The sequence below is a fragment of the Mesocricetus auratus genome, unplaced genomic scaffold (assembly GCF_017639785.1).
Source record: "Mesocricetus auratus isolate SY011 unplaced genomic scaffold, BCM_Maur_2.0 Super-Scaffold_4256, whole genome shotgun sequence".
Taxonomy (NCBI): domain Eukaryota; kingdom Metazoa; phylum Chordata; class Mammalia; order Rodentia; family Cricetidae; genus Mesocricetus; species Mesocricetus auratus.
Genome location: NW_024429182.1, coordinates 59,397,437 through 59,458,384, shown reverse-complemented (window position 1 = coordinate 59,458,384; position 60,948 = coordinate 59,397,437). Strand labels below are relative to the sequence as shown.

Sequence of the window (60,948 nt, the reverse complement as noted above, 5' to 3'; positions counted from 1 at the left end):
GCAGCTTGTAGGTACTTAAGCAGCACTAGCCACAAGGACCAAAAAGTAGAAATAGCCTAAATGTCCTTCAAACATTCTAAGTTTGTATAATAGACACCTTAGATTTCTTTTAGGACAAGGTCTTCTATACAACCCTTGCTGGCTTGGAAGCTGCCTATCTTTGTCTCACAAATGCTGGCATTAAAGGCATGTGGTACCACACCGGGCTAGTGGATGCCTTTCAATATGCTGGAATGAATATACTGTGGAGACTGAAGGTATAGCTCAGTGGTAACATTCTTGCTTAGTGTGCAGAAATTCCACCCTCCCAACATGGCATATATATGAAGAAAAGGAGTAAATACTGATACACAGTGTAATGTGGAGAATCCTTGAAAGCATCACGATCAGTGGCAGCCATAGCAGAGGCTTCATTATATCTAACTCTTTATATGAGTCATCCAGAATAGGGTGATGAAAATATTTTGAACTTGTTGGTGACTGTACAACTCTGCCAGTATGCTGAAAGCCACTGGCTTGAAGATATCATGCGGGTGAAGTGCATGCAAATTTTATATTGATAAAGCTTTCTTTAAAAAAACAAAAGGGGGAGGGACGAAGCCGAGCCGCTGAACCGCCACCAGGTCCGCTCCTGCTCCACGCTGCCCGTCGCGCCGCCGCCGGCGTCCTCCTCCTCCTCCTGCTCCTCCTCCTCCTCCTGCTCCTCCTCCTCCTCCTGCTCCTCCTCCTCCTCCTCCTCCTCCTCCTCTTCCTCTTCTTCCTCCTCCTTCGCCAACGCCGCCGCTGCCATGGGAGTGCAGGTGGAGACCATCTCTCCTGGAGACGGACGCACCTTCCCAAAGCGCGGCCAGACCTGCGTGGTGCACTACACGGGAATGCTTGAAGATGGAAAGAAATTTGATTCTTCTCGGGACAGAAACAAGCCTTTTAAGTTTATGCTAGGCAAGCAGGAGGTGATCCGAGGCTGGGAAGAAGGGGTAGCCCAGATGAGTGTGGGTCAGAGAGCCAAACTGACAATCTCCCCAGATTATGCCTATGGAGCCACTGGGCACCCAGGCATCATCCCACCACATGCCACTCTGGTCTTTGATGTGGAGCTTCTAAAACTGGAATGACAGAAGTGGCCTCCTCCCTTAGCTCCTTGCACATGGATCTGCCATGGAGGGATCTGGGACCTCCAGACGGGTGCACATGAATCCATGTGGAACTTTTCCTGATGTCCCACCACTCTTTGTATAGACACCTACGCGACTGAATGTGTTCTGTCACTCAGCTTTGCTTCGGACACCTCCATGTCCTCGTCCCCTTCTGTATGTGTGTCGACCTAAACTATGCCATAAACCTCAAGTTATTTTGTTTGGGGGTGAAGATTCAGTTTCAGTCTTTCAGGTCTAGGTTTCCAATGAAGTATATTGTCAAGTATTAACAGCACAAGCTATGGGTTAACTTTAGAATAGGAATTGGTGTTGGGGGTGGGATTTGCAAGAATTTTTATTTTATTTTTTTGGATGAAAAAATTATCTATTATATATTAAGACATTCTTGCTGCTGTGCTGCAAAGCCATAGCAGATTGGAGATGCTGTTGAGGGCTGGATTTTTCCAGTGAGGGAGGTCCTGTTAAATTGAAAGCCCTACCCAAACTGACGTCAAAAGGAAGGAGCAAGCCTTTGCTTCTGACAGTCCTCCCACCTTCTGAAGCCGTCTGCCTTTTAAAGCAGGTCCCTTTACTGCTGTGTTGGACACTACAGAACCTGTCCCTGGTCAGCAGGGACCTCTGAAGCCTTCTTTGTGACCTGGCTTAACTTGTTTTTCATCCTATGGTTTTTCTAATGAATTTTCAGAACTTTTGTAATCTTGTAACTATCCAAGCTCCACTTCCTAAATTTTAAGAACTTTAATGGAAAGTTTAAATTGAAGGTGCTGTTTGTAGACTCACCACCCAATGGATGCCCAGCCATCACTACAAATCCTTGAGTGTTCTCTAAGAAAATGATGCTGGTCATCACAGCTTCAGCATCTCCTGGGTTTTTGATGCTTTGCTCTCTCTGCTAATCTCAGCTTCCTGGCTTTTTTCCTCCTTCTTCTCACCCTCTGTTCTCCTGTGTAGTGATTTGGTGAGAGAAAGTATGCTTTTGTCCCCTGCCCTCTGCACCACATATGCGTTTCAAGTTTTATTATTGCAATAAAAGTGCTTTATGCTGGCTTTTCTAAAAAAACAAAAAAAACCAACAACAACAAAAAAACAAAAGGGAACAAATCTGATCTGGTTAAGTAAGATGGGTGGTGTCATCTGTGTTGTCAAACATGGCCCTCCTGCCTTCGGACAAGCATGTGACTATATCTGCCTAGTCTACAGACATCTGTTTCTGAGCATGTGACTACCCCAGCTGCAGGACAGCCTTTTGATTCAGACTGTGGTGCTACATCTAGTGGACAAGAAACACTACTGTCCCTGCCCTGTACTTCCGGAGGCCCAAAGTGTTACTACCACGCAGTGTGCTCAAAGTTTCTATCTCAGTTTTCCTGTATCCCAAAGAAATTTACCATAGGAATTGGTAAGTGAAAGTAGATGTATTTGACTCTGACTCTCCTGTAGCAGGGTTACTATTGTACAGGAAAGGTCAGGCGTTGTGGGGCACACAGCAACCAACCAACTAGGGAAGTTAGGAAGGAGGGTCAGGAGTTCAAGATCAGTCTTGCCTATATAGCAAGTTTAAGGCTCGCCTGGACTATATGAGCCCTCCCATTTAGTCCCTCCCAAACAAAAACAAACAAACAAAAAAAACCCATTGTTTTAAAGAAAAGATGAAAGAGAAGCCAGAAAGCATACACAATAACTGAGACAGGTTAACCTATCCAGTCTGTGCTTGAAGGGAAGGGCACTTGGGCCCCAGGCTGTTCCCTGTTAACTGAATTTCTAAAGCTCTCTTATTTATCTTTGAACAGCTTCACACATATAAATGATGTATCTTGATTATATCAATCCCTAACTCTCTTTCCCACTCTCCAGACACCTTCCCTTTCACTGCCTCACCTCCTTTTTATATTCCACTGTGTCCAGTTAACGCTGGCTATTAGAATGTTGCTAGATCTTGGCTTGACTCTTTTATAGGTGAACTGTTCACGAATACAGTGGCCATGTCATGTCCAGCAGACAGTATCCCATAGCACTCCTCTCCATCCTCTGGTTGTTACATTTATTTTTATTTTAAAATGTTTATTAGTTTTTGATTTATGTGTGTATGTATACCATGTCTGCATGGGTGCCCATAAGCTGGAGGGTGGAGATGGATCCCTGCAGCTGGAGTTACAGGTGCTTGTGAGTCACCAGATGTGGGTGCTTGGCTGGGAAGTGAAGTCCAGTCCTCTGGAAGACTAATGTGTGACCTCTCTTACATTCTTTTCCTTCCCTCTCCTTGATGTTTCCTGGGCCTTGAATGTGTGTGTGGGGGCAGGGTATGACACAGATGCTCCATTCAGTGCTGTCACCTATTATCAGCACTTGGGCTAGTTGTGAGTCTCTGCATTAATTGCTGCCCACTGCAGAGGAAGCATCTCTGGCCAGGGTTGAGTGCAGCATCAATCTGTGGGTGAAAACATAAACATAAGCTGGTGCAGTGGTGGCGCACGCCTTTAATCCCAGCACTTAGGAGGCAGAGGCAGGCGGATCCCTGTGAGTTGGAGTCCAGCCTGGTCTACAGAATGAGTTCCAGAACAGCTAGGGCTACTCAGAGAAAGCTGTCTCAAAAACAAAAACAAACAAAGCATAACAAAAAACCCAAGCCAACCAACCTAACAACAGCAAAACAAAGCCCCAAAACCAAACAACAACAACAAAAAACCCACAGCAAAAAAAAAAAAAAAATGCCCGAACACAAACATTTAGAAGCCAGTTTGACAACATGATGATTTAGCAAAACCGAAGGGCCCAAGACCTCCTAAACTTTAGATCTTGTTTACAGTAACAAGTATGAATTCCCTCCTTTAATCAAGTTGGTTATCTTTATAACCTGTGTACAACCATTGGGCCAGCGGGCACATCTTACTTGGCAGGCCAGTATTGTAGTATGCGTAATACCACAGACGACTTTTCTCCTACAGCAGCATGCATATCAACTTTTGGCACTATGAAAACTAGCCAGCTGGAAGGAAGTTTTTGTGTCAGTTCCAACTTGGTTTTCTATGTCCCGCAAAACCAAGTTGTTAGCAGAAGTTTTAAGATGGGGTAGGGGAAATGGTGGGTACGAAAGGCTGGCATTTTGAGTGAACCAGGTCTGGTGGAGTTCTTTGCCTCTGGGTCCATTTCTTTGATAGCTGTAGGGCAGGATGCCTTTGGTATCTTTTTTTTTTTTTTTTAGGTCAGCTTCAGCTCCCAACTTCCAAGGTCCTGTAAACACACCAACTTTGCAAGTGAACAAGGGTGGTGTTCTAATAGCTGAGTGAAGGGCACATGCCCCCTGCTCTTTAGAATAGACTTTCTCCAGAAAGGGATTCGTGCACAGGATCATGATTCCCATCTGTGCCAGAGCCATCGCCCCTTCTCCGCAGCACGCAATCAGCGCATTTGTGGCATAACCTGTGCTTGCTCTGAGAGTGTGGATCGTGTGAGTGGGGCGAAGACAATTTTGTCCCTCAGCTATGAGTGCTGCTCTAGAGGAGCTTGGCCAAAGCAGCGTTCTCACCTTACAGGATCCCTGTCTTAACACTTTGAGTAAGAATGGAGGTACAGGACTATACATCTAAGCTGGTTCCACTGTGAGCCGATACCCAGTGGAAAGGAGACTAGAGCTAGGGCACACTCTCTTCCTTTTTATTTTTTAATTATTATTATATTTTTAATTTTTAGCACTTTCTGCTTATATAGGCCAGGAAGGATGCCTCCCAGGATGTATGCCCCTGGAAGGCCAAGTACCTCTGTTGGGATGCTGGCTGACTTTGTCCAGTGGCAGCCACACCCACACCACACCCCTCTTAGGGCGACTCTGAGCGGGCCTAAACATGAGGGGCGCGGCTCAGAGCACCTGGAGCGCATCCGGGAGCCACGAGCCTATGTGGAGGATACAGTGCAGGTCGCGGGACATCCACATCCCTCTCCTCCGGTCCAGTTCCGAATGTTCATCTAAGGATGCCTGGACCTCTCTGGCCTGCCGCCTGGTCCCTCCGGCTCCCCATAGGCCCCGCCCCTCGGCCCACCTCCAACCCCACGCACCCTCTCTCACTCCTTTCCTACATAGCTCCACCTTCTTCCCCGCCTCTGGTCCCTCCCGCCCGCCTCCGTGGGACAGTCTAGGGCCACCGGTCGCTGGAAGACCCTGAGCAAGCTATGGCGTCCGGCAGCCCGCGGGTGCTGGTGGTGGGCGGCGGCATCGCGGGGCTGGGCGCTGCGCAGAGACTCTGCCGCCACCCGGCTGCTCCACACCTGCGGGTCCTGGAGGCCACCGCCGGCGCCGGGGGCCGCATCCGCTCGGAACGCTACTTCGGTAACCGCCCCTTGGGCCCCTTGACCTACCCCAGACCCTATCCGACTGATCCAGGAAGGCTTTTCCGGCTCCTCGGGGAAAGGGACACACACCCACGTTCACCGGGCCCCGAAAGTCAACTGTCCAAAGTTAGGAGAGTACACTACAGGGAAGGCAACCTAGGGTCCTGCAGTTCCTTGCTCAGACCTGGGGGTTCCTCTCGGTTTCTCTTTAAGTGTCCTCCGAAGCCGATACAGGCTGACTTGCCCCTCCCCAGGAGTTCCCTAAGCCTGTTCTGACCAAGCCTTGCCTTTGGGAACCACTTGACTCCTGGAATACAATGGGACCGTGTGACTCTCAAGATATCCTGGAGAATATGCCTGGGAAAGGGTGGGGTTGATTTTTCTGGGGAGGGAGCTTCCAGGTAGCATTTCCTGTACCCTCCTAGGTGGTGTAGTGGAGCTGGGTGCACACTGGATCCATGGGCCCTCCCAGGGCAATCCTGTCTTCCAGCTGGCTGCAGAGTTCGGGCTCCTGGGGGAGGAAGAGTTATCAGCGGAGAACCAGCTGGTGGAGACAGGAGGGCACGTGGCCCTGCCCTCCGTGAGCTGTACCAGCTCTGGAACACGTGTGAGCCCGGAGCTGGTGACAGAGATGGCCAGTCTGTTCTATGGACTGATAGACCGGACTCGAGAGTTCCTGAATGCCACTGAGACTCCAATGGCCAGCGTTGGAGAGTTCCTCAAGAAGGAGCTAAGTCAGCAGGTGGCTAGCTGGACTGAGGATGAGGACACGAAGAAACTCAAGCTGGCTATCCTGAACACCTTCTTCAACATAGAATGTTGTGTGAGCGGCACCCACAGCATGGACCTGGTAGCCCTTGCACCGTTTGGGGAGTACACGGTGCTCCCGGGGCTGGACTGCACCTTGGCTGGGTATGGGTCACAGTAGTGTCAGTTCTTCCCATCCTGTCTGGGCAGAGGCACTAGACTGGAGAAAGGAGGGAAAAAGGGAGAGAGGAGGCCCAGATTGGGGCAGGTGAGGGCACTGCCCTCCCCATTCAGAGAACATGGTTGCTTCTTCTAGCTTTGTTTAAGCAAGAATATTCCTAGGGAATTGAGAAGGAAATATCTTGAATGCTCATTTCTTCTGATTTTCCTGGGGCCTCTCATGTGCCAGGTGTTACACAAGGGGCTTCAGGTGCCGAGGAGCTAGGCAGGCCCCTCCCCCGTGGCAGGCAGGGCTGTGCCTGTTGCTAGGCAGGTAGACATTTGGCAGGGTTGCCCCCACCCCCATCAAGCTCAAGACTTCAGCTGATAGGCATTTGTGACTCAGGAAGTGAACAAACATGGGGCTGCTGTGGTAGTGGGGAGCACTAATTCTCCTGTGACCTAGTCAGTTTTGTGACCCTCTTTAGCCAAAAGGTAGATGTAAATGGTCCTGCTTTTGAAGGGGTTACCCCACTTCCAGGCAGTCTTCCCCTGCCTCTTTTTCTGACTTTGAGTGATGCTTCCATTGAGGCTGGTGGCATCTTGGATGACTTATTTCTGCCAGTTACCCCTCTGGGGCTGGTTCACCACACATCAACTTCTCTCTCTCCTAGTGGTTACCAAGGGCTTACCAACTGCATACTGGCTTCCTTGCCCAAGGATTCGATGGTTTTTGACAAGCCGGTAAAGACCATTCACTGGAACGGGTCCTTCCAGGAAGCTGCTTTTCCAGGAGAGACCTTCCCAGTGTTGGTGGAGTGTGAAGATGGTACCCGCCTGCCCGCCCATCATGTCATCGTCACCGTGCCCTTAGGTAGAACTCACTTTTTCTGAACAAGCTTTCTGTCTATATCCCTATCGGCTTTTAGTTTTTCTTGTCCTCCCTTGGCTCTGGGTGTTTGCTGAACCGTTGAGTTCATTGTTGCATTGTAAGGATTTTCAGATGGATGAAAGTACTTTATCATATTTTGTAGCAGACATAGCCCTTCTGCCTCAGCCTCCTGGGTGCTAGAGTTACAGGCGTGAGCTGCCATGCCTGGCTGATACTTTCTTGTATAGAGATGTCATTATTACTAAATACCAGTGGAAGTTTAGTAGTTCTCACTTCCCTGTTTCACATGGTGTTTACTTGTAAATTTCAAAGTGCTTGTGTGTGGCCACATCTTCATAGATGGAGGAGTGATTTGTTCTTGAAGATATAGATGGAATCTACTTCTCTCTCCCTGCCTCCTGTGTATGGGGAAATTGTCCCTGCCATTGGCCTGGTTGTGGCTTTGCTGGCTTCCTGTTGTACTGATTTCTTTTCTTCCTTTTTTTAGTTTTAATATTTTATTTTGAGACAGGGTCTCACCATGTAGCCCTGGATGACCTGGAACTCACTGTGTAAACCAGGCTGGTGTCAAACTCAGAGATGCACCTGTTTGTGCCTTCCAAGTGCTGGGATTAAAGGTCTTGCTCTTCCTTTCCTACTGGCTTCAAGCAAATGGTTTCTCCTGTGTTTGACTTTTTTAGTTGTCTGACTGTGGGCTATTTTTTTCTACTTAGGCTCATCTAAGTGTATTCAGTGGCAGAGTGCTTACATGTATGAAGCCCGAGGTTCATTTCTAGCACAGTAAATGCCAAAACAAGCCTTTTGGGTAAAATTTGTGCAGCAACTACTACAGACTGACCCTGAGCAGTGGGACTGGTGTTAGAAGAGATGGTCAGGAGTGAGATGTCTTTACAGAGTCCTACTTAACTGTCCCTCTGTGACAGAGGAGTCTGTAGTATCTATTCGGTAGCAGTCAACCTTGAGTCCTGATGGTCCAGCCTTTGGAATTTGTCTCCAGGGACATGAATGAATGAGATGTTTAGAAGTCCTTTGTGCAATCAGATCAGGTTCCTGTCGATATAGATTCTAGTTACAACCCTTCCTGCCTGCCTGTCCATTCCAAACCTTCTTTTTTAAAGATTTTATTTATTTATTATGTATACAGTTCTGCTTACATGTATGCCTGCAGGCCAGAAGAGAGCAACAGATCTCATTACAGATGGCTGTGAGCCACCACGTGGTTGCTGGGAATTGAACTCAGGACCTCTGGAAGAGCAGCCTATGCTCTTAACATCTGAGCCATCTCCCCAGCCCATTTTTTGCTTTTTTAAAGCAGAGTCTTAAGATGTAGCTCTTCCTGCCCTAGAACTTATTATGTAGATCAGGCTGTCCTCTAACTGACAGAGATCCTCCTTCCTCTGCCTCCTAAGTGCTGGGAATAAAGGCATGTACCACAAGACCTATCTTAAACCACATCCAATTCTGAATTTCAGGTTTTCTCAAAGAACATCAAGACACTTTCTTTGAGCCACCACTGCCTGCCAAAAAGGCAGAAGTCATCAGAAAAATAGGCTTTGGTACCAACAACAAAATATTTTTGGAGTTTGAGGAGCCCTTCTGGGACCCCGACTGCAAGGCCATCCAGGTGGTATGGGAAGACACATCACCCCTACAGGACACAGCCCTCTCACTTCAAGACACCTGGTTCAAGAAGCTCATTGGCTTTTTGGTCCTGCCTCCCTTTGAGTATGTATGCATCAGGGAGCTCTTGGGAAGCTTTCTCCTACTCACAAGTCTTAGTCTTTTGGAGGACACAGTTGTGTTTAGTTCATTGCCAGTGTTTCTGAGGGTTTAACTGGAGGAGGGGCATGTAGATAAAGACCAATGTAAATGGGTGCAGAAACATCTGAGATTCCTGTGTCTTCTATTAGGCCAAATAGCAAGGGTCTGGGAAGGAGCAAGTCTCGGAACACCTTATCTCCTTAGCATCTCAGCAGACAAGAGAGCGATTTCCTGTTTCCTTCCTGCTTATAGCCTGTTTCTGCCCAGCTACCTTACTTCCTGTCTGTCTGTACAAACCTTCAGACCTCTTTGGTTAGTTAGTGGCAAGCTCCATTCTCTGACCCTCAGACAGGCTTTATTTGTACAAGCAAGATATCACCTCAACAAGCAGAAGTCTGCCACCTTTTTAATTCAATTTGTTTGAGACAATATGCCCCCTCTGCCATGGATGTATGTATATATGTGTGTATGCTTACTGTGTGTGGAGGCCGGAGGCTGAATTCAGGGATCTTTCTCTATCATTGTCTACCTAGTTTTTCAAGACAGGGTCTCTCGATGAGCCTAAAGCTCAGTCACTGCCTTTTACCTCCACAATTTGTGTCATTCAGAAGTGTAGAAATGTCAAAAGTTAAGTTTATCAATATCACCACGGATATCTGAAGACTGTCAAGAGTGTGAAGCTGCCACACCGTTGGCGACATATACAGCTTTGCTGAAATTCTGGGTTTTGCTTGAGAGCTTAAATTTCATTGTTATTAATGTATGCTGTGCACTTCCTTCCGGAATCTGCTCAGTATCATGGTTGCCTAGGTGTCTTTGTGGGTAAAGAAGAGGTACGCAAAGGAAGTGCTAGGCCAGTTGGCCCGAGACTCACGGACAGCACCCCAAAATTTCTTTCTGCCTCTTCTCATTTCTTCACACAGACATAGAAGCATGCACTCAAGGGCTAAAATTTAATAAAATCAGTCACTTTTACTACTTCATCAAGGACCTTTCTGAGTGAAATCAGCCCCCCTCCCTCCCCAAATGTGCATGGTGGTGAAGAACGCAGAGCCAGCTGTTGTGGCTTGTTGAGATTTCCATTATCTGAGGAACAGTTTAAATGCTCTTCTCTTCCGCATTGGTTCAAGTGACAATGTGGAAACAGCACATGCTGCCTTAGGATTGTGAAAATAGCTGGCCCTGGAGAACCCTGGGGGACTCCTATTCTGGGTGGTGCTGGCCCTGGCAGAGTGGGTTGTGGCCAGCAGACCCATCTCCATCTTTCTGTGCACACAGGTCTTCACATGTGCTCTGTGGGTTTATTGCTGGGCTCGAGTCGGAGTTTATGGAGACTCTGTCGGATGAAGAAGTACTTCTGTCTCTAACCCAAGTACTTCGGAGAATGACGGGTACGTCCCAGCAATATGTTCTTATTGGCCAGTCTCTAAACAGGAAGTAAACTTAGAACAGAGAAGAGTGAATTCTGCTCTGTATATTTCCAAGGCAGATTTCTTCCTGGGCAGTGGGATAGTAATGGTTTGCAAACACTCCCTAATTTTACTTTCTAAAATCTTCCACCCAAAATACATGCAGTTGTCCCTAGTTAGGTGCTTTCAGGTAGGAAAACTGAGGCTCAGAAGGGCGTGTAGTTCAGTTTCACAAGGCATCTCATGGTATTGCTTATTGGCACCAGCTGTCCCTGTGTGGTGCTGGCAGAGCAGCTGAGACAGGATGCCTCTTAGGAAAACACACTGATTTGGTTTTCTTCCAGGTTAGTGAGAATTCTGGGTTAACATGCCATATCTCTCTGTTTCAGGAAACTCACAATTGCCAGCAGCTAAGAGCGTGCTGAGGTCTCGTTGGCACAGTGCCCCATATACCCGAGGTTCCTACAGCTATGTGGCCGTTGGCAGCACTGGCGATGACCTAGATGTGTTGGCTCAGCCCCTCCCTGCGGATGGAACTGGTACCCAGGTATAGTGGCCTGCCTTGGTATGTATGAGGCACTGGAGATCCTGCTGTTAACGAAGGCCTAGAGATGATATGGTGTGCGTGATGGGTGGGGCAGAGACCTCAAAGACTCAGAGCCATTTTCTTTTTGAAAAGAAGAGTAACTTAGCCACACAGGTCCTTCCCACTGCCAACAAGATAGGCCAGAAGGTCAACACAGTGGGAGCTGGCAAGAAGCAGAGGCTCGTGGGAAAACCAAAAATGTGTGTAAGAAATCAGAGCCCTCAGCCTGTAAGATTCAGAACAGCATTGCCTCCCTTGTCAAAAGGAAGACAGCAGCCATGGTCCACACTGAGGCAGTTGTTCAGGGGGCTAGGTGGTTACACAGACCAAAGCCCCTCTCCCTCCCAAGGACACGGGACACAAAGCACAACCCATACCCAGGAGACCCCTGAGAACCCCAAAAGGCCTGAGTTACCCCCCCCCCAAGACCTCATTCAAGGCTTCCAGCAAGAAGGTCAAGGCTGGTAACTAGGGCCAGGTTTGAGGAGATAGCAACTCAGAGATCTCATTCCCTAACTGTCACAATGTTTAATTATTATTTATCAATAAAGTCTTCTTTCTGTTCACACATTGAAAAAAAAAGAAAGTAAGAGTAACTTAAAATTCAATGTGCTGGCATACATTCATAATCTCAGCACTCAGGAGGCAGAGGCAGGAGGACTATTGGGAGTCCACAGCCAGCCTGGTCTATAGAACAAGTTATGGGCTAGCCAAGGCTAGGAAGATAATGTATATCTCAACAAACTCAAACCCAAATGAAAAACTTAAAATGTGTTACTCATATTTTACATATTCATATTTTACAGCGCTGGCTACAGAAATAAAATGCAGCAAAAGTAGCCAGTAGGAACAAACATCTTCTCCCCAGACTGTGCTTCCTGTTGTTTTTTTTCTTTGTGTTGGGGGTGAAGCCCTGAGCATTCCAGACAAGCACTGTACCACTTACTGACTCCCCACAGCTCTCCATCTGATGTTAACAGTGAAAGCACATGTCCATGCTGTCACATAAAACGTTCAGGTGGGCATGATGGCTCATGTGTCTGTAATCCCAGCTAGAAAGATCCCTTCAGGTTCTAGGCTAGCCTGCTATATGAAGTGAGAGTCAAACTAGCCAGAGCCACATAGTGAGACCCTGTTTTGAAAACAATTTAATTATGGAAGTCATCAATTGTAGAGAAGTAGGTGGAGCAGCAGGTGCTCACCCCTAGCAGGGTCTCCCACTGTCCCTTAACTTACTGAGTATGCCTCCATGCAGACATCTTGGTGTGTATCTATAAGACAGCTACTCAATATCACCTGGCATTCACGGTTCAGATTTCCAGGTGTCTCTTGGTCCCTGTCAGCTTGCTCATTGTCATGTCACCTTTAGATGTAAGCAGCGACTTCTCAGCACTGCATGGTGTATTAGGTTTAGTCCCACTCTACCATGGTAGTTCAGCAACTCTTCTGGTCATGGTTCAGAGCCCTATTACCTGCCTGAACTCACATCTGCCTGGCATGGGCAATGATGTCTTCTGCACATTTGCAGATGGCTAGACAGGGGCTCTGTTTTCTGTGTTTTTCTCCACAGCTGTCCCATTTGCATCCCTGTTCTAATTTGGTCTTTTTCTGCAGCTCCAGATACTCTTCGCTGGGGAAGCCACACATCGGACATTTTATTCCACCACGCACGGGGCCCTCCTGTCTGGCTGGAGGGAAGCCGACCGCCTCATAAGTCTGTGGGACTCACAGGTACAGCAGCCCCAGCCCAGGCTGTGAATGTCTGCAGCTCTGCTCTGTCATGTGGGCTGCCAAGCTCCTTTGTTGGGTGCGTGGTTTTCAGTCTGGTTTGAGGTTTTGGGATCTTACTGGTAGCTTTAATTTTGGGAAACTGATCTAATTTCTCATAACTGTTATTGGAGTCTGGCGTGGTCTGATCATGGATGCCCCACTGCGTTTGCACACATAAAACAGTTGCCACCACCTGTGTCTAGAGTCCTTCTCACACTACATCCAGTTCCCACCCAAGTCCAGGTCCTGTCTGCACCTTCTGTCCCTAGTTCATGGCTTTCCCCTGTGGGTTCTTTGGGCCTTAGGTTGTTACCCTTTGTCCTGTTTTTGAAGGTGTTTCCAGGTTCCCACTGCTCTTTTCCAGGACCACAGTATGGCTAATGAGCCTTGCTTTGGTCACTGACTGATCTGTGTCAGGTACCGTAGAGGGTTATGTTGGATGAATGTGTAGAACTGAGAAGACTGAGTGGGACAGGGAGTGGCATCCTATCCTGGCCTGCCTTCTGGTTTTTTGGAGGTGAAGGAAAAAATATGGAGGTAGGGTAGGAAGGGCGCTGGGGAGCCAGGACATTTTGTAGCCTGTCTCACTGCATCGTCCCAGCAGCTCCAGGTCTGCTGCTCCTGTTACAGAGGAGACACAACACTTAGGCTTATTAACTCCCCACGCCGCGTCTGTCACAAGAGCTCGCACATCTCCTCTGGATGGTGGAGCTGGAAAGGCTGGTGCAACCACTGGGGGGCGCTCCAGAGGGAGCTGTAGAAACTGATGCAACCACTGGGGGGGCGCTCCAGAGGGAGCTGTAGAAGCTGTTCGAGACCCTTGTTCCACCCTTGTACAGCATGGCATTGTCGCTGGCCTCAGGCTCGGGAAGGGCTGCATGTAACCCCGCCTGGCTGTATTAATTAGGCTTCCATTTCAAGACAGCTCCCGGCTCACCTGTTCACAGTCTAGTCCAGCTCTGCTTGGCTCTTTGTTCGTCCTTGAGGTCTTCAAGGCTTGCCTTTCCCCCATCCCACCAGTCTGTCAGGAACCGTGTTACATCATCAAGAACACTTCCTGCTTTATGTCACCAGACTGTCCTTCATGGGCTACCATAGAAGAAAGCCAACTCCAGTAGGTTTGTGTGGTAGTCTGTAGACTGGGGACTACGGAAGAGTACAGAGCCTTCAAGGGCGAAGGTCTTCGCTGCTGACACTCAGGGATGCATTTCAGTTTTCAGACAGAATCAGGTGACTATGTGGGGGAAACAGGCTTGCCAAGGAGGGAGGCCAGGAGGATCTGAGCTGCAGGGAATAGGGCTCCTCCATTGGTCTGACATGCCTGGAGCTTTAAAGTGTGCACACATTTCCCCCCTCTTTCTTTTGAGACATTTCACTCTGTAGTTCAGGCTGGCCTTGGACTTTCTATTCTGCCTCAGTCTACAAGTGCTGGGTGTGTGTGTGTGTGTGTGTGTGTGTGTGTGTGTGTGTGTGTCTGTGTCTGTGTCTGTGTTACTGGGGATTAAACCCAAGGTTTCCTGCATTCATTGTTACATGTCTGCCCTTTTATTTTGAGATAGGGTCTCTCCTAGGGTAGTGCTCTCCATCATTAGCTGGTATTACAGGCCTGTTCTGTTAGGAGCAGCTGCATTTACGTTTAGTCTTTTGACAATGAAGAACACTTCAGGTTCACTGAATTAATGGAATTGTAGTCAGTACTTAGAACAGTTACATTAAAATGTGCCACACTTGAAAGAAAATGAAGGCATTACATATATAAAACATTTGAAAGTTCTAAGAAAGGCCCAAGAACTGATAGGGGACAACTAAATTTCATTACATTGATTTATATGAGGGAAAAATAAGACTTTTTAAAGGCAGGGCATCATGTAGCCCAGGCTGGCTTTGAACTCCTGACCCTCTTGCTTCTATCTCACATGTGCTAGGGTTACTGATGTGTCTCTCATACCTGGCTGAGACTTCTAATTTATAGTTTTCTTTTTAGTTTTTGTAGAAAAGACTACAAAGTGAGATGCTGTCTCAAAAGGAAAAAAGAGAAAAAAAAAGTGCCCAGGTTTTAAGTTTAAACTTCTAGCCTTGTTAGGCCACCGTGGAGGAACCCCATCCCCATTGCCAGTAGCTCAACTCCTCCTCACTTCTCTACAAAAATCTAGAATTTTGGGCATGCTAGGCAAGCCATCATCCTCCAGACTACACCTTCAAACTTGAAATATTTGCAATGTTGAGAAAAATCTCCAGGCTGGGCCTGGAGAGATGGCTTGGAGGTTAAAAATGCTGCTATTTCAGAGGACTGAAATTTGGTTGCCAGCACTCACTGAACAACTCAAAACCACCTGTAAAATTCCAGTTCCAGAGCTCCACTGTCTTCTGGCCTCTGGGGGTACCTGCCTACGTGTGACATACACAGACACTTGAAATAAATATAAATAAATAAAACTAAGTCTTGTTGTTTTTTTCGGTCTCACTATGTAGCTCTTGCTGGTCTGGAATCCACTAGGCTGGTCCCAAACGTTAGAGAGCTACTGTCAGACTCTACGTTGCTGGGATAAAAGTTGTGCGCCACCACAGCCGATATAAAAACAAATGTTACAAAAACTCAATAAGGTCTCTTTAAAAAAAAAAAAAGAAGAAGAAAAAAAACCTTCAAAAGAATCTCAACATGACCTCAGGAATCCTGAGACTAGGGCAGCACGGGACCTGCCCAGGCACGCTGACCCCGCCCACACTGAGGTTTCCAAGTCAAGCGCATGCGCAGTCCCGCACAGAACCCTAGAGCGCCGGAACTGTTGAGAGTAGCTGTAGACTCTCGCGGGGTCGGTCCGTCAGGGAGCGCTTCCGACACCAGCGCTATCAGTGCTATGAGGCTGTGGCCGCAGGCATGGGGTGCCGTCGGGGCCGCTTGGCGCGAGTGCTTCCCTCTGCAAGGTCACGACGTGGCACGTTGGTTCCCCGGCCACATGGCCAAGGGTGAGGCTAAGCGGGAGGCGCGGGCGGCCCGGACGCTGGCCCTGGAGGCCACTTGGGTCGCCTTCCTAGCCTCGGCACGGAGAGTTGTTCTGTGCTTGATACCTTGAGTCGCACTGAGCGGCCCGGTGAAGGCACACGCAAGCCGTTACACCTGAGTAATGTCTGAGTATAGAGGGCACAGTTTGGCCCCAGACAGACACCTGACATAGTGCGTCCTTGGGCTGCTGGTTGCTGTGGTCTTGCTTCCGCTGCCATGCGAGGTGGTAGTGTTGCAGAAAGGCGCCAGGAGTGTGATTGGGAGGGTGGTAGTTGCGGGGCGGAGCCTCGATGTTTTTTATGTGTTGAGGTCATTAAGTCAGCAAAACCTCACGGGCCTCCAGATCAACACCCAAGACTCATATGTGAAGTGTACTGCCCAGATCCACCCAGGGCACTTCAAGGCTCAGCGTGCTGCCTCCCTTAGCCCTGTGTACCCTGATGGGTTCTCAGATGCGTTTCCTTAGGACCATTTAAATCTGCCCCCACTTGGGCTGTTCCTTAGTGCCCTTCTGCCTTCCAGGACTGAAGAAGATGCAGAGCAGTCTGAAGCTGGTGGATTGTGTTATCGAGGTTCATGACGCCCGGATATCCTTTCATGCTGTAGGAGTTTCCTGCACACTCCGTCTCCTTTGGACAATCTAGTCTGCTCTGTCTCAAGTCCAATCTTATGTCTACAGTTGCCGACAGCTTCTTTTGTAATTACTGGCTCATAAAACAGGTGTTTTCCAACTTTCACTACACATCAGAATTACTGAGAGGTTTTCACACCAATTGCTAGCCCCCCCCAATCTCTGGGGGTGGGGTCCAGGTTTGTGTTTTTATTTTTAAGTTCCCATCTGATACAATATTTGTTTCAGCCTCTGTCTGGTTTACTTTGATATTTTTAGGGGTAGATTATGAAACCCAAGATTAAATGGTCCTGCCAACCTGGGCTTTCCTCCTGTCCTTAAGTGAACGATTGACAAGTCATTATCATGTCCATTGCTCCTCAGACCATTTTTGTTGCATTTAAGCTGTGTTTTGTTGCTGTGATGCAGTTGTTGGCATGTGTGTTCTTCCTCATCCTACTTACTCAGCCTGAGAAGAGCATGGAGATGCCAGGCCAATAGGCCCAGATCCTTGCAACAGCTGGTGGTGGATGTGGGGACCTGCTGCCCCTGGTGGGATTCTGGAAATAGTAATGGAGAATGAGGGACTATTTCAGCTTTCAGAGTTGGAACTTTCGAGATAACATATTTGGTGTATTTGTTTTAGGCTATAAATGTCTAGTCACCAAAATATCACATACTGCCACTTTGTGGACCAGGATGGCCTGGAACTCACATAGATCAGCTTGCTGGGATTCAAGGTGTGCACTACCATTCCTGGCTATATTTGATTATTAAAAGGTAAAACATTTTTCAGTATATGTGATGAGAGGACTGCTCTTGTTTAGGCTCTGAAGCGTTCAACTGCTTCTAAGATGTGGCAGCAGGTCTGTGCTAGATAGTGGTTTCAGTAGGAGAGGAGCCTGGAGACTTGGGTTTACGAGTGGATTGGTCAGTTGTGACAGAAGGACCATTTGGGTGGAGATAGCAGTTTACCCAGGTGCCCAGATGGGACAGATGGAAGCCACCTTTGAGACTGTGTACTAGACTCTACTGGGGGGGGGGGCTGAAGGGGCAGACTGTAAGATAAGAAGCCCCATCTTGTCTCTGTTAATGCCACATGATGTAGCCCTGCATCAGCCTGGGGTAGTTGAGGATAGCTGGAAGGAAGTAGCATCTTCAGGAGCCAGGATGGGTGGTGCTCAAGGTAATTTAGTCAGGAATCACATTTTCTTAAGTGTTCAGGTCATTTCATTTTAAACTTAAATTCCCTGGCATCTAAACAGTGGCTTTTCTTATAACTTTGTTTTATTCTTCCCACCATCTGTTTGGGAAGTTAGGTGACAGTGGCCTGTCTGACCAGCTCCTGGCACTCTTCACAGGCCACTTGGGGCCAGGAAGATGGGTTGCACGGTCACACTTGCTCTGAGCTGGGGTTTCTTCTATGGCTTTGGCTCCTGGCTGAATAACGACGGGCGAAGCTCATTAGGGATTTTGCCTTAACATCAGCACATCCCACTCTCAGGTCGAAACCCACTGTTCCAAGAGCTACTTGGTCTGAAGCCTCATTTGCTTGTCCTTAACAAAATGGATTTGGCGGATCTTACAGAGCAGCAGGTGAGTGCCTTGTCACAGATGCCAGCAGCAGTGAGACAGAGCCACTGACACTGGAGTTCTGGTATGCCCCTGGGGAGGTTGTACTTTAAAACAACTCCTGCCTTTGCAGGAGGCTTCTGGCCTGACTTCTCTGCAACAGCTGTCTACCTTAAACATGAACAAACATATGGCCCAAATGCTCAAGACGGACACACCTCCTCTGGGGAGTGGGTTGTTGTGCTGTGGGAACCCTGGTGACCACTGTAGCCACTTTGTGCCCTGTGCCTTTCTGATGGACAGACACCCTGTCTACTATGTCCCACGTGGTAGTCTTTGACAATGATGCAGAGACTTTTCCTTTACTGAAGAGCAACAACTTGTATGGAAGGTCAGGATATCCAAGGCAGTGGATATCGGGTGGCAGCACCCGCCACGAGGCCTAGGGAACTGATCATGATCTAGGCTTTGCCCTGTTTGGTTGTTTATCTTCAAGTGCCTTCCCCTGCTTTTACTAGTTGAGAGCTGATCTGTTAGAGATTGCTTCTGCACTTCCAATGCTAGCCTTTACAGACTGGAGGACACTGCCCTCTACTGGACAGGCATAGGAGGTGAGAGGAGTGCCAGGCTTCTGAAGGAGCTTGGGTTCCACCCCCATGGAACACCTGAATGAATCTTAACAGAGACCAGGGATCAGAATGTCTCTGTCATGACTAGTGCCCTTTTTACCCTCAAAGATTTATTTTATGTGTATGAGTGTTTTGCCTGTATGTGCAACACATGTGTGCCTGGTGCTCACAGGGGCCAAAAGAGGGTGTTGGATCCCTTGGAATTGGAATTGTGAGTTTTGTGGGTGCTGGAAATCAAACTTGCAAGAGCAGCAAGAGCCCTTAACCTTTCCATCAACTTTCCAGCTCCCCCAGGCAAGTATATTAATTATATCATATTAATGGTATGTGGTATAGTAACAAATAACTGAAAAGAAAAAACCTGACTGCTCTATGAATTAATTACTTTTTGTTTGTTTAAGCATTGACTATACTTTGTGGCCAGTAATGGCCAAACATAATATTGGCTTTCAACATGTATTGATATACATGAGTATAAATAAAATATGTATACTGACTATAGTGAATATTAAGTCTAATGACTTTATGTCAACTTTAGTTTACTTTTGGGCTTATGATACTTCTTATTCTCTGTAATCAGATTAGGTTAGATACCACTTCAGTTTAAATTGAAGTCTCATGCTTGGCATGGTGTCACACAACTTTTATCCCAAAACGTGGGAAGCAGAGACAGGCAGATTCCTATGAATTCCACGACAGCTTGGTCTACATATTGAATTCCAGGCCAGCCTAGGCTACATAGTGAAAGCCTGTCTCAATTTTCCCTCCTCCCCAAAGGGAGTCTCAGATGATAGAGCACACAAAATTGATGACATTCCTCAGAGAAGCCAGTACCTGTGAGTTCAGTGCCGAGGCTTCAAAGTGACTTTGTTCAGTCCCATTTTATCTCCAGAAGCACTGAAGTCCCTAGGAGTAGGGGCTCTTCCTTCCTGCTCTCCAAAGGGGCTCTTTTCCCATTGTCCTCAGAGTTGGGGCTCTTCATTGTGTTTGCTGCATCCACAGCCCCAGAGTTTAGGCTGACTCTGAGCAGATGAAGGCACCTGCAGTGTCCTTGTAAGCTTAGATTCTTACTTGATTTTTATTTATTTTTTGGATGGTTTCAGTCTGTGGTCCTTGATGGTCTGGAACTTGCTGTGTTGAGACAAGGGTGGCCTTAGACTCAGAGATCCACCTGTGTCTGCCTTCTGAGTGCTGGGGTAAAAGGGAAATGACACCAGGGCCAGCCAGATTCCTTTTTAAAAAACATTCTTTACATTTATTACTTGTTTACTCTGTGCATGTCAATATGCATGTTCCATGACATACATTTGGAGATCAGGGGACAACTGGGGGTGTCAGTTCTTTCTTTGTACTGTATGGGTCCCTGGAACTGAATTCAGGTTGTTAGGATTGGCATCCAGTACCTTACCAGTTGAGCTGTGTCACTGTCCCCAAGCTCAGATTTTTGAGTTTTAGTATCATACTGTGTGTGTGTGCACATGCACGCGTGCATGCATGTGTGTTTATTTGTTGTTTGTTTGTTAACCTTTATTTTTGTTTTATGTATATGGGCATTTTACCTGCATGTATGTCTGTACACCACACTTATTCAGTGCCTATGGAAGCCAGAACTCCCCCAGGACTGGAGTTATAGACTATTGTCAGATGCCATGTGGGTGATGGGAATCAAACCTAGTCATTTGGAAGAGTAGTCAGTGCTCTTAACCACTGAGCCATCTCTCTGGCAATGATATATACACACAGACACACAAATACACACATATCTACCTACCTACCTGTCTGCACACACACACACACACACACACAAACAATACACACTAAAAATCTTATTTTAGATAGGGTCTTTCTATGTAGTATTCTATGCCTGGCATACCATGTATATTTTAATTTAGTATTTAAAATAGAAATGTCTCTTTCAGAAAATTGTCCAGCACTTAGAAGGAAAAGGCCTGAAGAATGTCATTTTTACAAACTGTGTAAAGGATGAAAACATCAAGCAGGTGAGCCTCTCTACATGTTGGTTGGTAAATAATTGGGATAAAATCTGGCATTGGCTTTGGCTGCCTGGGGTGCAGGATCTCCTGGGCCACCTGTCTCCTGTTGGATGCTCACAGTCTGAGTGAGTTTTGAGGGAGTATTCTGGGATTATAAGTAATGAGAGCCTCTTGCAGGACCCAGTAACTTATTTACCCAATTGTTTTGATGGTACCCAGTGAGTTGATGTGTATACTGTCTAGTAGGTGGTTATAGTCGCTGTAGAAACCCTCCTGAGGTAGCCACCCTACTGTTTCATGGTATGTGTGGTCTGTTGGGTTGGATTGGGTTGGGAATGGGTGACTGAATCCAGTCAGTTGTGGCTCAGGTGGACAGTTAGATACCTGTGATCTGGATGCCCAAGCTTTTTGTCTCAGCTCCCTAGCGAGGTATGTATGAGATCTTTGCCCTGCTAATCAAGGGCTAAGTGTAAAGACAGGGTTCCTGATCCTGTTATTTGAAAGTGCGTCAGTAAGAGGTGTATGACCTGAAGATGTGGTTGGTTTGTTGCAGATCATCCCAAAACTTACGGAACTGATCAAGGACAGCTACCGCTACCATCGAGCAGAGGTTAGTTGGATGTAGAGCTGGGGGTGGGTATGTGGAGTTACCCAGTCCTTTCCTACCTGTCCATTCTGAGCCTTCTTTAATACGGAGGACTGGGCTGTTTTCCAGCCAGGACCCAGGCTTTTTACTTTCCTTTAGTGAGAAAAGCTGGGCCAACCCTGTTGGTCAGGACATGGCCTTTGTGTTGATGTCCTCTTTCCCTAGGCTATGAGTTTCACAGCCTGGGTGGGATGAAGTTGAAATGCTTCTGCTTCCACAGAACATGGAGTACTGTGTCATGGTGATCGGTGTCCCCAATGTAGGCAAATCCTCTCTCATCAACTCCCTGAGACGACAGCACCTCAGGACAGGTAGGCTGTCATTGGTGTGCGGACTTCTGCTCGGAGGCATTCCTTCCATAGCTCATGTCCTGTTCTGTTTGCTAAAAGGACAGCTAATGGTCTGAAGGAGGTCTATATGTAGTAAACGCCGTTGATTACACAGTGTGTACATGTGTACTTACCACGCTTTCACGTGCCCTTGGCTTTTATGCATCTTAGACTTTGGGATAAATGTATATTGGCTTCATTTTTCACACAAACCATACAGTGTTTATTTAAAAATATTACAGATCCAGATGTGTTGGTACATTCCTTTAATCCCAGCACTTGGGAGGCAGAGGCAGAGAGGCAGAGAGACAGAGAGGCAGAGAGACAGAGAGGCAGAGAGACAGAGAGGCAGAGAGAAAGGCAGAGGCAGAGGGGCAGAGGGGCAGAGGCAGAGAGGCAGAGGGAGGATCTTTTAGTTTGAGGTTAACATGATGTACAAGGAGAGTTCCAGGATAGCTCCGGTTACAACAAAAAACATTTATAGCTGAGTGTGATGGTACACGCCTTTAAATGCCAGCACTTGGGAGACAGAGGCAGGGGGATCTGTGTGAATTCAAGGCCAGAATGGTCTACATACTAAGTTCCAGACTTAAAGGCTGCATAGTGAGATCCTGTCTCCAAAAGACAAAACAAAATTACAAAACAACAGCACCCATTGGTACTGTAAAGCCTGAGAGTTTGAAACCATGTACCTTTATTTTAGAAAGGGGATATTTTGGGCATTAATTGGAGAGCTGTCACAATCATCTAATTTTCTGAGTTTATTTTCCTTTAAAGTGTGTATCTTCTTAGTTTAGGGTTATTAAGTTGTTTATAGAGTTGTGCAGACATCATCACTATCCAAACTTTAAATTACCTGAGACTGAGGCTTCAAAAATATCATCCTGTTCTTTGCCCCAGTGCCTGGCAGCCCTGTTCTGTTTCTGTCCAACTGTGTCCAACTGTGGGATAACTTGTCTCACTTACTATAATGTCCTAGGTTTGTCCATGCGGGAACTTTGTAAGCAGTTCCCTCCTCTGGTCCAAGTTAGTCCACTGTCTATATTTCATTCCTCTGGTCATCTGTGATGGGCAGCCTCTCTGGGGTTCCCTGGGCTGGGTCCCACGCCAGGCACCAACAGTGCCAGGATCAAGGGTGGTGCCAGCCTGCCTACTGTGTAGTAGGTGAGTTCAGGAGAGGCTTTGAGGTGGAGAAGCAGGTCTGGAATGACCTTTGCAGTAGGGGGCAACTTTCTACCCTGGGAAGTGAGCTTTGGTCATCTGTTAGCCCTTGGCCACTGTGCCTAGCTTTTGAAAACCATGTGTTCTTTGGGATCGGTAAGGAACAGATTGTAATTTGACAACTATTGACCTCTGGTTTCTGTTCTGCTTGTTGGATATGTTTTTTTTAAATTTATTTTTCAGTTTAAATTTAGATAAGAAACAAGGTTGCTTCACAAGTCAGTTCCAGGTCCCTCTCCCTTTCCCTCCCCTCCTCCCGTGCCCTCCTTCCAACCCCCCCCCATTATCCCTTCATTTCCCCAGGGAGGGTGAGGCCCTCCATGGGGGTGTCCATGCTTGTTGGATATGTTAGTTAAATACATTTCATTACTAGTTCTGTTGCTGTGTGTAAATATTTGATGGCCTCTCTCCTGTCTTTTCAGGAAAAGCTACCAGAGTGGGTGGTGAGCCAGGAATCACCAGAGCTGTGACATCCAGAATCCAGGTAGGGTCCTTGGTTGGTGAGCACAGAGCTCTGCCCAGAGCCTTGCTGGTTCTCCTGAGCCTGGCCCCCTGAGTGCAGTATTGGCTTTGCCTCTGACCTCCTTCCTCCCTCCTCTCATGTTCCTGCCAGTGCTGCTGTACTCCTGTGTGACTGTCAGGAAGGTAGCCTTTTTACCTCACCTGCCAGTGCTACACTCACATATTCCCTTTTGTTTTCCACGGACCTTGGGCTTTTATTTGTTCTTCAAATTAAGCAGAAATTATACCCAACGGGGACTCTAAACCTTGGTACAAAAGACAACTTACGGGTGGGTTTATGCAGAGGCCTGCCTCAGAGTCTCTGGCAATGATTTGGCTGTTGGGCAGAGGTTCCTGACTTGATGCACCTTATGCTGCACAGGTGTGCGAGCGTCCACTGATGTTCTTGCTGGATACTCCTGGGGTCCTGGCTCCTCAGATTGAAAATGTGGAGACAGGCCTGAAGCTGGCCCTGTGTGGTGAGCCCCGTCTAGGGATGGCTATCTCTCTGCCCCACTGCTGACTTTGTCCCTTAGGCAGGTGGGGTTGTTATTTCCTCCACCCTTCCTGCTACCAGATGCTTTTCACGGGTTTGAGAGAGGACTAGCTCACAGCATGCATTCTGCCCTGTAATGGGGGTGGCAACCAAGTCACATACCATATAGGAAGAAGGCCACCGTTGTGAGCCATCCTGCAGGGAGGGTCCTTAGTAGCTCCAGGTCTTCTGCCGTCAGCTGGGAGGCATTTGGGCTTGGTGGGACACAGGTGTCCCCTATTCGATGGGCTTGCCTTAGCTGCTTGTCTTCCAGGAACTGTGTTGGACCACCTTGTTGGGGAAGAGACCATGGCAGATTACCTCCTTTACACCCTCAACAGGCATGGGCTATTTGGGTGAGTGGCAGTGGGTGTGGGGGCTGCAGCCCCCTGCTTGCTCATCCTATCTAGGTATGGTTTTACAAATAAGTCATGAAAGTATTATATAATCTTACATTATTACCAGTGTGTGATTTGGTAAGTTTTGACATACGGCCACCTCATATTGTCACACAAAATAGTGGTTTCTGCTGGGTGTGATGGTACATATCCCAAATCCCAGTACTCTGAAAATGAGATAGGATCACAAGTTGAGACCAGCCTGGGCCACATAGTAAGACCCTGGTTCACGTTGTCTCTTGTGGGTGGGGGAAGCAGACGAACAGTCTGTCAGTGAAGTGGTACAGGATACATCCTCTCTCACCTGGCTTCCTCTATTGGGCATGGCTGCTCTGTGTTACCCATGCTCTACATTCCTTTTGTGGCTGAGCTCACTGTGTATCACCCAGACATCCTGCACTTGGTTCATCTGTTCACTCTGGTGGACTTGAATGTGTGTAGTCATTGAGTGTCACAAACAAAGCTTCTGGAAACATTCATGTTCAGTCTTTATGTGATGTGAGCTTCTTCTCTTGGGTAAAATGCAGGAGAATGTCTGGGCCACTTTGTAGAAGTGAGCTCCTCTTGCCTCAGCCTTCTGAGTCCTAGGAATGACTACACGTGTTCACCATGCCCAGCTACAGCTTCATTGATCTCTGTTTGGTCTTTACGGTGTCCTCATTTCTGTGTTGCCGGTTATCTTCCCATCTGTACCGTGAATCACTAAGAAGAGTGTTTAAACTTCCAGGCATTGCTGGATCCCCCACCTCCTGTTGGCATCTGCAGCTCCAGTTTTCTGTGCTTTGAGGATGTTGCTAGGACACTACCACTGTGGAGTTCTTTCTAGCTTGTTACCTGTGACTTTGTGAACAGGGTTCCCAGAGCTTCTCAGGTACCCTGCAAAGCCAGGTCCCATTTCTCTCCCTACCCTGTGTGCCACCACCATCACATGCGGCCTCTGCATGGTCTATGAACCCCAGAGACACTGCTGTTATCTCTTGCTGTGTAGACAGTTACCATTGTGAGAGATCTTTCCACACTGAGCTAACATGTTACACAATTTTGACTGTCTCTGTGGAGACCCAATGAAGTTTCTACTCATGTTTCCTGAACATGAGATTTTCTTTAATATTTCCTGTGGCGCAGGTCAGCACTGAATTTCTAAATGACTGAATTTCACCTGTTCCATGGTGCACAGAGGTCAGCTATGACCTCTCACCTCTGTGGTGGTTACAGGTTGTCTGTGACCTCTCACCTCTGTGGTGGTTACAGGTTGTCTGTGACCTCTCACCTCTGTGTGGTTATAGGCCGGCTGTGACCTCTCACCTCTGTGGTGGTTACAGGTTGTCTGTGACCTCTCACCTCTGTGTGGTTATAGGCCGGCTGTGACCTCTCACCTCTGTGGTGGTTACAGGTTATCTGTGACCTCTCTCCTCTGTGGTGGTTACAGGTTGTCTGTGACCTCTCACCTCTGTCCATGCAGGTGCCTGATTCACTAGTGGCCAGGCCCCTATGTGCTGCTCAGGATACTTTATTTCTGGTCCAGTCAGTCATCTTCTCTGGCTTGGTGTCTATGTCTATTCCATTGTTCTTCAGAGCTTTCCCCAGAGAAGCTCACTTGAGACCTTTTTTCACATGGGCTTTGCCACAGCTTTGTGACTGTTTAGTGTGTAATTATAACAGCTGACTTGCTATTGTGCTTACCATTTAGCGTCCAGTCACTGACGGGTCAGCTGACGTTGGCTGTTCTGCATTGAAGGTCTGGTTACTTTTGACTGGGTGCCAGGCATTTGAACTTTACCTTGTTGGGTGATAAGTCTTTACTTTTCTGTGAGAAGTTCTCAGCCTTGTTGTGGAGCACTAAGTTGCCTGGAAGCAGAAGCAGTCTGGTCCTTTCAGGAGCCCAGGAGCTGGCCCCTCTAAGGTGTGGGTGAGTGGGAACCCTCCTCAGGCTTGGAGGCTCACCCAAGTCTGAGTGGGCCGTGGACTTGCAGGTACGTGCAGCACTACGGCCTGGCCAGTGCCTGTGACCACATAGAGTGGGTGTTGAAGAATGTGGCCGTGAAACTGGGGAAGACCCGAAGAGTGAAAGTGCTCACAGGCACAGGTGAGTGAGCTGCACTGTGTGGCATGGGGCCCTTACTCTGTCACCTGTTGGAACCCTTACCCTTTCTGGAGGACAGGAGTGAGACACGGAAGGGAACCGGTGGGCAGCTGTCCTGGTATTAGAGTGTGGGAAGGGGAACTATGGAAATTTCTAGGGAGGAAGGACTTTGTAGTGTATACTTCAGAGTGTGGTCCTAACTCTGGACAGTGCTGGGTGGATATGATGCCTGCACTCTTCCTGAACATTCTCTGTTCCTCAGGTTTCACTGATGGAACCCTTAGTGGTCTCTTAGGCTGAGGCCGTCCTTAGAGACCTCTTTCTCATCAGACCCTCTGTCCTCAGGTAATGTTAATGTTATCCAGCCTGATTATGCCATGGCAGCCCGAGACTTCCTCCGGACCTTCCGCAGTGGGCTGTTGGGCCAAGTGATGCTGGACCGTGATCTTATGTCTGCTTGCTGATGATGCTGACCCCTGAACTGGCTGGCTGGAGAGTGGTCTTCTGCATCCTCCATGGAACTGCAGCTGGAGTGTTTAAAGCTTGGAACTATTCCCCTATCCAGAGGCTATATGTGACTCAGGCCCCCGCCCCAAAGGGCACTATATTCTTTTGTCCACTAGAGCCTGGTCAGTCCTGGTTACTACCATGGGATCTCAGGAATCCTGTATAAATGGCTTGGTCAGGAGGTTTTCTCTTAGTCTCAAGGAGAGGTTAATGCTATCTTAGAGGAGTCAAAGCAATAATCTGTAATTTTAAAAAATGGATTAAAAAGACTTTAAAACATATTCCTCTGGTTGTTTCTCATTTAATTAATTATGTTATGTTATTTTGAGACAATGTTTCATTATGTGGCTTGGCCTGGTCTCAAACACGCATTCCTCCTGCCCCAGCCTCTTGAGTGCCAGGATTATACAGGTGTGTACCATGACACCAGATTAAATGGCCTATTTTCTGATGGCTTTTCTGTTGTGCACTTAGTACTTTGAGCCCATAAGTTAAGTCCCCTCCCACCAGTGAACGCTGGGAATTGGTAGATTAGGGACTAGGTTCCTAATTCAGATTGTCAGGTGTCTCAACATCCTGCAATGAGGAAGAAGCTTGCTACCAGTAGAGGGCTTTGTTTCACAATGAATTCTTTACTGATACATGTGTGCACAGACATCAACGAGAGGTTTGGAATAGAAAAGCCCAGGAATGTCCTCTCCCCTTGTACTTCAGAGCCTGTCCATCGGGTGTAGGCTCAACTTCCCACAGGCCAGAGAAGCACTGGAAGGGGACCACCATCTAGCCATTGGAACCATGGTGCCTGCAGGATGTGGTGCAGAGGGTACCCCAGCATGGTTGACCTCCATATGCCTGTAGGCATCTAAAGGGCGTTGCTGCCAGCAGCTTGCTGTCTAGAAAGAAAAAGGGAAGGGGACTGGTTGGTACAGACAGGAGGTACTATTGGACCAGCTGGGCTGCACCTGCTCAGAAGTTCTAGTTTCTTCTGTCCAGTATTGACATGGCCTTCCCATAGTTGCCTGAACCAGTGCTTGGATGCTCAGTGGGCTCTCTGCTTCTTGTGGATGGCTGATAACAGGGGCTAGTCTTTCACTGTTGCCTCTTGTTGTGACTGCAGTATAAGCCGCCTCTGAGACTCCTCAGCATCTTATGGTTCCTGCTGTGGAGAAGGTATTCGGAGATGTGGCTGTGCCAAGTGCTAAATGCTCTGGAGAAGTCAGATTGGTGTGTGAAATGATAATTAAAAGGTGATGTTTCCATTATGTCCAGAACTAACACATGGTACTCTGGTAGGTGAAGCTCTGGTCCACATAACCCATCCTCATAGGTGTTTGACAAGCTGAATGGGCTCTAGTGGGTCTCCCTATACCAGACTTGATGGTACTTGCCTTTGAGGCCCTGAGTGGACTTGGCCCTTAGCTTGCTGGTCTTGGTATTGAGCTTTGTCTGTAAGGGACAGAGAAGCATCCGGCTGGCTGTGCCTAAGAGCACCGGCAGTGTGGATAGAGGGTGCAGGGAGCTGCATCCTGCAACTTGTTGGTCAAGAAAATGTTTGGCTGGAGTCCTGCCAATAGCCTTGAAACCTGTACACTTAACAAGAGGTTTGCCAGGCTAGCATTGCGTATCCTGACTGAGCCCAGAGACCTATCACTCCATGGGGCAAGGATGTGCTGGTGGACCCTGGAGCAGCAAGGAGCCAGTCTGCCCAAAGGTAGATCCACGTGAGGACTGCAGTGCATCTCTTTAAGGCCACCCTGGCCATCAGCTCTGTTCCAGGATGGATATAGATGGTCAGAAAACTTCTAGTAGTGTCAGCCCACACTCACGACCCGCTGAGGCTGGCTTTGCTGTGTCTGTTTGCTTTCCTCAGGCAGCAGTGGGCCTGAAGAACTGTTGCCTTCTCCAGCGTGCAGGCTTCCAGTTGCCAATTGTGCCATACCCTCTTACCTTCCTGGACCATCTGTTTCCAAGGGAGGGGATCTCCTAACCCAAGATGCTGTTATCTACCAGCATTGTGGGAATCTTGTAGTTTGGATCATGTACAAAGAGGGCTGCAGCAGGATTGGTATTGTATCCAAGTGACTCTCACTTGTGAACCTAAAGTTCAAAGGAAATGGAATGTTTCCAAATGTGGAACCCCTACCCTCAGTGGATCTTAGAGCAGTTAAGTAGTCCTATGACCAAGTGACTCCAAGGGGGGAACCCTTCTGACAGGTCTCTTAGGCAGTCCTCAATGAAGAAACACTATGGTGGCCTTGGTAGCATGTCCTAGGACCACAGTGGGTGTCCTGAGACAGATATTTTTTGCTCTGGATGTTCCTGAGCTGTGGCATCATTAGGACCTGCTCTGGGCAGGTGGTTAGCACCTGACATTTCTCACACTGCAGTCCAAGTGAATGTTCTCTTCACCAAATTGTGAAGTCCAGAGGGAAGTGGTCCATTCCTTCTGCTTTCATGGGAGGCCCAAGGGCTTTTGGGCTTTAGTGGCAGATCAGACAGGCCCACCTGAGGATGGCATCTTTTTGGTGGTTATTCATTTTTTGTGTCCAGGGCAAGCAGGCATGGCCCAGTACTTCCTCTTGGGCAGCTCTGGAGAGTGGAGGGCAGCCTGCCTTCCTGGCAGTGGAGCTGTTCCTGCCAGGGTGGAAGCTTGGGAGACTGGGATGGGCAAGAGAGTAGACATGTCCACAAATTGCGAGAGAGCTTGCTGTCATCTGGATTGGGGAACCAGTCAGCAAAAGGAAGTGACTTTCTGAGCTGGAGACCACTGGGATCTGGGTCGGAGTTCAGCCTGATCTAGGGCCAAAGTAGTTCTAAGGCACCAAGAGTGCCGCCCAGAAGTAAGCTGATACGTGGGCCGGGTGTGGACCCGGAGCCCGAAGTCCAAGCCCAGTAGCTGTAGACTCCTCGGTCAGTTCCGTTGCCTCCAGTTGCCCCGTTTTCATCGTCCTCCAGGCCTAGCTCTCCAGGCCCCGAGGTCCTCCTCCAGCCAGAGCCGGTGGCAAGGCCCGCAGCCACACCCGCCGCAGCCCCTGCGGCTGCCCCTGCAGCCGCCACTCGCAGAGAGGAGCCGTAGCGGGGTGCTGGCCGCACGCGCACTCTTGATGCCCCGCGCGCGCCTCCGCGTACCCCGCGGGCGCTGCCTCGAGCGCCTCCGCGGCCACCCTTGGCCGAACAGCTGTCACAGAGGAAGGCGGCGGCCAGCAGCAGAGCCCAGCACGTGGCAGCAGTCCAGTTCATCCTACTAGGCAGAATCTGTGAGAAGAGGGTGGAAGGGGCTTCAGCTTCTGTGAAGGGGTGGAGCTTGGCTTAGGGCCTGGGCGAGGGGGTGTCAGGGCCTGGGAATAGGCTCATCAGTCTGAAGGCAGACCGAGCCTCTGATTTTGTGGTGATGTGACAGAGGGCGCCCAGCATTTTGGAGGGCAGTGGCCTCAGGGCTGGGCAAGGGATCTTTTAGCCTCCTGCACTAGGACTTTGGTTTGGGTTCCTGCTATGTAACCGGGTGGCGATGGGGTGGGGTGAAAGGGTTCAAACAACAGGGCGGCCGTTTTACTGTTGTGATAGGGTGGAGGTGGGGTTTGCTGAGCTCCGTCGGTGGGGCTCAGGCTTTGGGGGCAGGGGTACGAATCCCTTGCTCTGCACACGGGTCTCTGGAAGGGCTGGGGATGGATTAGAGTATGGAGGACGCTAGTTTGGAACCGAGAGCCCTCAATACACTCAGATTAGTGTGACTTGCTCTGGCATGCCAGATCTCCTGATGTCTCTCGCTTGAGCCTTTCAGCCAGGGGTTGCGGCTGCACGCACTGCACTGGTGGTGGTGGTGGGGAGCACAATCCGTATCCATGATTCCTTGCAACGCAAACAACCAGCGCTGGGCAGGCCTGGACCCTAGGTAGGTCTTTCTCTTCCCCGCCCCACTCCACCCTTCCCGGGTTTGCTCAGGCCAGCAGTCCGGGTAGGGCACTGATCAGGATAGGTTTGGACTGGTTGTGGACCGGCAGTCTGGGCTGCGGCTCCATCCTCCTCAGATCCTCTCTCCCCGCCCCCCCCCCAATCTTTTCCTCCCTCCCAGCCTCACTCGGTTCATCCACCTCCCCGACTTACTGGTCACAGGCCTAGGTCGGAACAGCGCATAGGGACCGTGGGCCGTCAAGCGGAAAGGTGCGGCTGCAAGGACCCTCTTCCTGAAGCAGAGCTCACGACTGGATTTTGCTGAAGCCTCCGCCTGAAGATGAGGGGCGGGCTGCCGCCGAGGCTCAACCCCGGGAGACGCCGAAGGGAGGAGGTACTGCAAGCTCAGACAGGCACAGCCCCAGCCCTTCTGTTGCCCGGCCCCCGTCCTAGCTGCTCTGCATATCGCTTCCTTCCACCCCGTTTTCCCCCCCACCCCCCAACCCTGCGCTATCTCTCATTTCCCCATGTCCACTAGCCCCACAGCCCAGGACATCCTGTGCGTTCTTGACCCTGTCGCTCCAGCATGGCCTCTGCTTCTCTGATTCTCCCTACCTGCCTGTCTCATTAATTTCCTACCTGAGCTTTTTTTTTTTTCCTTTGGTGGTGGTGGTGGTGGGGCGGGGGTTGGGAAACTTTTAATGATTGCTTCTGGTTCCATAGGGGTTATAGGTCTATTTAAATTGTTTATCTGGTCTTGATTTAATTTTTTTTAATTTTTTAATTTTAATTTTAAATAGCTTGTTTTACATGTCAATCCCAGTTCCCTCTCCCTCCCCTCTTCCCGCACTCCCCTTCCCCCCCACCCTCCCACCCTATTGCCAAATCCTTCCACACAGGGGATATCTAGAGTCTGTCATTTTACTCTTGGTAGGGTCAAGGCACTCCCCTAAGAGTCCAGGCTGAGAGAGCATCTCTCTTTGTGCTATAGGCACATGAAGACAGTTTGCATACCAGGGATAGACACTGATCCACAGCTCAGGGCCCCATAGGTTGCCCAGGCCTTCTCACTGACACTCACATTTGGGGGGTCCAGATCAGTCCCATGCTGGCCTCCCCACTGTCGGTCTGGGGTCCAAGAGCACTCCCCTGTTCAGATCAGCTGTCTCTGCTGGTTTTGCCAGCCCATTCTTTGCCAATTTGCTCATCACTCCTCTCTCTCTGTCACTGGGTTCCTTGGGTTCAGTTCAGTGATTAGTTGTGTGTTTGCCTCTGCTTCCATCAGTCACAGGATGAAGGCTCCCGGATGGTTATAGACATCAAGTTCATTATCAGGAATGGGCATTCGAGGTGGTCCCTCCACTATTGCTTAGCTTGCCAATTGATGTTATACCTTTAGATCACTCGAGGTCACTCTGGTGCCTGATCTGTCTTCGATCCTATGATTCCCTCTTCCCCCTATTCTACCCCCACCCCCTCAACTTCCTGTTCCCCCATGACCAACTCCCTTCCTCTTTACCCCCTCTATTCTTCCCAGGTCCCACTCCCCCCACCCTCGCCGTGTTCCCATCCATTCAGGGGATCTTGTCTCCATCCTCTTCTCTTGGGTACTATGCATATATGCATATTTTTTAGGTTCTTTCCTGTTTCCCAGACTCTCTATCTGTGGAAGTGCAGACTGGCACTATCCTGATCCATATCTAAAATCCATATATGAGTGAGTACATACCATGTTTGTCTTTTTGTGACTGGGTTACCTCACTCATGATGGTTTCTTCCAGTGCTATCCATTTCCCTGCGAATTTCAAGATTCCAATGTTTTTTTCTGCTGAGTAATACTCCATTGTGTAAATGTACCACATTTTCTCTATCCACTCTTCAGTTGAGGGGCATCTAGGTTGCTTCCAGTTTCTGGCTATTACAAACAATGCTGCTATGAACATAGTGGAGCAGATGCCCTTGTAGTATGAACCTGCCTCATTTGGATAAATGCCTAAGAGTGGAATTGCTGGGTCTAGTGGTAGATTAATTCCCATTTTCCTGAGGAATCTCCATACTGATTTCCAAAGAGGCTGTATGAGTCGGCATTCCCACCAGCAGTGGAGGAGTGTTCCTCTCTCTCCACATCCTCTCCAGCATAAATTGTCTTCGGTGTTTTTGATTCTAGCCATTCTGACAGGAGTAAGATGGTATCTCAGAGTCGTTTTGATTTGCATTTCCCTGATGGCTAAGGATGTTGAGCACTTTCTTAAGTGTCTCTTGGCCATTTTAGCCTCCTCTACTGAGAATTCTCTATTTAGCTCTGTACCCCACCTTTCAAGTGGATCCTTTGGTGTTTTGGAGACTTGTTTCTTGAGTTCTTTGTAAATTTTGGAGATTAGCCCTCTGTCAGATGTAGGGTTAGTGAATATCTTTTCCCATTCTGTGGCCTGCCTTTTTGTCTTTTTGATTGTGTCCTTTGCCTTACAGAAGCTTTTTAGTTTCAGAAGGTCCCATTTGTTAATTGTCGATCTCAGTGCCTGTGCCACTGGTGTTATCTTTAGGAAGTGGTCTCCTGTACCAACTCGTTGAAGAGTATCTCCCACTTTCTCTTCTAAAAGTTTCAGTGTGGCTGGATGTATGTTGAGATCTTTGATCCATTTGGACTTAAGTTTTGTACAAGGCGATAAACATGGATCTATCTGCAGTCTTCTGCATACCAGTACCCAGTTATGCCAGCACCATTTGTTGAAGATGCTTTCTTTTTTCCACTGTACAGTTTTAGCTTCTTTGTCAAAAATCAGGTGTTCATAGGTGTGTGGGTTAAAATTAGGGCTTTCGATTCGGTTCCATTGGTCTACCTGCCTATTTTTGTGCCAATACCAAGCTGTTTTCAGGACTATAGCTCTATAATAGAGCTTGAAGTCAGGTATGGTGATGCCTCCTGAAGTTCCTTTATTGTATAGGGATGTTTTGGCTATCCTGGGCCTTTTGTTTTTCCATATAAAGTTGATTAATGTTCTTTCCAGGTCCTTGAAGAATTGTGATGGAATTTTGATAGGGATTGCATTGAATCTATAGACTGCTTTTGGCAAGATTGCCATTTTTATTATGTTGATCCTACCAATCCAAGAGCATGGGAGATCTTTCCATTTTCTGGTATCTTCTTTGATTTCTTTCTTCAAAGACACAAAGTTCTTGATATACAGGTCTTTCACTTCCTTGGTTAACATTATCCCCAGATATTTGATGCTGTTTTTGGCTATTGTAAAAGGTGATGTTTCTCTGATTTCTTTCTCAGTCACTTCATCATCTGTATATAATAGGGCCACTGATTTTTTTGAGTTTACCTTGTATCCTGCCACATTGCTGATGAAGGTGTTTATCAGCTCTAGGAGTAACCTTGCGGAGTTTTTTGGGTCACTTATGTAAACTATCATATCATCTGCAAATAGTGAAAGTTTGACTTCTTCTTTTCCTATTTGTATCCCCTTTACTCCTTTTGTTGTCTTATTGCTGTAGCTAGAACTTCAAGTACAATATTGAAGAGATATGGAGAGAGTGGACAGCCTTGTCTTGTTCCTGATTTTAGAGGAATTGCTTTGAGTTTCTCTCCATTTAGGCTGATGTTAGCCGTTGGTTTACTGTATATTGCTTTTATAATATTCAGGTACGTTCCTGTTATCCCTGATCTCTCTAGGACCTTTATCATGAAGGGGTGCTGGATTTTGTCAAAGGCTTTTTCAGCATCTAGTGAAATGATCATGTGGTTTTTCTTTCGCAGATTGTTAATATGATGGATTACATTGATAGATTTTCTAATGTTGAACCATCCCTGCATTCCTGGAATGAAGCCTACTTGATCATGGTGGATGATTTTTCTGATGTGTTCTTGAATCCGGTTTGCAAGTATTTTATTGAGTATTTTTGCATCAATGTTCATGAGGGAAATTGGTCTATAGTTCTTTTTCTTAGTTGTGTCTTTGTGTGGCTTGGGTATCAAGGTAATTGTAGCCTCGTAGAAAGAGTTTGGCAGTGAGCCTCCTGCTTCTATTGTGTGGAATACTTTGACGAGTATTGGAATGAGCTCTTCTTTGAATTTCTGGTAGAATTCTGCACTGAAGCCATCTGGGCCTGGGCTTTTTTTGTTTGGGAGACTTTTGATGACTGCTTCTATTTCATTAGGGGTTATAGGTCTGTTTAGATTATTTATCTGTTCTTGATTTAGTTTTGGCAAGTGATATCTATCCAGGAAATTGTCCATTTCCTTTAAATTTTCAAATTTTGTGGAGTACAGATTTTCAAAGTATGCCCTGATGATTCTCTTGATTTCCTCAGAGTCCGTTGTTATGTCCCCTTTTTCATCCCTGATTTTGTTAATTAGCATGTTCTCTCTCTGTCTCTTTGGTTAGTTTGGACAGAGGTTTGTCTATTTTGTTGATTTTCTCAAAGAACCAACTCTTTGTTTCATTGATTCTTCTCAGTGTTTTCCTGGTTTCTACTTGATTGATTTCAGCCCTCAATTTGATTATTTCCTGGCGTCTGCTCCTCCTGGGGGAGTTTGCTTCTTTTTGTTCTAGAACATTCAGCTGTGCTATTAATTCTCTAGTATGACTGTTCTCCAGTTTTTTCATGTGGGCACTTAGTGCTATAAACTTTCCTCTCAGCACTGCTTTCAAAGTGTCCTATAAGTTTGTGTATGTTGTGTCTTCATTCTCATTGAAATCGAGGAAGTCTTTAATTTCTTTTTTTATTTGTTCCTTTACCCAGGGATGGTGCAATTGTGCATTGTTCAATCTCCATGAGTTTGTAGGGTTTCTGTGATTTGTGTTATTGTTGAATTCTAATGTTAATGCATGGTGGTCTGATAAGATGCAGGGGTTATTCCAATTTTTTTGTATCTGTGGAGATTTGCTATGTTTCCTATTATGTGGTCAATTTTAGAGAAGGTTCCATGTGGTGCCGAGAGGAAGGTATATCCCTTTGTATTTGGGTGGAGTGTTCTATAGATGTCTGTTAAACCCAGTTGGGTCATAACTTCTATTAATTCTTTTGTTTCTTTGTTAAGTTTCTGTCTGGAGGTCCTGTCTAGCGGTGAGAGCGGAGTGTTGAAGTCTCCTACTATTAGTGTGTGAGATTTTATGTGCATTTTGAGCTTTAGTAATGTTTCTTTCACGAATGTAGGTGCCTTTGTATTTGGGGCGTAGATGTTTAAAATCGAGACTTCGTCTTGATGTATTTTTCCTTTGATGAATATGAAGTGCCCTTCTTCATCTCTTTTGATTGATTTTAATTTGAAGTCTAATTTGTTAGATATTAGGATTGCTACGCCCGCTTGTTTCTTGGGGCCGTTTGATTGGAAGATCTTTTCCCAGCCCTTTACTCTGAGATAACGTCTGTCTTTGGTGTTGAGATGTGTTTCTTGTATGCAGCAGAAGGAAGGGTTCTGTCTTCGTATCCATTCTGCTAGTCTGTGTCTTTTTATAGGCAAGTTGAGGCCGTTGACATTGAGGGATATTAATGACCATTGATTGGTGATCCTTGTTTGCGCTTGATTTATTGTTAGTGAAGTTATTTTGTGTAGTTTCTCCTCCCTTTTTCTTTTGGTGTTTTGTAAAGTATGATTATATATTGCCTGTGTGTTTGTGAATGTAGTTATCTTCCTTGGCTCTAGGTTTTCCTTCTAGCATTTTCTGTAGAGCTGGATTCATGGATACGTATTGTTTAAATCTGGCTTTGTCATGGAATATTTTGTTTTCTCCATCTATGGTAATTGAGAGCTTTGCTGGATATAGTAGTCTGGGCTGGCATCCTTGTTCCCTTAGCGTTTGTAGGACATCTGACCAGGATCTTCTGGCTTTCATCGTTTCCATTGAGAAGTCAGGTGTAATTCGGATAGGTCTGCCTTCGTATGTTACTTGGCCTTTTTCTTTAGCTGCTCTTAATATTTTCTCTTTACTCTGTAGGTTTGATGTTTTGATTATTATATGGCGAGGTGACTTCTTTTTCTGGTCAAGCCTATTTGGTGTTCTGTAAGATTCTTGTACTTTCATAGGCATATCTTTCTTTAGGTTAGGGAAGTTTTCTTCTATGATTTTGTTGAATATGTTTTCTGTACCTTTAAGTTGAAGTTCTTCACCTTCTTCTATACCTATTATTCTCAGGTTTGGCTTCTTCACGGTGTCCCATATTTCCTGGATATTTTGTGTTAAGGATTTGTTGGTTTTGAGATTTTCTTTGGTTGACGACTCTATATCCTCTAATGAGTCTTCAACACCTGAGATTCTCTCTTCTATCTCTTGTATTCTATTGGTGATACTTGCATCTGTAGTTCCAGACCGTTTACCGAGCTTTTCTATTTCCAGCATCCCTTCATTCTGTGTTTTCTTTATCGTTTCTATTTCAGCTTTCAATCCTTCAACTGTTTGAGCTATTTCCTTAATTTTCTTGGTTGTTTTTTCTTGGTGCTCTTTAGATTCTTTGAGAGATTTGTTTATTTCTTGAATTTTCCCCCCCATTTCATGGATTTTTTTGTTTGATTTTTCTTCTATTTCTTTAAGGGATTTCCTCGTTTCTTCTTTGAGGGTCTCCATCATCTTCATGAAATAATTTTTAAGGTCTGTCTCCTCTTCTTCATCTATGTAGTGCTTTTCGGGTCTTGCTGGTGTTGGATCCCTGGATTCTGGTGGGGTCATGTTGGTGTTTCTATTGCTGAGTGATCTCTTATTCTGTCTTCTTCCCATCTCTTCTTCCAGTGGGTGCTGGTGGGGTCTTTCCGTCTCCACTGGTCTCCTTCCTTACTGCAGCTGAAGCTGGGGATGCTGAAGCTGGACTCGCTGGGGTTGGGGTCTTGGAGGGGCTGATGTCTTTCCTGTGTGGGCGGCTCTTCTGGAAGCCGGGAGCGGCCCCGAAGATGGAGGGGGATGTGTGATGGGCGGGCGGTCCCCGCTGGAGACCCAATCTCACCTGAAGCTGGGCTCCCTGGGGTTGGGGTCTTGGAGGGGCTGATCTCTTTCCTGTGTGGGCGGCTCTTCTGGAAGCCGGGAGCGGCCCTGAAGATCTTGATTTAATTTTTATGTGTAGAACCTATCCAGAAAACTGTCCATTTCTTTAAAATTTTCCAGTTTTGTGGAGTATAGGTTTTTGAAGCATGATCTGATGATTCTCTGGATTTCTTCAGTGTCTGCTGTTATGCCCCCCCTTTTCAATTCTGATTTTGTTAATTTGGATATTCTCTCTCTGCCTTTTGGCTAGTTTGGATACAGGTTTGTCTATCTTGTTGATTTTCTCAAAGAACCAATTCTTTGTTTTATTGATTCTTTCTATTCTTCTCTTTGCTTGTATTTTATTGATTATTTCCTGTCGTCTACTCTTCCTGGGTGAGTTTGTTTCTTATTGTTCTAGAGCTTTCAGGTAGTTTGTTAATTCACTAGTGTGGGATTTCTTTAACTTCTTTATGTAGGCGTTTAGTGCTATGTATTTTCCTTTTAGCACTGTTTTCATAGTGTCCCATAAGTTTGAGTATGTTGTACATTTATTTTCATTGAATTCTAGGAAATTTTTAATTTCTTTCTTGACCCAGTTGGGCATTATTCAGTTTCCATGAGTTTGTAGGCTCTCTAGAATTTGTGATATTGTTGATTTCTAACTTTAAGCCATGGCGACCCAAATCTCTCTCTGTGGAGATTTGCTTTGTGACTGAGTATGTGGTCAGTTTTAGAGAAGGTTCCTTGGGGTGCTAAGAAGAAGGTGTGTTCTTTTGTGTTTGGGTGCAATGTTCTATAGATGTGTGTTAAGCCCATTTGAGTCATAATGTCTGTTAGATCCCTTATTTCTTTCTCTGTTGATTTTCTGTCTGGAAGACCTGTCCACCTGTGAGAGTGGGGTGTTGAAGTTTCCCACTATTAGTGTGTGGGGTTTGATGTGTGATCTAAGCTTTATTATTGTTTTTTTTTTAAATGTGGATGCCCCTGTATTTGGGCCATATATGTTCAGGATTGAGACTTCTTTTTGATGGATTTTTCCTGTAACGAATATGAAATGTCTTGCATCGTCTCTTTTTTTGGTTACCTTTAGTTTAAAGTCTATTTTGATAGATATTAGGATAGCTACACCAGCTTACTTCTTAGGTCCATTTGCTTGAAAAATATTTTCCCAACCCTTTACTCTGAGGAAATGTCTGTTTTTGAAGTTGAGATGGGTTTCTTGTGTGCAGCAGAAGGATGGATCCTGTTTTCATATCCTTTCTGTCACCCTGCATCTTTTTAAGGTGAGCTGAGTCCATTGATATCAATGGGATATAAGCGATGCCAATGACCAGTGATGGTTGATTCCTGTTATTTTTTGATGGTGGTGTGTGTGTTTCCTTTTTTTAAGATTTGCTGGTGTGGCATTATCTATTGTCTGTGCTTTTCTGGGTTGGAGTTTTCTTTCTAGTGCTTTCTGTAGGATTGGATATGTGGATAGGTATTGTTTAAATCTGGTTTTGTCATGGAATATCTTGTTTTCTCCATCTATGGTGTTGAAAGTTTTGCTGGGTATAGTAGTCTAGGTTGGCATCCACAATCCCTTAGAGTCTGCATAATGTCTGTCCAGGACCTTCTGGCTTTGAGAGTCTCCATTGAGAAATTGGGTGTTATTTTGATGGGTCTAACTTTATAGGTTACTTGGCCTTTTTCCTTTTCAGCTCTTAATATTCTTTATTTTGTATATTTTGTGTTTTGATTATTATGTGATAAGAGAACTTTTTTTTTCTGATCCAGTCTATTTGGTGTTCTGTAAGCTTCTTGTATCTTCATAGGCATTTCTTTCTTTAGCTTGGGAAAGTTTTCTTCTATGATTTTGTTTAATATATTTTCTGTGCCTATGAGCTGGTATTCTTCTCCTTCTTCTATCCCTATTATTCTTAGGTTTGGTCTTTTCATGGTGTTCCATATTTCCTGGACATTTTGTGTTATGACTTTGTTGCCTTTAATGTTTTGACTGATGAGTTTATTTCCTCTATTGTATCTTCAACGCCTGAGATTTTCTCTTTCATCTCTTGCATTCTGTTGGTTGGTTATGCTTGCATCTGTAATTCCTGTTTGTTTACCCAGATTTTCCTTTTCCAGAATTCCTTCCATTTGTGTTTTCTTTGTTGCCTCCATTTCACCTGTTTGATTTTTCCCCCCTTGGTTTTCTTGGCTTTATTGATGTCTTTCAATTTTTTGTTTGTCTTTCCTCCATTTCTTTTTTCTTTTGAAAATGTTAACATTTAATTAACCTCTCTGGGTGGTTCAAGCCACCAGGACACAGGCACCTCCAATACCCTTTATCTTCTCTTCAGCTCTCCTGCTGAAAAATTTGGCTTTCACAATGACAGGATGCTTAGGGAGCTTCCCCTTCCCCAGAAGTTAGAAGCGGCTCCCTGGCACAACATCAGAGATGGGAGCAGCTCCAGTCTTGTTCTTGGCAGCACTGACCGTGTCTGCTCACTGACCAGTGTCCACCACTTATCCAGGTTGACAGTCAGGCAGAAGCTCTGGTTCCTCTTTTAAGTGGTAATGCCTCATACCAGCTTTACCAAAGTAACCTAGATGGTATTTGTCAAAGTTGACCCTGTGGTGATGCATGCCTCCAGCATTCCCACAGCCTCCTGAATGCTTGCGGCGTTTACTAATGTGACTGTGGCCATGGCTCACATGGCCCCGGAGTTTCTGGGTCTTCCTCAGTCTGGATGACATGGCTGCAGTAGAAAAGAAAGAGCCCCTCCATTTCTTTAAGGGAATTCTTCATTTCTTCTTTAAGGGCCTCCATCATCTTGATCAAGGTTTTTTTCTTTTCTTTTTTTATTAATTTATTTTTTATACTCCAGATCAATTTTTTAAAAGATTTGTTTATTGATTATGTATACAGTGTTCTGCCTGCATGCCAGAAGAGGGCACCGGATCTCATTACAGATGGTTGTGGGCCACCATGTGGTTGCTGGGAATTGAACTCAGGACCTCTGGAAGAGCAGCCAGTGCTCTTAACCTCTGAGCCATCTCTCCAGCTCCCAGATCAAGTTTTTAAAGGTTGTTTTCTTCTGCTTCTTTTGTGTTGGATGTTTGGATATTCCTGATGTAGTGCCACTAGGTTCTGGTATTGCCATAGTGCTCTCCAGGTTGTTCAATGTATTCTTGTATTGGTGTCTATCCATCTCTTCTTCCTGTTGGTGCAGGCAGTGTCTTTGCCTCTTGATCCAATCATCTCAGTTCTCTCTCTCAGCCCTCTTGGTGCAGTAGATGTCTTTGTCCCAGGGAGCTGCTGAGGTTTCGATGGATAAATGGGTTTTGGGGACAGACTCTCAGTTCTCTCTGCACAGGAGATAGATGTCTGTGTTCCAGGGAGTATCCCTCAGTTCTTTCTGCACAGTGGATGTCTGTGTCCCAGTGGGCTGCTGAGGTCGTGGAGGACAGGTGGTTTTGGGGTGGAGTGGGCCTTGTAGATTACAGAGTCCTGTGGGGGCTGTCTGTGTAGCCTGCCTGCAGGGGTCTTTCCTGCTGCCCTGCTAGTGTGACTGAGATGGGTGGGGGGAGGGTCTGGGGTTTTGCCATGGGACTGAGGGCCTAGAAGTTGTGTGGTTCAGATAGGAAGCTGGTCACTCACCTCTCAGTCCTCTGTGTGCAGTATATGTCTGTGTTCCAGGGAACTGCTGAGGTCACCGGGCCCTCCCTGCCTTTGTAGGGTAAGTGCAATCTCAGTTCCAGGCAGCCATGAGGGTTTTCATCTGCAGTGGACTTGCTTTCCAAGACCCAAGATTACAGTCTGAGCTTCCAGGCAGCCCTGTTCTGGTTGAGGCTTAGTATAGAGCATTATGGGAATCCGAGGTGGATCCAGTGGTGAGGGGCAGGACCTGGAGAGGAAAGTGGTCCTGGCAATTTGGGCTCAGCAATCCCTGGTTAGTGTATGGAGCTCCTCTCTTTGAAGCTAGTGTGGTTTTAAGCTTCCTTTCATGTGCAGTTGAAAGACTGTAGCCCAAAGGCTGGCCAATGCCCTCTTTTAGTTCAGGCAGGGAGGGCTCCCAGGTGCTTCCCCCCATCCATACTTCATGGTGAAATGTAATGACAAACACAATTTATTAGAAGGTCAAGGCCCACTGTAACACACAAGTGTGGGAACACCAGACCTTGAGCAGAGACCCACTTCCCCTTCTGCCTGGGAGTAGGCAGCTGTGAGATAATGTTTAGTAAAAACATGTTTACTAAAAACAATACAATGCCAGGGGCAATACATTCCTGGAAAAGGCCTGCCCACGGAAACCACCCTGACCTCGACCTTGTCCAAAGACTAACTGTCTCTTCTGACACGCCCAGATCAGTTTTTGGTGTCAGAGCAGAGCCAGCCAGGGTAGAGGAGAGAGCAGAAGCTTCTCTGGTGGGAGCCTTTCTTAGGAAGTTTTCTTGAACCTTTTTGGGGCCTGCTTAAAGTTTTCTTTACATCGTTGAACAAGTCTCTGTGTTGTCAATCCCCGACACCCTCCGCACGTTCTCGGACACAGGCCGCGCAGCAGACGTGACACACAAGAATAAGGCCAAGGTATAAAAACAGAACACAAGAGATTTGAAGACCCAGAGGAAGTCAAAGCAAACACACACACACACCACAGTCATATACGCACACTCACACACACTCACACACACTCACACACATACACTCACACACTCTCTTACACACTCTCACACAACTCTCTTACACACTCTCACTCACACACACTGACTTGCACACACTCTCTCTCTCTCTCTCTCTCTCTCTCTCTCTCTCTCTCTCTCTCTCTCTCTCTCACACACACACAATGACCTGAGCAGACACGATATTGATAACTAAGAAGAGGATGCTGTAAAACAGGAATAAAAACAAGAAAGGAATTTTCAGGTCAGAACATATTGTTCCCCCAAAAGAAGAGAGGGTTTGAGTTTACAAAGCTAAGGCTGTATCCTTTGAAAGATAAAGACAGTGAGAGGAAAGGCCATCAACCCAGGGGGCCAGTTTTGGGTTCTGACACTTGAGGTTGTTCCAAGCATGAGAGTGGAGAAGAAAGAGAACAGTAGGAAACACAGAGGAGGGTGGCTCCCACTGCACCAGGTTGTGTGATGTGCACGGAGGCAAGAATAGCATCTAGGACCTGATGTTTGAATAGGCACGGAAGCTCTTAAATATTAGCAAAAAATTACTCTGCTGGGCACTAGAAAGCATTGTTACAGAGTAAAAATCTGTCAACACATGCTCCTGCTTGTGGACCAAGGAAGAAAAATGTCCTTAATTGTTTCAGAAGAGGAAGACAAAGTATTTGATTTCAGTCAATACCCCTCTATGGGGGTGGGGGGGGAGCCAAGAAAACTAGTCATGGGACTGAATTATTTACTTGAGGAAGGCTGTCCTAAACCCTGCAGCATGAACTACCATGTTTGTTTATTTGGTACTGCCATTTCACCCCATTTGTATGTTGAAACCTCATCCCAAGCACCTCAGAATGTGGCTGAATTCCACAATAGGATCTTTATGGCAGTAACAGGGTCACAGTCCAAGGGTATTAGGTCAAAAGTTGTACAGAGACAAAGGGACCATGTAAGGGCATGAGAGATGTGCATTCTTAAGGCAAGAAAAGGGGCCTCAGAAGACCCTACTTACCAAGGTAAAATAAAAATTAATTCTGTTGTTTAAACCACCTTGTTTATGGCATTTTATAATTGTACGAACAAGCTAAAAAAGAAACCTGGAGATTCTGAAGATGAAAAGGAATGACCAGGAATACCCAAGTGTAGGGATGTGGACAGTATCTTGATTATGTGAGCTTTCCCCTATACCCAAAATAACTTCTAGAAGACCAAGGAAGAGGGGCTCATGTAAGATACTAAAAGTTGGGCTGGAGAGATGGCTCAGCAGTTAGGAGCATTTGCTGCTCTTTTAGAGGACCTTGCTTCAGCTCCCGGCACCCATGTGGTTCCAGGGGATCTATCGCCCTCTTCTGGTCTCTATGGGCACCAGGCACTCACATGGTGCAAATACATGCATGCAGGCAAAACACTCATCTACATAAAATAAAGGCAAATAATCTTAAAGATACTAGGGATTTGTGTGTGGTGGTAGAAAGAATGCAGTCCAGTCTGGATAAGGGACACACAGAACAGTTCAGAGACCCAGGACACCATGCACTAACTCCTTGTCCACTGTGGCTCTTCATCTGTATCCCTTGTGACCACTCTTCTGTGCTGTCTGTGTGTGTATTCATTAGCCTGCAGGCACACATGCATAAGCAAGTGCACACGTGTACGTGGGAGACCAGACAAAAATCTCAGGTGTTCCTCAGGAGTAATCATGTGTTTTTGAGACAGGGTCTCTCACTATGCTGGAACTTGCCAAGTAGGCTGGGCTGTCTGACGAGGGAGGCCCAAGCACTTGACTTTCCCAGCACTAAGATTACAAGCATGTAGTACTATGCCTGTTTTTTTCTTTTGAATGTGGGTTTTGGGGATTTATGTGTCTCTTTGCAAGGCAAGCGCCTCACTGAGCAGACTCATCAGTCCTCTGTGATTGTTTTAATAAGCTGGCCCATATAAGCAACTGTTCCCCAGAGTTTAGTGAGCTCTCTAGCAAATGAGAAGATCCCCAGTAAGGGATTATGCAAAGCCCCATTTATAGCTGTTTTATGAGAAAGACAGGTAAAAATCCTTGGGCTTGAAGTTGGCTTCTGAATTGTGAGTGGCTCTCTGGGCATTCAGCTAAGATCTGTGGAATTGAGTATTCAGTGTCAGAATTGAACTGAATTAGAAGACCCTCTATATTAGTTGCAGAATTTCTTGACTGGTAAAGGGGGGCACTACCTTACACATTTGGTCCCAAGTGTGTTCTTTGATGACTGATTACTGTGAAAAAATTAGTTTTTTTTTAACCTAGGAAAAGAACAAAAGGAAAATTCTAGAATGAACAAAATAAAACCAAACACCCAGAATTTAGACGTAGTTGGAGAGAGACTTGAGAACCTGGAAGATTGGAAGAAAATGTCCAGAAAAGGGAGTATATAGCTCTGAATGTGAAGAGACAGAGGGATGCTGGAGAGATGGCTCAGAGGTCAAAAGCACTGGCTGCTTTCCCAGAGGACCCAGGTTCAATTCCCAGGACCTACATGGCAGCTCACAATTGTGTGTAACTCCAGACTTCAACACCCTCACACAGATATGTATGCAGACAAAACACAAATGCGCACATACAGAAAATATATTATAAAAAAGAGATGGAGGGCTATGGTAAGAAGATCTGGCACACACGAGGTTTTGGAGCAAACAAAGAGGAGAATAATGCAGATGCAGTATTTAAGAAAGTTATACAGGATATGTTTAAAAAAAACTGATGGTGATGCAAGCCATAAATTCTGGAAGTATTACAAACACCAAAGGCAGAAAATATAAAGCGAAACACACACTTAAGACAATTGCAAACCAAACAAGAAAAGCTCAAAAAATTATAGAACAAGTTATCTACAAAGTATAAAAGTTGTTGACAGCAGAGTTCTCAACAGAGAGCAGTTGGTGTGGCAGAAGCATGGTCTGTGCAATCCCTGCCTGGATCACAGAGCCAGCTGCAGAAGAATGGTCAGTAGTAGAGAGACAGTAGATAAAATCAGCACTGGAAGTATGCATTACACAGTTACCAAAAGGAAGATGATGCGGTTGTATTAAATCAAAGCAGAATTCAAACATTAAGTGTCAAGGCAGACAGACATACCAGAGACAGAGGCATGCTTCCTCATGATGAAGGGTTACATCTATGAAGGTGACAAAACAACCTAAGTATGGATGTACTTTGCTGCAATTTCAGAAGTACAAGGTAAAACATCAAGACACAGGCTACAAACACAACACAAACATTTACACAGACTTGCGGTATCTGTTAAATTCTTCCAAAGGCACAGGTGAGGTTCATCACTCTAGGTGGCTCTCATGAAGGAAAAGGACAACCACAAAACCAAGAAGGAACTTGGCCTGGCTAACAATGACAGCCGTCGGGAAGGTGAATGCTCGCATTACTGTTTCTGTCCTCATGCCCCACAGAAGTAAGAAAGGGCAGGTGCATGCTTGCCATTTACTCATCGTGCCTACCAAGCTTTGTGCAAGAAGATGTAATCAGCCACCCTTGTTTCTGAGAAAAGGGGCTTTCTGCATCTTCAGTAGCGCCGCCTGCCCTTGCTGGAACCCTTCTACCTACCTTATGCGAAGAAGGCCAATCCCACGGCCTCAGAAGTGGGGCATTCGAGGCTGGTCAGGGAAAGGACATAAAGCCCACATCCTGACAGTAGACAGGGAGCTTCCTTTGGACTCTGAACTGAGATTTTCAGAACAAAGGACTTGCCTGGACTGCTAACAAGAGTAGCAGTCTGTGGGTCAGGGCTAAGTTTCCCAGAAGAGTCTAGAGTCTCTAGGTCTCGGTCAGCTCCACTTGTTTGTTGCTGGCTAATGACTACATCGTGCTCTTAGATACTCTGAACTGTGGGGAAAGGACGGGCTTGTCCCCATTGACGAGGCAGAGCATAGCCTTGGGTGGTTGGTAGGCGTGTCTGAGAGCAGGGCAGGGGGATCTGCCGTTCCAGCACACCCAGCAACTGGCATTCAGGAGAACCTGGGGTTCTGGAAGAGCTTGGTAAGTGCTTCCCTGATGTCACGGTTCCTCAGGCAGTAGATTATAGGGTTCAGGAGGGGAGTCACTACCGAGTAGATCACAGATACCAGCTTGTTGAGGTCGAAGGAACTTATGGCATGAGGCCGGGCGTACATGAAGGTGGTGGTGGTGTAGAAGATTAAGACCACCACCAAGTGGGAGGCACACGTGGAGAAAGCCTTCCTGCGGCCTGCTCCTCCCGGAATCCTCAGGACAGTGGCAAGGATGCGGGCATAGGACACTGAGGTCACTATCAGAGAGGTTGCAAGTACTGCCAGAGCTGCCACAAAGTCCAGCATTTCAATGGCAGTGGTGTCTGAGCAGGATAGTTGCAGCAGGGGCGAGACATCACAGAAGAAGTGATTGAGGGCATTGGGGCCACAGAACCTGAGGCGGGAGATGAGAGCTGTGGACACAAAGGAGGCCAAGAAGCCCCCAAGCCAGGCACTGAGAGCCAGATGTAGGCACAGCCTTGAATCCATAATAGCTGGGTAGTGCAGTGGGCGGCAGATTGCCAAGTATCGGTCACAGGCCATAGCAGCTAGTAAGAAACATTCAGAGGAGCCCAGTGAAAGAAAGAGGAACAGTTGGGTGAGGCACCCTGAGAAGGAGATGGTTTTTACCCTTGCCAGGAGGCCAGCAAGCAGCTTGGGCACTGTGACTGTAGTGTAGAGGGTTTCCAGCACGGACAGGTTGGCCAGGAAGAAGTACATGGGTATGTGTAGCTGCCGGCTAGCACTGATGGTGCCCACGATGACCAAGTTCTCTAGGACAGTCACTGCATAGATGATTAGAAATAACCCAAAAAGCAGCCCTCGTAGGTGGCACAGTTCTGGGAAGCCCAGAAGAATGAACTCTGTCACCAAAGTGTAGTTGCAGTTGCTCATGGCCCTTTATAACTGGGAGGCCTCTTCTGAGCACCTTGGAACAGCAAGGACTCAAGTGCCCTGTGTGATGGGCCCAGGCCACTGTTCCATTGGCCAAAGATGTTGGAGGCTCTGCGGCTCCTGCTGGGGTCTCAAAGGCAAGGGCTACCACACTGTCCCAGGACCAACGGACTTCTCTGTGGCGACTCCCAGGGCCGATCAGCCTTGTTGGCAGGGAGAGGTCAGACAAGCAGGGAGGGCTTTCACTGTACTTTCAGGATCTGCTGAGATACTTACCCGCCATGGCCATCGTGAAGCTCACTTTCACATTTTACCAAGAGCTAACAGCTGAGTGATGGCCCAGGGTCTGTGGACATCAGTGTGAGCAGGAATACCCTTCTTACATATTTGTGAATGTGTACCACCCTCCTTGACCCAGTACACAGGTACGAACTCTCCTTGTACACACACACACTCCCTTCAGACACGTTATGCATACACATGCACACATGTACACACATGCACACACTATGTAACATGCACACATAAAGTTCTTTGCTTTGTCTTATATGCTGCTCAGAGGTTATAGAGTCTGGGTTTTGTGTGTTGTCTTGTCTGAAGACTCAGGTACCTTGGCGGTTGATGCTGTTTTCTGTGGCCAGGAGATCCCTCATGTCTTAAGGAGGTCAGACTGAAAAGCTACACCTCTACTAGTCACAGGACCATCCGATGGAGAAGGGCAGAGGATTGCAGAGGACATGGCTCATCCTACTTTGTAATGCTGTCTCCCTTTCTTCTCTTTTCCCCGAAACAGTCTCTGGAGCCCAGACTGGCAGCAAACTGAGTATCTTCCTGCATCAGTTTCCCAAGTACTGGGGTTACAGGTGTGTGAGTCCTTCTGACTTCACCCCCACATCTGATGCTTTAACATGGCCCAGACCCTGGTTAGCCAGAATTCATTTTTTCCCCCAAGGAGCAAATTTATTGTTGGAGAATGAATGGAAGGTGTTTCCCTTGGGGACACCTCTGTAGCTAGGTGTCTGAGGCAGAGGGGGGGGGGTGACCTGGGACAGAAGCCAGGCAGGGGTCCCCATGCAGTAGCACTTTATGGTTTTCTTGCTCATCTTGGAAGGGGTGCAGCCCCAGGCCCCTTGATCACATTTAGCAACAGACTGTCTGCTCCTGGACTAACAGAGAAGGTTGGTGGACAAGTGCAGTTCTTGGCACATTCAACAAGCAACACTTGCCACGCTTGGTTCTTACCTCCCGGGCTGGGAAGTTGGCTCTTCTGGTGAGGTGAATCCTCTGGAACCAGGTGGTGGCCCCTGGTGACTGCAGAAGCTGTAAATTGGCACTGGGGCCTGGAGTCAGGCTGAGGGAGGCTCCACAGCTCAGGATCTGTGGGAGTCCTGACTGGTGGGATGAGCTGAGTTGGGGAGGAGCCCAAGGGCCATCCCCAGTCTCTCATCAGCACCTCAGAGAGGGAGTGGGTCAGGAAAACAAGAGGGGGTACTGTTTGCAAGCTGATGGTGGGAGCCTGTCAGCCTGACCTCACACATGCTGGTGATGGGGTACCTGAGTACCATCTAAGCCAGTTGGCCTGGGACAGGTCTGGTGTCATGCAACTGGCCAGGCTTGTGGCAGCAGTTGGGGGCCTCTGGAAGGGCTTGCTTTCCTGGATCCTTTGTCTCAAGGTCTCAGGGAGCCAGGCAGGGTCCCTGCAGTGTCTCTGCTTCTCTTACTGCAGGTCTGGGGGAAGTGCTCATCATCTCACAGGGCCTGTTGCTTTGGGCCTCCATGGTCTTTATGCACTCCTTAGTGGCCTTCCTCTCCTGAGTCCTGAGGGCTGTAATTGTCCTCAGGACAATTTGTGAAGTTCTGTGGAGGTTCCTCCAGGCCCCAGGGGAATTGTGCTCAGCTGGGAAGCCTTCCTTCTTCTCTTCGGCACCAGGCTTCCCACAGGGTAGTCGACCCTAGAGAAGTGTGAGAATCAAGGCCCTTTCCCATCAGATCGCAGAGTGCCCCTTCCGTTTTATTCTCAGACAGCCATCTACCCTTCATTCATTTTATGAAGTGACAGGAAGAACACTCAACACAAGAAGAGAAAAATGGAAAATAACCCAAGCTCCCAGCTCCAGTCCCCTTCCCCGCAGAGGGGCTTCACTGCTTGACATAATTGACCTGTTGACAGCACATGACTTGGCTTTGCTTGCACAGCAGAGGGTGTTACTCTGTGTTGTCTTCCAGTTATTGCTGTTTTCTACCAAGAGTCCTATCCTTCCAGGTCACGCACTTCGTTTTACCTTGTGTGTTGTCCAAGGTGTGGTTGTAATACACTTGGGTGGTTTCTAGATTGTTGCTGTTGGGGACAGCACTGGGTGATATTCCAGCACACGGGTCCTGTTTACTGTCTGAATGTTGCTCTTGGATCCGGACCTAAGAGAGGGAGTATATGACTTGAACTTTGAACTTTTGCAAGAAAATGCCAGTCTTTTCTCCAAGTGACCACATTAGTAGTAGTGATAACATTAGACCACAAATCTACTATTGGTCCTTGCCCATGTGGCATGGCCAAATTCTGAACCTTTGCCAAATTAGTGTGTATGAAATGTTTCATTGTTTTGGGATTGGAGAGCTGGTCCTATGGTTAAGAGCACTTGTTGCTCCTGCAGAGGACTTAGGTTTGGTCCCCAGCACCTACATAGTGGCTCACAACTGAACCTCCAGTACCAGGAAATCAAATGCCCACAACGTACACATACATGAAGAAAAGAAACTCGTATAAGCAAAATAAGGCAAATAAATCTAAAAAATGTTTTAAAATGTGTCTCATTGTGGTGATTTATAAGTTCTCACTTCATGTTTTTGACTTCTGTCAGATGTCCCTTTTTTATCTTTTGCCCACTGCTTCCAAAGCTGTCTTTCCTCTTTTACTCATCATTTTTTAAGAGTTCATGTTTTTGAAGTCAATCTTTTTTTGTTAATACATTTTTTATTGACTCTTGGGGAATTTCATATCATGCACCCCATTCCCACTCAGTTCCAGTCATTCTCTGTCCAATCTCCACCCTTGTAGCCACCCCACTGTCAAAAAAGAAAAAAAGCTCAAAACAAAACACTTCATTCCTCTGTCTTTCCTATCTCTCCATCACATATTCATTTGTTGTAGTGGTCTTAGGACCTTCAGTGTGTCACACAGTAGACCCTTTTGCCCAAACAGCTTTACTTGTAAATGTTCATTGCAGTGAGTTGTTGGCCTGGTTAAAGGCCTCTGACTTCTGGCACACCGTCAATACCTGATCATCACCAAAACTTCTCTAGGATATCCTGCTGTTGCCCTGAGTCATGGAGATCCTATGGCCATGGTGCTTAAGGACAGGTCCCTCCATGTACTCCAGCAGGTCATAGCTGGGGTAGACGTTGGGGTGGGCCAACTCAAAGTCCTGGATGTGGGCCTGGGCAGTAGCTGAGTTGGTCAGTCCCAGCTTCCAGTGGGACCACTCCCCTCAGGTGAGGGTTAGGGCCAGATCTCCTGTGAGGAGCAGGGCCAACTCTCCCAAGCCCACCACTGGCACTAGCTCTCCATCACTCATTGTGAGGGATGGGTCCAGCTCTCCTGCATGCAGGGCCAGTTCTCCTAGGGGGGCAGTCTTTCCACTGAGGCAGAACCAGCTGTCTGGTGCCCAGACCTTCCAAGGCCAGCTTCCCATAGCCCCCATGGTAACACAGGGCACAGACATCAACACAGACCCTGGGACCACAGAATCAGACATGGCCCCGGGCCACAACTTGGGCCTGGGCATTACCATGACTCTGGTTGACTGTATAGGCCACTCAGTTCAGTATGGCTCTAATGGCAGCATGGCCCTCAGACATCAGCATGGCCTCAGGCAGTGGCCCAGTCCATGGGCATCTGTATAGTCATGGACATCAACACAGACCCTGGCTGCAGTAGGGCCATGAACCAAGACATGGCCCTTGGTAACCGCACAGGTCCAGACATCACATGGCACCAGCTGGCAGCAAAGGCCACCCATATTAACCTGTTCCTCACCACCGTTCTACCTCTCTTCACAGTGCATGGACTACAGAGCATGGACTACAGAGAATGAACTACAGAGAATGAACTACAGATCATGGACTACAGATCATGGACTACAGAGCATGGACTACAGAGCATGGACTACAGAGCATGGACTACAGAGCATGGACTACAGTGCATGGACTACAGAGCATGCAGTGCATGGACCACAGATCATGGACTACAGTGCATGGACCACATAGCATGGACTACTCCAGTTCTCCTTCTCTTCCATTTCTCCACCACATGCCTGTTCATCATAGTGGTGCCTGCCCAGCTTGTGACTGTCTTCTGCCCATGTAGGCTGCATGACACCAGGCGGCCTATGTGTCTGAAGGTTGTATTAGTTTACTTTTCTTGTCTCTGTGACCAAATATCTGACAAAACAAAACTTAAGGAGGGAAGGGTCTATTCTGGCTCAGTTCAGAGGAATGCAGTCCGTTATGGAAGGGAGTCATGATGGCAAGAACAGCTTGGATCATGGCATGGGCAAGGAAGCTCATCTGGCTTTCTCCCATTTTCCCTTTGATTCAGTGTGTAACCAGAGTCCATGCGATGCTGTCACCCATATTCCCTTTTCAGTTAATTCTCCTTGGGAAGGCCTACAAAACACACTTAGAGGTATGTCTTCTAGGTTAAGTTGACTATTTTAGTCAAGGTTTATATTTCAGAACTTTATAAGTCAACCTCAAACGAGTAACAATAACCAAGTCACACCTAAACGCTAAGAACCCAGTAATTTCTCAACCCTTGAGGCTGGTGCTTTAACAGTCAAAGTAATCCTGTGTGTGTGTGTGTGTGTGTGTGTGTGTGTGTGTGTGTGTGTGTGTGTGTGTGTATGTAAGCTGATAGTTTTAAGTTAGTCTACAAGACAGGGTACCTTAGTTGTTCCAGTTTGGTTCTGGAAGCTCAAAAGGTTCCTGGAGAGCTGCTGGTCCCTATGCCATGATGACAGCTGAGACATACTGGTTCTTCTGTCAGTGAAGGAATCAGCAGTAGCAGCAGCAGGGCAAATCAACTTGTGGCAAGAGGGACAATGGAGGAGCAAGCTAAAGCAAGATGCTCTTCTTCTGCCCTCACCATCCATCTACCTACCTATCTATCTATCTATCTATCTATCTATCTATCTATAATTTAAATTAGAACCAATCTTATTTTACATGTCAATCCCAGTTCCCCCTCCCATCCTCCCATGCCCCCCCAACCCCCATCCCATCCCTCTTATGCTCCATAGAAAGGGTGAGGCCTTCCATGAGAGATCATCAAAGTCTGTCATATCACTTGGGGCAGGGCCTAGGCTCTCCTCTGAGTATCTAGGCTGAGAGAGTGTCCCTCTATGGGGAATGGGCTCCTAGTGATTACTATATACACTAGGGATCTCAGTATATATCAGGGATAAATACTGTTCCACTATCAGAAGCCCTATAGACTGCCCAGGTCTCCTAACTGACAGCCACGTTCAGGGGGCCTGGTTCGTCCTATGATGGTTTCTGAGCTGTCAGTCTGGGGTCCATGAGCTCCCCCTTGTTCAGATCAGCTGTTTCTGTGGGATTCCCCAGCCTCGTCTTGACCCCCTTTGCTCATTCCTCCTCTCTCTCTACAACTGGATTCCAGGAATTCTGCTCTGTGTTTAGCTGTGGGTTCTTGCTTCTACTTCCATTAGCTACTGGATGAAGATTCTAGGATCCTCCCCACCATTTTTTTAATCATTTTTTATTTTAATTTTAAATAGCTTGTTTTACATGTCAATCCCAGTTCCCTCTCCCTCCTCTCTTCCCGCACTCCCCTTCGCCCCCTCCCTCCCATGCTATTGCCAAATCCTTCCACACAGGGGATATCTAGAGTCTGTCATTTTACTCTTGGTAGGGTCAAGGCACTCCCCTAAGAGTCTAGGCTGAGAGAGCATCTCTCTTTGTGCTATAGGCACATGAAGACAGTTTGTATACCAGGGATAGACACTGATTGACAGCTCAGGGCCCCATAGGTTGCCCAGGCCTTCTCACTGACACTCACATTTGGGGGGTCCAGATCAGTCCCATGCTGGCCTCCCCACTGTCGGTCTGGGGTCCAAGAGCACTCCCCTGTTCAGATCAGCTGTCTCTGCTGGTTTTGCCAGCCCATTCTTTGCCAATTTGCTCATCACTCCTCTCTCTCTGTCACTGGGTTCCTTGGGTTCAGTTCAGTGCTTAGTTGTGTGTTTGCCTCTGCTTCCATCAGTCACAGGATGAAGGCTCCCGGATGGTTATAGACATCAAGTTCATTATCAGGAATGGGCATTCGAGGTGGTCCCTCCACTATTGCTTAGCTTGCCAATTGATGTTATACCTTTGGATCACTCGAGGTCACTCTGGTGCCTGATCTGTCTTCGATCCTATGATTCCCTCTTCCCCTATTCTACCCCCACCCCCTCAACTTCCTGTTCCCCCATGACCAACTCCCTTCCTCTTTACCCCCTCTATTCTTCCCGGGTCCCACTCCCCCCGACCCCTCGCCGTGTTCCCCATCCATTCAGAGGATCTTGTCTCCATCCTCTTCTCTTGGGTACTATGCATATATGCATATCTTTTAGGTTCTTTCCTGTTTCCCAGACTCTCTATCTGTGGAAGCGCAGACTGGCACTATCCTGATCCATATCTAAAATCCATATATGAGTGAGTACATACCATGTTTGTCTTTTTGCGACTGGGTTACCTCACTCAGAATGGTTTCTTCCAGTGCTATCCATTTCCCTGCGAATTTCAAGATTCCATTGTTTTTTTCTGCTGAGTAATACTCCATTGTGTAAATGTACCACATTTTCTCTATCCACTCTTCAGTTGAGGGGCATCTAGGTTGCTTCCAGTTTCTGGCTATTACAAACAATGCTGCTATGAACATAGTGGAGCAGATGCCCTTGTAGTATGAACCTGCCTCATTTGGATAAATGCCTAAGAGTGGAATTGCTGGGTCTAGTGGTAGATTAATTCCCATTTTCCTGAGGAATCTCCGTACTGATTTCCAAAGAGGCTGTATGAGTCGGCATTCCCACCAGCAGTGGAGGAGTGTTCCTCTCTCTCCACATCCTCTCCAGCATAAATTGTCTTCGGTGTTTTTGATTCTAGCCATTCTGACAGGAGTAAGATGGTATCTCAGAGTCGTTTTGATTTGCATTTCCCTGATGGCTAAGGATGTTGAGCACTTTCTTAAGTGTCTCTTGGCCATTTTAGCCTCCTCTACTGAGAATTCTCTATTTAGCTCTGTACCCCACCTTTCAAGTGGATCCTTTGGTGTTTTGGAGACTTGTTTCTTGAGTTCTTTGTAAATTTTGGAGATTAGCCCTCTGTCAGATGTAGGGTTAGTGAATATCTTTTCCCATTCTGTGGCCTGCCTTTTTGTCTTTTTGACTGTGTCCTTTGCCTTACAGAAGCTTTTTAGTTTCAGAAGGTCCCATTTGTTAATTGTTGATCTCAGTGCCTGTGCCACTGGTGTTATCTTTAGGAAGTGGTCTCCTGTACCAACTCGTTGAAGAGTATCTCCCACTTTCTCTTCTAAAAGTTTCAGTGTGGCTGGATGTATGTTGAGATCTTTGATCCATTTGGACTTAAGTTTTGTACAAGGCGATAAACATGGATCTATCTGCAGTCTTCTGCATACCAGTACCCAGTTATGCCAGCACCATTTGTTGAAGATGCTTTCTTTTTTCCACTGTACAGTTTTAGCTTCTTTGTCAAAAATCAGGTGTTCATAGGTGTGTGGGTTAAAATTAGGGCGTTCGATTCGGTTCCATTGGTCTACCTGCCTATTTTTGTGCCAATACCAAGCTGTTTTCAGGACTATAGCTCTATAATAGAGCTTGAAGTCAGGTATGGTGATGCCTCCTGAAGTTCCTTTATTGTATAGGGATGTTTTGGCTATCCTGGGCCTTTTGTTTTTCCATATAAAGTTGATTAATGTTCTTTCCAGGTCCTTGAAGAATTGTGATGGAATTTTGATAGGGATTGCATTGAATCTGTAGACTGCTTTTGGCAAGATTGCCATTTTTATTATGTTGATCCTACCAATCCAAGAGCATGGGAGATCTTTCCATTTTCTGGTATCTTCTTTGATTTCTTTTTTCAAAGACACAAAGTTCTTGATATACAGGTCTTTCACTTCCTTGGTTAACATTATCCCCAGATATTTGATGCTGTTTTTGGCTATTGTAAAAGGTGATGTTTCTCTGATTTCTTTCTCAGTCACTTCATCATCTGTATATAATAGGGCCACTGATTTTTTTGAGTTTACCTTGTATCCTGCCACATTGCTGAAGGTGTTTATCAGCTCTAGGAGTAACCTTGCGGAGTTTTTTGGGTCACTTATGTAAACTATCATATCATCTGCAAATAGTGAAAGTTTGACTTCTTCTTTTCCTATTTGTATCCCCTTTACTCCTTTTGTTGTCTTATTGCTGTAGCTAGAACTTCAAGTACAATATTGAAGAGATATGGAGAGAGTGGACAGCCTTGTCTTGTTCCTGATTTTAGAGGAATTGCTTTGAGTTTCTCTCCATTTAGGCTGATGTTAGCTGTTGGTTTACTGTATATTGCTTTTATAATATTCAGGTACGTTCCAGTTATCCCTGATCTCTCTAGGACCTTTATCATGAAGGGGTGCTGGATTTTGTCAAAGGCTTTTTCAGCATCTAGTGAGATGATCATGTGGTTTTTCTTTGCAGATTGTTAATATGATGGATTACATTGATAGATTTTTCTAATGTTGAACCATCCCTGCATTCCTGGAATGAAGCCTACTTGATCATGGTGGATGATTTTTCTGATGTGTTCTTGAATCCGGTTTGAAGTATTTTATTGAGTATTTTTGCATCAATGTTCATGAGGGAAATTGGTCTATAGTTCTCTTTCTTAGTTGTGTCTTTGTGTGGCTTGGGTATCAAGGTAATTGTAGCCTCGTAGAAAGAGTTTGGCAGTGAGCCTCCTGCTTCTATTGTGTGGAATACTTTGACAAGTATTGGAATGAGCTCTTCTTTGAATTTCTGGTAGAATTCTGCACTGAAGCCATCTGGGCCTGGGCTTTTTTTGTTTGGGAGACTTTCGATGACTGCTTCTATTTCATTAGGGGTTATAGGTCTGTTTAGATTATTTATCTGTTCTTCATTTAGTTTTGGCAAGTGATATCTATCCAGGAAATTGTCCATTTCCTTTAAATTTTCAAATTTTGTGGGGTACAGATTTTCAAAGTATGCCCTGATGATTCTCTTGATTTCCTCAGAGTCCGTTGTTATGTCCCCTTTTTCATCCCTGATTTTGTTAATTAGCATGTTCTCTCTCTGTCTCTCTGTTAGTTTGGACAGAGGTTTGTCTATTTTGTTGATTTTCTCAAAGAACCAACTTTTTGTTTCATTGATTCTTCTCAGTGTTTTCCTGGTTTCTACTTGATTGATTTCAGCCCTCAATTTGATTATTTCCTGGCATCTGTTCCTCCTGGGGGAGTTTGCTTCTTTTTGTTCTAGAACATTCAGCTGTGCTATTAATTCTCTAGTATGACTGTTCTCCAGTTTTTTCATGTGGGCACTTAGTGCTATAAACTTTCCTCTCAGCACCACTTTCAAAGTGTCCCATAAGTTTGTGTATGTTGTGTCTTCATTCTCATTGAAATCGAGGAAGTCTTTAATTTCTTTTTTTATTTGTTCCTTTACCCAGGGATGGTGCAATTGTGCATTGTTCAATCTCCATGAGTTTGTAGGGTTTCTGTGATTTGTGTTATTGTTGAATTCTAATGTTAATGCATGGTGGTCTGATAAGATGCAGGGGGTTATTCCAATTTTTTTGTATCTGTGGAGATTTGCTATGTTTCCTATTATGTGGTCAATTTTAGAGAAGGTTCCATGTGGTGCCGAGAAGAAGGTATATCCCTTTGTATTTGGGTGGAGTGTTCTATAGATGTCTGTTAAACCCAGTTGGGTCATAACTTCTATTAGTTCTTTTGTTTCTTTGTTAAGTTTCTGTCTGGAGGTCCTGTCTAGCGGTGAGAGCGGAGTGTTGAAGTCTCCTACTATTAGTGTGTGAGATTTTATGTGCATTTTGAGCTTTAGTAATGTTTCTTTCACGAATGTAGGTGCCTTTGTATTTGGGGCGTAGATGTTTAAAATCGAGACTTCGTCTTGATGTATTTTTCCTTTGATGAATATGAAGTGCCCTTCTTCATCTCTTTTGATTGATTTTAATTTGAAGTCTAATTTGTTAGATATTAGGATTGCTACGCCCGCTTGTTTCTTGGGGCCGTTTGATTGGAAGATCTTTTCCCAGCCCTTTACTCTGAGATAACGTCTGTCTTTGGTGTTGAGATGTGTTTCTTGTATGCAGCAGAAGGAAGGGTTCTGTCTTCGTATCCATTCTGCTAGTCTGTGTCTTTTTATAGGCAAGTTGAGGCCGTTGACATTGAGGGATATTAATGACCATTGATTGGTGATCCTTGTTTGCGCTTGATTTATTGTTAGTGAAGTTATTTTGTGTAGTTTCTCCTCCCTTTTTCTTTTGGTGTTTTGTAAAGTATGATTATATATTGCCTGTGTGTTTGTGAATGTAGTTATCTTCCTTGGCTCTAGGTTTTCCTTCTAGCATTTTCTGTAGAGCTGGATTCATGGATACGTATTGTTTAAATCTGGCTTTGTCATGGAATATTTTGTTTTCTCCATCTATGGTAATTGAGAGCTTTGCTGGATATAGTAGTCTGGGCTGGCATCCTTGTTCCCTTAGCGTTTGTAGGACATCTGACCAGGATCTTCTGGCTTTCATCGTTTCCATTGAGAAGTCAGGTGTAATTCGGATAGGTCTGCCTTCGTATGTTACTTGGCCTTTTTCTTTAGCTGCTCTTAATATTTTCTCTTTACTCTGTAGGTTTGATGTTTTGATTATTATATGGCGAGGTGACTTCTTTTTCTGGTCAAGCCTATTTGGTGTTCTGTAAGATTCTTGTACTTTCATAGGCATATCTTTCTTTAGGTTAGGGAAGTTTTCTTCTATGATTTTGTTGAATATGTTTTCTGTACCTTTAAGTTGAAGTTCTTCACCTTCTTCTATACCTATTATTCTCAGGTTTGGCTTCTTCACGGTGTCCCATATTTCCTGGATATTTTGTGTTAAGGATTTGTTGGTTTTGAGATTTTCTTTGGTTGACGACTCTATATCCTCTAATGAGTCTTCAACACCTGAGATTCTCTCTTCTATCTCTTGTATTCTATTGGTGATACTTGCATCTGTAGTTCCAGACCGTTTACCGAGCTTTTCTATTTCCAGCATCCCTTCATTCTGTGTTTTCTTTTTCGTTTCTATTTCAGCTTTCAATCCTTCAACTGTTTGAGCTGTTTCCTTAATTTTCTTGGTGCTCTTTAGATTCTTTGAGAGATTTGTTTATTTCTTGAATTTTTTCACCCATTTCATGGATTTTTTTGTTTGATTTTTCTTCTATTTCTTTAAGGGATTTCCTCGTTTCTTCTTTGAGGGTCTCCATCATCTTCATGAAATAATTTTTAAGGTCTGTCTCCTCTTCTTCACCTATGTAGTGCTTTTCAGGTCTTGCTGGTGTTGGATCCCTGGACTCTGGTGGGGTCATGTTGGTGTTTCTATTGCTGGGTGATCTCTTATTCTGTCTTCTTCCCATCTCTTCTTCCAGTGGGTGCTGGTGGGGTCTTTCCGTCTCCACTGGTCTCCTTCCTTACTGCAGCTGAAGCTGGGGATGCTGAAGCTGGACTCGCTGGGGTTGGGGTCTTGGAGGGGCTGATCTCTTTCCTGAAGCTGGACTCCCTGAGGTTGGGGTCTTTCCTGAAGCTGGACTCCCTGGGGTTGGGGTCTTGGAGGGGCTGATCTCTTTCCTGTGTGGGCGGCTCTTCTGGAAGCCGGGAGCGGCCCCGAAGATGGAGGGGGATGGGTGATGGGCGGGCGGTCCCCGCTGGAGGCCCAATCTCACCTGAAGCTGGGCTCCCTGGGGTTGGGGTCTTGGAGGGGCTGATGTCTTTCCTGTGTGGGCGGCTCTTCTGGAAGCCGGGAGCGGCCCCGAAGATGGAGGGGGATGGGTGATGGGTGGGCGGTCCCTGCTGGAGACCCAATCTCACCTGAAGCTGGGCTCCCTGGGGTTGGGGTCTTGGAGGGGCTCCCCACCATTTTTTTAAAAGATTTATTTATTTATTATGTATACAGTGTTCTGCCTGCATGTATAACTGCAGGCCAGAAGAGGGCACCAGATCTCTATACAGACTGTTGTGAGTCACCATGTGGTTGCTGGGAATTGAACTCAGGACCTCTGGAAGAACAGGCAATGCTCTTAACCGCTGAGCCATCTCTCCAGCCCCCCTTCCCCATCATTTTTATCTGGGCTGCTGCCAGAATATGGCACCCACTATGGGAGTGGGTCTTCCTACATAGACCAAGGCTATCAGGACAGTTCTTGAGGCGACTCTCCCTACTCAAGTGATTCTAATTTGAGACAAACTGACATATAAAACAGCCATAAGAGTGACATTGGAGATTGATATTGCCTTGGAATTGAGCATTGACAAATACGTATAGGGTGGAACTCACACTCAACTTCCTTCACTGCAGAGGTACCCTGCATGCCCTTTCTCAGTTAAGTCTTAACGCATCACTTCTAGGTCACTGCTCCTGCCTTGTGGTTCAGTTTTGTTAACTCTGGCAGGTAATGAGAACAGAGTTACTCAGGGTCTTCTGTCTCTGGCTTCTGTTCATCATGCTTCATTTGATTATTATTTTTTTGGTGTGTGTGCATGTGCACGCACACACTTGTAGGTGTTTACATGCATAGTGTGAGGTTTAACAAGAGATCGAGATCCTGAGAGCCAAGCTGAGGCTAAACAGCAAAGCTTTATTTAGGGTATAAACTACCAGGCTGTCTCCAAGAGAAGGGAGAGAAGCTCAACAGAAGGGGGATGGTGCTATTATATATATATATATATATATATATATATATATATATATATATATATATGAGATGACACTTAATGAAGTGACTCATTATTGACATTCAGAGAACACTGGAGTGTTTAGTTGTAAATGGGACATCTATATCACACTCCAATTCTCAGGGATCATGTAGGAAGAAGAGCCAGAAAACAATGTAAAAACTAGAGGGAGTAGAAATCTGTAGGGGAACAATATTTGCTGGACATGATTGTGCAGTTGTATGCACAAATTCACAGTGGCTGGGATTGTATCCACAAGACTTGCATAAGATCAAGCAAGCCAAAAATCATAGCATGGTTGGGGAAGGGGCAGTTGGTAAGTTTCTTTCCAGGTTGAAACATTCCATCCTGCAATCAAGTTCATTAAGACAGGAAGTGAACAATTCAAAATAGCTTCAGGAAGTTTCTGAAACTGACTAGATTTGCTAGGTTCCTCCCTCCCCAAGATTATATTAAAAGAAAAGACTACCAAGGGACAGGATAAACCAAACTTTTTAAGCAAGTCAGGCAACTTGGAAGTATGGGCCAACAGAGCAACCCGAAACCAGAAGAGACCAGATGAACTGCCTAGAAGAAAGAAAAACCAGCCAATCTACCTGGAAGAGGTTCAGACAAACTGCATTACCTGGAAAGGATATTCTCCAGCCTATTGATCTGCTTGCAGGCTGTA

At 46.4% G+C, this 60,948-nt stretch overlaps 5 protein-coding genes and 1 pseudogene across 6 annotated transcripts; 3 read left to right on the top strand and 3 right to left on the bottom strand.

The window, feature by feature from the left end:
- Positions 1–751: 751 nt before the first annotated feature.
- On the top strand, positions 752–1,230 carry LOC101830693 (peptidyl-prolyl cis-trans isomerase FKBP1A). Its single transcript, XM_040752050.1, has one exon. It carries the CDS (start codon positions 789–791, stop codon positions 1,113–1,115), a length of 327 nt encoding a protein of 108 aa, XP_040607984.1. The 5' UTR covers positions 752–788; the 3' UTR covers positions 1,116–1,230.
- Positions 1,231–5,109: 3,879 nt separating this feature from the next.
- On the top strand, positions 5,110–12,999 carry Paox (polyamine oxidase). 2 transcript variants are annotated; one of them, XM_005064245.4, is made up of 7 exons: positions 5,116–5,481; positions 5,909–6,395; positions 7,064–7,263; positions 8,754–9,006; positions 10,321–10,433; positions 10,841–10,998; positions 12,652–12,999. In XM_005064245.4, the coding sequence occupies exons 1-7, from the start codon at positions 5,325–5,327 to the stop codon at positions 12,793–12,795; spliced, it is 1,512 nt and encodes a 503-aa protein (XP_005064302.1). In that variant the 5' UTR covers positions 5,116–5,324; the 3' UTR covers positions 12,796–12,999. The 2 variants fall into 2 exon arrangements, with proteins under 2 accessions (XP_040607971.1, XP_005064302.1); XM_040752037.1 differs by lacking the exon at positions 10,841–10,998 and having other exon boundaries at positions 5,110–5,481.
- A 2,589-nt stretch (positions 13,000–15,588) lies between these two features.
- Positions 15,589–27,117, top strand: Mtg1 (mitochondrial ribosome associated GTPase 1). Its single transcript, XM_005064243.3, has 11 exons — positions 15,589–15,774; positions 16,334–16,398; positions 17,913–18,017; positions 20,542–20,622; positions 21,170–21,226; positions 21,483–21,573; positions 23,235–23,296; positions 23,696–23,792; positions 24,123–24,204; positions 26,220–26,332; positions 26,675–27,117. The coding sequence occupies exons 1-11, from the start codon at positions 15,666–15,668 to the stop codon at positions 26,791–26,793; spliced, it is 981 nt and encodes a 326-aa protein (XP_005064300.1). The 5' UTR covers positions 15,589–15,665; the 3' UTR covers positions 26,794–27,117.
- A 331-nt stretch (positions 27,118–27,448) lies between these two features.
- Positions 27,449–31,139, bottom strand: Sprn (shadow of prion protein). The gene is made up of 2 exons (XM_005064242.4): positions 30,941–31,139; positions 27,449–30,091 (listed from the first exon to the last, which is right to left on the bottom strand). The coding sequence occupies exon 2, from the start codon at positions 30,074–30,076 to the stop codon at positions 29,633–29,635; it is 444 nt and encodes a 147-aa protein (XP_005064299.1). The 5' UTR covers positions 30,077–30,091; positions 30,941–31,139; the 3' UTR covers positions 27,449–29,632.
- An 8,768-nt stretch (positions 31,140–39,907) lies between these two features.
- On the bottom strand, positions 39,908–40,513 carry LOC101822704 (annotated as a pseudogene).
- Positions 40,514–46,329: 5,816 nt separating this feature from the next.
- LOC101822433 (olfactory receptor 226) lies at positions 46,330–47,265 on the bottom strand. The gene has a single exon (XM_005064241.4). It carries the CDS (start codon positions 47,263–47,265, stop codon positions 46,330–46,332), a length of 936 nt encoding a protein of 311 aa, XP_005064298.1.
- Between the last annotated feature and the right edge of the window lie 13,683 nt (positions 47,266–60,948).

What these genes read in the sequence shown, in the direction of transcription:
- LOC101830693 (XM_040752050.1), top strand. Translation starts at nt 789, where the DNA reads ATGGGAGTGCAGGTGGAGACCATCTCTCCTGGAGACGGACGCACCTTC.
- Paox (XM_005064245.4), top strand. Translation starts at nt 5,325, where the DNA reads ATGGCGTCCGGCAGCCCGCGGGTGCTGGTGGTGGGCGGCGGCATCGCG. An exon ending in CCGCTCGGAACGCTACTTCG is followed by an intron (nt 5,482 to 5,908) that starts GTAACCGCCCCT and finishes GTACCCTCCTAG; the next exon opens with GTGGTGTAGTGGAGCTGGGT. An exon ending in CATCGTCACCGTGCCCTTAG is followed by an intron (nt 7,264 to 8,753) that starts GTAGAACTCACT and finishes TCTGAATTTCAG; the next exon opens with GTTTTCTCAAAGAACATCAA.
- Mtg1 (XM_005064243.3), top strand. Translation starts at nt 15,666, where the DNA reads ATGAGGCTGTGGCCGCAGGCATGGGGTGCCGTCGGGGCCGCTTGGCGC. An exon ending in CCCCGGCCACATGGCCAAGG is followed by an intron (nt 15,775 to 16,333) that starts GTGAGGCTAAGC and finishes TCTGCCTTCCAG; the next exon opens with GACTGAAGAAGATGCAGAGC. An exon ending in AGGATGAAAACATCAAGCAG is followed by an intron (nt 20,623 to 21,169) that starts GTGAGCCTCTCT and finishes GGTTTGTTGCAG; the next exon opens with ATCATCCCAAAACTTACGGA.
- Sprn (XM_005064242.4), bottom strand. Translation starts at nt 30,076, where the DNA reads ATGAACTGGACTGCTGCCACGTGCTGGGCTCTGCTGCTGGCCGCCGCC.
- LOC101822433 (XM_005064241.4), bottom strand. Translation starts at nt 47,265, where the DNA reads ATGAGCAACTGCAACTACACTTTGGTGACAGAGTTCATTCTTCTGGGC.